This window comes from Cryptomeria japonica, chromosome 10 (assembly GCF_030272615.1).
Source record: "Cryptomeria japonica chromosome 10, Sugi_1.0, whole genome shotgun sequence".
Taxonomy (NCBI): Eukaryota; Viridiplantae; Streptophyta; class Pinopsida; order Cupressales; family Cupressaceae; genus Cryptomeria; species Cryptomeria japonica.
In genome coordinates, this window is record NC_081414.1 from 480775008 (window position 1) to 480847096 (window position 72089).

General features: G+C 37.6%; 1 protein-coding gene across 3 annotated transcripts; it reads right to left on the minus strand.

Moving 5' to 3' along the window:
• Positions 1 to 12905: 12905 nt before the first annotated feature.
• On the minus strand, positions 12906 to 56090 carry LOC131039370 (chaperone protein dnaJ C76, chloroplastic). 3 transcript variants are annotated; one of them, XM_057972100.2, is made up of 7 exons: positions 55932 to 56090; positions 55661 to 55841; positions 55327 to 55504; positions 54672 to 54778; positions 54098 to 54296; positions 13639 to 13889; positions 12906 to 13550 (listed from the first exon to the last, which is right to left on the minus strand). In XM_057972100.2, the coding sequence occupies exons 1-7, from the start codon at positions 55967 to 55969 to the stop codon at positions 13197 to 13199; spliced, it is 1308 nt and encodes a 435-aa protein (XP_057828083.2). In that variant the 5' UTR covers positions 55970 to 56090; the 3' UTR covers positions 12906 to 13196. The 3 variants fall into 3 exon arrangements, with proteins under 3 accessions (XP_057828083.2, XP_057828084.2, XP_057828085.2); XM_057972101.2 differs by having other exon boundaries at positions 55661 to 55861; positions 55932 to 56062; XM_057972102.2 differs by having other exon boundaries at positions 13411 to 13546.
• Positions 56091 to 72089: the final 15999 nt, after the last annotated feature.

The window sequence follows — 72089 nt, forward strand, 5'->3', positions numbered from 1 at the left end:
TTGGAAGATGTGGTGGCGTACTATGTCCCTTTCAGGGGCCTTCATCTAGCATCAGATTTGAGGCGCTTCATTACTTCCAATGAGGAGGTGACTTGGGACCCACTAAGCGGCAGTCTAAGGACAATGATGTTGATAGCCCACCATTTTCGAGCAGAGCTCACTGCGGAGTTCCTCCTCCGTGTCCATTTGATAATTCCTGCTCCGGATGGTACCGAATGGTAGTCTGATTTCCGAGATTACATTTATCCATGGGTCTTAACGTCGCACATTCAACCAAATCTGGTTGTTATTTTCATGGCTGGGGTGCTTGGTGGTGCTTCTGACTATGAGTGGTCAGAGGGAGAGGATACTTCAGATGATAGTGGAGACCCTGATTTTTCAGATGGAGGACGATGAAGATGGAGGGGGTCTTTGAGAAAATGGCATCATGTCGTTGAGGGCTTCATCTTGCAACTTTTGTAAAAAGGAAGGCCAAGGGCCTATCCATGAATTGTATAACAACAAAACACCCATAATATAATGATTTTTCTTTTCTCTTGCTTAATTATGGAATATCTTGTGATTTGATTTTGCCTTCTTGGGAATATGACTGGGAATAATTAAATAAATAAGGCACACAAAAGCATTATTTACATTATATACATTTAGAAAGAAACTGCTAATGAAAAGGTTTAAGATGGAAACTGTTGACCAAGATCGAGAGAGAGTCCCCTTGCATATCTTTGAGGTCGAACGAATTGAAACCTTTGCAACTTACGATGCGGAAAGGTCCCTCCCACAATCCATCGAACTTAGCATGTTGACTGGGCTTGGCCACTCTTTCATTATACTTCAACACAAGGTCGCCTTGTTTGAATCTCGGACCAGAACTCTTTTTGCTATTGAACCACCTCTTGACGCTTTGCTGACGGTTCTAGAGAGATGCGAAAGTTGCTTCCCTAGCCTCTTCTAATTCCATAATCTCTGCCAATCTTACGTCCATAGGACCATTTTCTGCTACTTCGATGGGCTTGAGTAACTGCAAGGCTGGGATTTCCAAGGAAATGGGAAACAATGCATCCTTACCATAGAACAACTTGTATGGAGAGTTCTTTAAGACCTTCTTGGGCATTATCCGGTCATCCCATAACACGTTCCTCAAGTGGTGGTGCCACTCCTCTTGTACTCTGAGCCTATCCTTTTAATGAGTCTAATAAGATTTTTATTAGCGGACTCGACGAGCCCATTTCCTTGTGGATAGTATTTTGAGGAGGTTTTTAGGTAAATACCTTTGTTGAGGGCAAATTGGGTGATTCGTGAACCCACGAATGCATGCGCATTATCTGATATTATGGTCTTTGACGGACCATATCGGCACACCAAGTCCTCTAGGAATGTCAGCACCTCAGTCTCTGATGAATTCTTCAAGAGAACAACTTCAGACCATCTTGTGAAGTAGTTGGTAGCGGTCACGATCCACTTATGTCCAACTAAGCTCAGGGGATTGATCATCCCTATAAGGTCGAGTCCCTATTGAGCAAAGGGTTCTTCCACCATTATGGGTCTAAGTGGCATTGCCGTTGTTTTACACCTACCAGTGTAATATTGGTATTCTTTGCACTCCCTGACCAAGGTGTGCACGTCTTTGAACATAGAGGGCCAAAAATATCTGGCACAAGTGATCTTGATGATGGTTGTTTGTGTCGAAAAGTGACCTCCTGATGAGCCATAGTGAAACTCCTGTAAGATCTTGCCAACCTGGCATTATCTCACACAACGGAGTAGGACTCCATCAAAATTTCATTTGAAAGGTATGCCATCCACCAAGCAGAAACCATTGTTTTGAAGCCTATAGAATCTCTTCTTTTCAAGGGGGAGACCTTCAAGGAAGCTCCCCGTCTTCATGAAATGTTTTCGGGCCTTCATCCAGCATGTCTCTGATGTATCAGAGGTAACCATCATAACTCCTTCTGTGGTCGTCTTCATTTCTCAGGGTTTGCACTCCTGGGCTATATATTCACACAAACCTTTGCCACAGATTATTTTGGTGGGCCTGACGTTAATATCCTCCTCTGGGATTTTAGTGATCCAGTTTTCCCTTTTCTCGGTGATGTCACCTTCCATGATGTATTCTCTGACAGCTAGATGAGAAACATACATTGTAGTCTTATTGCAAGCGATGAAGTGCCTAAATGTTTTTAGGCCCTTGACCATGACCAAAGCTTGTTTTTCAACGAAGTTATAATTTCCCTCATATTCCTTCAGGGTCTTTGAATGGAAGGCTATAGGGTGCTCACTCCCCTTTTCTGTGTCTTTCTAGGTCAGGACCATAACAATGCTATAGTGACTAGAGAAAACATACATTATGAAGTCTTTAGACATATCCGAGTTGGATAACATGGGGGTTGAACAGATAGCCTCTTTGATCTTCTCGAAAGCTTCCTTAGCTTCAAGAGTCCATTTGAAATGTGTTTCCTTCTTGAGCATCAGGGTGATAGGCCTTATCATTCCTACAAAATCAGAAATAAAGCGGCTAACAAAGTTAATCTTTCCTAGGAAAGATCGGAACTCCTTTTTATCGACAAGGAGGGGAAGCTCTTTTATTGCTTTAACTTGGTCAGGGTCGATGGAGACCCCTTCCTTTGACACTATATGTCCTAGTAGTTTCCCTTGAGGGACTCCGAAGATACATTTTTTTGGGTTTAAAGAGATCCCAAATTCTAGACTTTTTTAGAAAACCAACTCGAGGTGATCGAAATGATCTTCTTTGTGCTTTGAAAACATCGTTAAGTCATCCAAATATATGAGGATGATCTTGTTGATGAGCTCCTTGAAGGCCAAGTCCATATCTCTTTGAAAAGTTGCACCAACATTTGACAACCCAAAAGGCATTTTTTGATAGGCGAATGTTCCCCATTTGGTTGTGAATGTCATCTTGTGTTGATCCTCTGGATTCATCAAGACTTGATTGTAACCCAAGAAACCATCCAGCATTGAGAACATCTCTGATCCCACCATCGTGCTTAGCAATACATCTGGTTTAAGTCTCTGAAGTCCACGCAAAGATGGATGTCTTCACTCTTCTTCCTGACTGGAACCAAGTTGGATACCTAGGCACTGTGCTTGATGGGGTAGATGATTTTGGATTCTATCATCTTTTTCAACTCTTGGGCCATGAGGGATTCAATCTTCAGATTAATCGGTCTCTGCTTTTGTCAGACTGGTTTGGCTCCATTGGTGAGCTTGATGGTGTGCTGAATGATGTTGGGATTGTAACCTTTCAAATCTTCATAGGACCACGCCAGTACACCCATATATTCATCAAAACATGGGGTCAATATTTTTCGATCCTCTGGAGGAACCTCCTTCCCGACCTTGAGCATTCTTCCACCTCCTACTGGTATTTTGGTATAGTCTCCTTTATTGGTTGTAAGCTTTCACTTATCATTTTTGGCATCATCATGGTCGAACAAATTTTCCAAGGTGATCAACCTGTTAGGAATCTTGTTGGATATCAGTTGGATGATTTGGTTCTCGTAAGCTTCTTTCACCTTAGGTTGCAGTTGATCTACAAACTCCCCCGAGTTTTGAATGAATAGGGCAATCTGCTCATCACTTTTGAAGACTTGCCAATGAGTGTCATTATTAGGAATAGCTGGCCGAACAACCACACAGACTGTTTGGGAATTGGTGAGCAAGTTTGCAACAGGGTCAAATTGAGATCCAATGGTGGCCATCTGGTCAGCCGCAACATTTGCTTTTTGAGGAACTCTCTAGATATTGAAAGCATCAAAGATTTCAATCAGATACCATGTACTGTGATGGTAGAATCTCATGCGGACATGCTTGGCGCTAGAGATTCCTCGGACCTAGTGCACCACCAGCTCAGAATCACCCAGAACTTTCAATTTTTTGATACTCATCCTCTCCGCCAAGCTCAAACACTAGATCAGTCCTTCATACTCTGCTTTATTGTTTGAGAATGTGAATTGTAGACAAAAAGACTTCAGAATCCATTCACCTAAAGGTGAGGTGAGGCAAATCCCAGCTCCTGAACCTACTTTGTATCTTGCACCATCGAGGTGCAGGGTCCAGGGTGTGGAGAAAAACTCCTCTTCGAAAAATGGTTCCTTGATAAGTTTTGGGATGACCTAGTTTTTTTCAAAGGTGCAGTAAGTACCTAGGCTAGTGGCATGGTAGTTGGACTATGGATCAGAGTCTATGAATTCATTTAAGAAAATCTCTTGATCGGGTGCAATATCCCCGGTCACTTCTTCATCCTCTAGGAGCTCTACAGTTTTCCTTTCTTTGTTTGAGATGGAAGTGTGAGTGGGTTCAAAGTTGAGCATGGTCTGATTTGCTATGTGTTTAGCATGAAGGGGTTCTGAAAGGATTTTGAGTTTGGCACCGTGTTGAGTGCAGAGGATAAGGTGGGACCAGTCTAAGGACAAATAACCTCCTATTTTGGCGGTAAAATCTCAGGAAAGACAGAGCCCAAAAATAGGCAGGATGTCGATGACTACCACTTCTTGGGGCACGGTGACGCTAGCACATGCGAATAATATCAGTAGAAGGTTCTTGATAAGACCTACAGTCTGGACTTTATTCTCATCGAACTGCATAACACCCCTATTTAAAAGCTCATATTTGATATTCAAGACCTCAGTGATTTGCTTAGGCATGACGGTGGTGTTGGTGCTAGAATATATCATAGAATTATGTAAGAGCTTATCCTCGACTATGAGGGTCGGGTAGAAAGGATTTGGTTTGTGCTTACCTTCCATTTGAGACTTGGGAAGCATGGCTTCATTAGTTAACATGGTTGGAGGGCATGATTTTTCCATAGAGGGTGGGAACCTTTCTTTGTTGATTTGCAGAGCTTTGGTGGTGTTCCAATTTGCACTTTTCCCAATGTTGGACAGGGCCTCTTTTAGTCGATTCTTTTGCTCTGGGATACTAAGGAGATCCCATAAGGAGACATTGGTCGGAGCTTTCTTTAGTTGTTCCACCACGTCTAGTATTGTTGGCACCAACGCTTTTGGTTCTCTTGATTTATAGGGGATAAACTCTTTCCTTGGGTACGTGGAAGCAACCGCGGGTTGTTCAGGGAATTTATCTGTGGACATTCTTCCTAGGGTGTTTGTGTTTTCCCCAGTGAAGAACCTTTTCAAGCAGAGGTTATAATCTGATTGCACGAGGGGGGGCCCTTCCCTTGAGGTAGTCACACCATTGGTGAGTACGGCATGCTCATCCTCCATCCAGGAGAATAGTATGTGGTCTGGAGCTATCTCTGCCTCTTGTTGCATCGGCATACCCTGCATTTGGGAAATGAGAGATGCGTTATCCATGATGGGAAATGCATAGACCGACTCATCTGGTGTCATGCCTAAGCTCCGTTGCTCTGCGATCTTTTGCTGCAAATTACCTCTCGGACAATTTCAGGGAGCGTGAGCATTATTACATGGAAAACACCAAGAGTTAGTGTCGTCTGCTAGATTATTTTACCCCACTATCAACTCCTTACTGGTGTTGGGGTAAACGGTTTGCAAAGGATTGGGAACCGGGACTATTTGACCATTTGGTTGGGTGGATTTATCAGCACGGTTATTTGCATACTAGTTTTTCTAGTATGAGGGTCTATTCCCTTGGAAATTTTGTTGGAAAGGGGATCTAGCGAGTGAGATCCAGGCCCTTTTAGATTGACAATCTCATTGGAGAAGGTTATTAATAAAGTCTTCATATCGCTAACTTTTGCAGCCAAAGACAACTGCGGAGGGGCATAAGCTTGTTGGGGGCCTGGGTACCTATACATGGATTGAGGAGCAGATGTACTGGGTGCGGCCTCTTCAAAGGCTTGGTTAGACAGCTCGGAAAAGAATGGCATGAGGGGGCATGGCGCAAGCTTCCCTGCATCAATCAGGTTATTCTCTACTTGGACCGCTATCGCAAAAGCTTGCGGGAGGGTGGCGGATGCTTTGAATTGTTAGCCGAGCTGGGGGCTCTATTTATGTTGTTTTTCTTTCCTATTTTAGGGGTTCAAAAATTTTATGAAAAAGAACAATCAAGTATTCTAGATAGCAATTAAATCCTTTTAGCTGTTATTGTTTTTTTGAGAAAAGGATAATCAAATTGTGCCTACAGCCTCTATGGTGTCTGTTTTCAGTATGTTGTAATAGTTTTTTGTGCATTCTTATAATCCTGATGACTTTGGAGATATATGTCTAATACTCTGTCGATTGAACTATGTTTTGCACTTGTTATCTGGTGGATGCATGATGTATGTTTCTTTATGTTAAAAGGAATCTTGGTTGTGTCTTGTTTATGGTTTTGTTCAGATATATAGATTGTTGAATGGGCTTTAAAACCGGATGTTTCTAGGTTTTATATGATGTTTGTGTTTTTCCCAAAATGCTATGGCGCATCACCTAAATAGTCTAGATCATTTTTCTTTAATTTTCCTCTTCCCCTTTTCCCCCAATCACAAGGAAGAGTCGGCTTCTTAAATCTGGAGGTCATTCAATGAATTTAGTGCAATAGGTTCCCTGTCACTAAATTTCCCATAAGGTTGTTCGTTTCAAAAGTAAAATTTAGAGTCAATGGGAGCTTAAGGAGGAAATTTATATGTGATAACTCTAGATAGTTTTATAGTGAAATAGAAAAATAGTTGATTTGTAGGTTGAAATAATCATTGTATACTTATCATTTACTTGTATGTTGATGGTATGTTTCTCATTGGTAACAACAAGACAATGATTAGGAAGCTCAATTTTTGTCTTGTCACATTCAATATGAAGGGCTTGAGACTACAAATATATTTTTAAAATGGAGATCAATAGAGATCAAATTCACATAAAGCTTTGGTTGAGTCAAAGTAAGTATGTAGATACCATTTTGTAGCGGTTTAGTATGCATGATTGTAAGCCAATGTGCATTTCATTTCCAATTGGTAGTAAGCTTACTTTAAATATGTGTTCTAAATTTGGTGATAGCTTTCAATATAATATTTAACATGTCTTATACTAGTGTTGATAGTTTAATACATGAAATGGTTTTCTCTAAACTAGATATTGCCCAAGTAGTGAGAGTTTTTAGTGGGTTTACATCCGACCATGGTAGAGAGTATTCGGATTTTTAGGAGGGCATTTAGATATTAGCATGGAACTATTGATTGTTGTTTGTGTTATCATGGTACTAATGATGTCAACATGTCATTGGACATTAAAGGATTTATAAATGCAAATTGGGCAAGTTGCTTGGAAAGTCAAAGTTCTACTAGTGGTTATGTTTTCCTCTATTTGGAGGTGCAGTGAGTTGGATGAGTAAAAGGAAAACCATGGTTACTTCTTTCACTATAAAATTAGAGAATATGGTTGATACATGTACCTCTAAGGAGTCAATTTGGTTACAAAGACTTGATATAAACATTTGTTTTGATTGCAAGATTGTTAGAATTAAATGTGATAGTCAAAGTGTTATTTGTTTGACCAAAAATTCTCTATTTCATACTCATACTAAGCATGTTGTTGTCCATCATTACTTTGTGCAAGAAATGGCTGAGAATAAAAGGTCTTGTTATAGAATGTTGACATTCTAAATAATGATGCAAATTTTCTTACAAAGCCAATGACCACAAATAAGTTCTATTGGTATAGGAAGTCCATGGGTCGTGATTCTTGTACTTAATTGTATTTATTTTAGCTATGGATGTATTCATAATGTATAATTTAAAGTGGGAGAATGCTAGTATTAAGGTGTCATTTAACTTACAACCCTATGTATTCATTTATCTCCAGCACTATCAAAAAGTGCCCTTGGATTCCTAGAGTGGAGTTGATAATTATTTCATAATTCAAATTCATTCAAAATATTGATATTAGTTGTTATATGCATTCATTAAGAAAGTGGAGTTAGTAGTGGCATTACAAAGCTATATATTTAGCAAATCTCTCAATTTGGGCATGAGAATTGAGTAGTGGATCATCTTGAATGTTGTTGGTGAGTCCCATATGAGCTGGGTGATAATTTTAGATGCCTACCTCATAATAAGATGCCATCTATAATTTGTATCAAGGTTATTTTTTCTATTCATTACTTATTAAGAGTTACATTTAATATTCTAAGAAGAGCTTATTCATTTTGGATGTGTGAGGTTTTACATTTCACCATGGTTTGATGATACAATTATTTTGGGAAACCATTTATGATATTCCGCTCCCATTTCTCTATGATTTGGAGACATGAGATAGTATCTTTGTGATGATATCATTTATACATACATAGATGTTGTCAAAATGAAGAGTTTTAATGTGTGCATATATCTCTTTATTAAAGATTAATACACATCGGTCCTCTTTCTCATGTGGAGGTTTTTTTAAAAGGGTTTCCCCTCATGGATCCTGAGATATCCATGATTTGTTGATTTATCTTTTACTGCTAATTTTGCAATCACATAATTTTAATCATATGATATTCTTTTCTAAATTAATAAACTTTGGATTTGCATGCATTTTCAAAAGATATTCTTGCATTGTTTCACCTTGTTTATTAGTCCATTAAATTCTATTTCTTATATATCTCTTGTTCACTTTATCATGTGTAGAAGTGACTTAAATGTACTTTTTAAGGCATCTTGGACACACTTGATATGAATGTATTACAACTTGGCTTCTCATTCAATAATAAAATATAAAAAACTAAGAATATTAGTTACACTACTCATTCCCATTTTAAAAAATTAGCTTGAGGATTGTAAGTTGTTTAAAAGAATCAAGGAAAAAATTAAACCCATCTCGTCCTCCATTAATTGTTTGTGTTTGTAGCGTTTGTTATCTAATTCTTTTATTGTAACTTTCTTGTTTGGTTTGTGGCATGTTTGAATTGATTCTTTTGTTATTTGTTTGTTTGAACTTTTGATTTTGTGTTTAGAGATTCTAGAGGCACTAAGTTACTTTGAGCATGTACTACTCCTCACCTATCTAGTTTATTTGTTAAATTCAATTCTCAATAGGGTTTCCTTGTGTCCTGCATTAAATTTTCTATATTCACAATTTTTATTAACCTCTTAAATCTCACCAGTTGCCTTTGTGGTCTGCAATCAAAATTGTAGACACCTAAAACTTGCACAACTAATTAAATCAATTTTATTCATTTAATCATCATTTATTTGCCTATTGATTAGACTAAGGTTTAATTAATATCCCTATTCTTCCAATAAGCCTATTAATCAAATTAAAGATTTGATTACAATCCTTTTCTTCTAGCTTAACTATTAATTAAACTAAGGTTTGATTAAGTACCCTTTAGCCATTTAATTGAATAAATCTTATTTATTTAATTAAAACCCCCTTTTTCCCTTTTAATTGAATTTACATTTGATTAAAATCCCTTTGCATTTAAATAAATCATTATTTATTTGTGAATAGTCCCCCCACTTGCAAAATCCTACAAATGCAAGTTGCACCCCTTTTGGCTAAAATAAATCTTTTATTTTATCTAAATGCCTATTTCCCTCCACTTGCATTCTCCTACATTTTCCATTAGCATGATAATATTCTTCTAGAACCCCTCTAATCCCTCATTAACTAACCTAATTCCTCTAATCATGTCACATCCCTAAATTTGGGGGAGTCACTTCACCAAATTTGGGGAAAGTCTTCAAAATGTGTTGAAGACTTAACCTTCTTCAACAAGTTAACTTGTTGAGTCTTCTAAACTTGTAAGTCTCTTACAAAAGCCTTGAAGGTTATCTACCTTCCAACAAGTTAACCTCCAAAATCTTCAAAGTCATTCAATACCTCTTACAAGACATCACCCTAGCCCATGATGGTTGCCCCTTTGGCCATCCTTCAACTTTGCACAAGAGTTTACCTCTTGGACAATAGCATGCCCCCTTGGATAATAGCACTATCCAATGATGTCGTCTCTTGAGGTTATCCCTAATGCTTACTTAGCATCTAAAGCTTTCTTAGCATCCTCTCAAGCCATCTCAAGGTGACATTTGTCAACTTGGGATTGGATTGAATGCCCCTCATAGATTGATAACTTTCAATCCTAGCCCTTGTTAAGATTACTCAATATTGGCTATCTATTTCTTTATTTTCTCAATAAATAGAACCCATTTCTTCAATCTTAGGATCCATCATCTTGTGCATCAAACTTATATTCATTTTGTAGGTTATCAAGGAGCTCAATTTGTCATCTTCAAGCACTTAGATCATCTTAGTTGCATGATAGTTTAGATTTCATCATGTTGATACTATCATGCTAATCCCATTTTCATGCTAGCTTAATTCATAGCCATTGTATATCAATTTCATAGCAATCTGCATTTTAGTTTAATTAGCACGTCTAAGCTTTCAATTTGGAATCAATCTCAATCTCATTGCTTGCAATCCATCTTGTGTTTCATCTTTTCATATCATTTAATCATCTAGCTAGGATCTTAGTTGCATTCATTTTGATCTTGGCATATCCTTAAATCTCTCTCTTTAGGTATGACTGATTAAGAGATAAAGATGTTGACAATCATGATAAATGGTTTTTGCAAATCTGATTGAAAGGTTGTTAGATCCGATTATAGAAGTGAAGATATTTGTTAAGAAGTTTCATATCTAATTTTAGTGGGATTTGGATTGAAAGTTTAAGTTATTGTTAATACTGATTCACGCCCCCCCCTCCTCTCAGTATCAAACGGATTTTCATAAGATTGACATTATTTACATATTATTTAACTTTTTAAGTTAAAAAATATTTCATAATTATATGATTGGCCAATTTCCAGATCCACCATGATAAAACATTTTTCTAGGCAAAGAAAAAAATTTAATAAAACTTTTTTCTAGGCAAAATTATAGGAATGTTTTTAATTCCAACTACCGTTTTCACCTATTAACGCGAATTTGAATATATAATCTTCGATTTTCTCTTTATCCTCTTATTTTATCATCTTAGGGTTCAAGGAGGAAAAAAGTACTGAATATTTTAAAAAAATCAACGATTTTACAAATGACTATAAACAACAATTATAATTTAACTAGAAAGGCTTAAAAAAATGATGTAAAATTTTGCACGTCAAATTTATCCTCACAAATCACCAAAATCACATAAAAAACAAAGCAAATTTTGAAAATCATCTAAGCTTCATTAGTCTACATATATTGCATTCCGTAAGAGCCGCTTCCATTAAAAAAAACTCTTCAAAATGCAAGTATTTGTAAAAAGAGTAGCACAAGCAATATAAACATCAACCAATCAAAATACACCTAAAATTATTATTTTGCATAACTTTAAAAATTTTATTTGTATAATAATTATGTGAATAGTTAATATAAACATCAACCAAACAAAATACACCTAAAATTATTATTTGCATAACTTTAAAAATATTATAACTATAATTATACACTTAAAATTATCATTTGTATAAAAATTATGTGAATAGTTAAAAAAATTATAAATTAAATTATTATTCACAATATTAAAAAATAATAATTACAAAAAATTATAGATTTATAACAATATTAAAACAAGAGAGGCAATGCGTCAAGTTCCTACCAATAGTGAGCATATTTTAGAATAGAAAATAGAAAAGAAGGAAGAAGAAATATGGAGAGATAGAGATAGAGGCAAAGAGATATAGATATAAAAGTCTAGGAAGGGAGAGTGGGAGAGAGAGAGCAGAGAGACGTGTCTAGAGATAGATGAGAGAGGAAGATAGAGGGAGATAGGTAGATACAGAGGAAGATATATATATATATATATATATATATATATATATATATATATATATATATATAGAGAGAGAGAGAGAGAGAGAGAGAGAGAGAGATGGTGGGTGGGTGGGTGTGTGTGTGAGTGAGTGTGTGTGTGTGTGAGAGAGAGAGAGAGATGGTGTGTGTGTGTGTGTGTGTGTGTGTGTGTGTGTGTGTGTGTGTGTGAGAGAGAGAGAGAGAGAGAGAGAGAGAGAGAGAGAGAGAGAGAGAGAGAGAGAGATTTCATAAAAAGGCAAATAATTATGATAAAATGTAAAATTTAAAATTAAAATAGAATAAACTAAATGTAAAACTTGTGAGGATGTTTGGGCAATGCCAATTAAAGTCTCCATCCTTGCATACATTGAAATAATAATATTTAAATGTGGTAATAACACGCTTGAAATCATTTTATTTTTAAGATATAATTATATATTAAATTTATCTATCAGTTATCAAAATTTAATAAATATTTTTTATTTCTAATATTCCAAACATTACTATATAGTAATGATTTTAAATTTAATTAATTAAATTTTATTAATTATCATATTAAAAACAAAATATTAATAATTAAATAAATTTTGCTAATTATCCTATGAAAGGAATCTAATATTATTAATAATAACATCAAAACCACATATTTATTTAAAAAATATAATCATTATAATATATAGGTACCCCATTCGAATGTCTAATATAAAAAAAAAAAATTAAAATCAACGATAAATAAATTACGTAAGGCTCTAAAAATAATGATGAGTGAGGAGGTTTTATGAATTTTCATTTCCGACCGATTTTCTCAAAATTTTGCAAAACTCACTTCCGCTCTTAAGAATGAAGAGCCTTTAAAGTTATTTTTAAAAGGTGCATATACTGAGACCGTACAACTGCACACATACCCCAATAAAAAAGGCAAAGATCGGATATACAAACCAAAAATTAGCGATAAAATAAACGGTGGTGATTATTTTTGTGAAGTTATATTTTGAATTATTAAATGATATGGTAGTGTATTCAGAAAATTTAATATGATGTGATGAAATTTGAAATAAAAATATGTATTTCTTGTTTTGAAACATTAATTTTTCTATCCACACAAATTGATATTGACCAATCACATAACAAATAAATCTTATTTTCCATAATTTTTGTTAAAAAAATATGCATGTTAACTTTTGAAAAGAGAGAAATTTATTTTAGTTTTAAGACAATGATTAATAAGTATTTAAGCTATTTAAAAGCATTATGAATGCCTAAATATCCTGCCATGACAGAAACTAACAAGTACTGGCCACTATATGACACTTGTTTATTGTACAAGACTATATAGAACTAAATGAAAAAGACTCCACCAGATTTCCAAATCATACATATATTACAGGGTATCTAAGTAAAAGTGGATGTATATCTAATTTAAAAGTCAAATAGGTGAAACTAAATTTCATGAGTACCCGCTTAAAGGTGTTATGAATTATGGTTAATATAGTATGTTGCATAAGAATTGTCCTTGTCCAGTAATTGTTTTGTCAGGTCTTGAACAATTCTTCCTTCCCCTGGTAAGGAATGCATTGTGGTGGTGCCTTGCCTCCTTACATAAACAAACCAACTAGGCAGGGTTGTTTCCTGAGTGTTGGACAAGGTTGGCAATCGAGCAAGCTGTTCCACTGTCACAACTAATGAACCCACACACTGTATATTTCCATCAATAAAACCCAGTTGAACACCAAACTCCAGAAGCTCCACACGGAATGGCATGGGAAGAGGCACCTCACTAGACGAAGCAAAAGTGTTTGCCCATTCTTTAATAAGCCCTACTGTCTGCCATAAAACACAATGCAGCAAAAAAATTACATATGCTTACTTATCCTAAAGCAAACATATTTTACACAGAGATTGTAATTATTACCTTTCTCACATTAGAGCTGTCTACAGGGAAAGCAGCGAGCTCAGATGTGGAAGACCTGCTAAAAAGTGTTTCCCATGACCGCGGATTGTTTTGTTCATAATCTGATTTCTCCTGCTTGGTGCTTGACGAATCAATGCCAGTGAACTGCTTCATCCAGGACCACAACTGCCACAATGATCCCATTTGTAACTTGAGATCAGCTTCCATTCTTGCCTTACGCTGATCTATCGTTTCTTCTGTAACTCGTGACTCTAAGGAAAATATTGGAAAAAAAAATAAAAAACAGAACCAATTTATATGTGCAAGGCTTTCATAGTACATGGAATTATATTCAACAACATTATAGAGATCCAAACAGAACTAAAAATATAGATGACACTAATGGTTTACCCAGATAGCCAGCAGTAACTTTGCAGAGGTATTCATCCTATTATACAGAATAAGAAATAAATTTTACAGTGGCATGTGACATTAACATTTCATGCAATTCTATAGATTTAATATAGTTGTCAACATTGTAAATGCTCATCAATAGATCTAAATAACATTGACTATTTCAATACTAAACTGTAGCAGAAGATCTGCACTGACAAGAAGCATAAGCCTAATTAACATATATACTAGTTTGCATGCTCAAGAACCACGCCTATAGTGTGTACTTAGACATGTAAGAAACTTATTTCTTGTTTATATAAATGCAAATACAATCCTTGCTCTTGTTCGTTTTCTCAATTATTTGTTTGAAAATGTAACAGCACCAGATGAGAGCCTTAAATTTTTTTACTTGCATCTAACCTAACACAAGTTGAGAATCGTAAGTTGACTATTATTGTATTCTTCTGCTCCGAAGAGATGTTAGAAAGTTTGCTTAATCCAAGCAGCAGTGTCTATTTAGTATAGGGGCTCAAATAATCATTTGGCCCTTTGGAGTTGAATATTTTAATATTTGTTGTTTTCAGAATTTCCTATATGTCTAAGGGTCCCAACCTGGCTGATGACATTCTACAATTTAGCAGGTCAGGCTAAAAGGTATTAACAATTGTCAACACATGCAAAGGCAAACCGGATATTTAACCATAGTAACGGAAAGTTCAGAGAATGTTAATGGCAAATTGAAGATGTTTGGTAAGTCTTTATATGTTTCCCTGTAACATGTTCAGGACGAAACAGGGAAACTGTTTCCCATGATATGTAAACCAAAGATGCTAGGAGTAAACTCGTTAGCAATTGAGGAAACTTTACTTAAACAAAGTACTGACCATACCTATGCTTGTGGCTTGTTCAAAAATCAAATAGATACACCTGAATAACAGTAATGACTTACTCCCAAGATTGACCTGGCTGCATTAGAAGAAACTTTGAGAATTGTTCTTATTTCATAGGGATTTAGTACTTGTATTCTTGCACTCAGAAAACTGTTTCTGGAGTTGAAGTTCTGACAGTTTTCTTTAAAAAACATTTCTAGCATGACTAAAGAAAAGTGCTTAAAAAGGCCAGGTTTGCTCTTTGAATTCTTGAAATTTAAATAGATCTGGCTTAAGTAATAGATGCTGGAATATCTTGAGAAGCAAAGTCTAAAACTGAAAATTGAAACAGGTAATACAATTTTGTTTTGGAGAAATGAATCTCATATTACTACATCAGACCCAAATATTTCATCTAACAACAGCACATGGAGAATCTCTTTCTTAATAAGCCAAAAATGAGAACATCTAAGCCTAGTCCCGAAGAGGCAATGAATCTGCATCTGTGCAAAAATATTTGACTTCAACCATACAAAGCAACAGAAACTCCATTTAAAATAGTCTCTGCTACCTTACGCTGTGAAACAAGGAGTCCTTATAAAATGAGACCTTGTATCCTGAGTTCCACAAGAATCTGATAGCTATCAGCCAAACTGTATACCATAAAAAATTTCAACCTCTCTCTAGTCATTCAAGGGTCCCCGTGGGAAGATAAAACCAAGCCCAAAATTCCATATAAATGGACACAGCAATAATCATTATTATGAGCATGCCATTCACTGAATTAGAGAAAGCCCATGCAAGTTAATTTACAGACCATTATCATTGTCTTGATTAAAAAATAGCTAATATCTTAATAGGGAGGTCAAGCTATCTTCAAAATGCAAGACCTGACACACCAAATACTCATTAACTCTTTATCCAAGCGTATGACATCATCAAAGGATCTTTTCATCCTACCTAACCATAGAGCATCTATGCAAAATCTTCCCTAAAGACATAAGTCTACAATAGCAATATCAATCCATATCCCATATCAGCCATTAAAAAGAAAGAGGATAGTAGCATAAGATAATCGAGGAATGATATAATGGTTGAATGATTTCTCATATTGTAAACATCCTGGATCACATAATCTTCGATGTACATTGTTTATTGACTTTGTTGACCCATAAGAGTTGTTGCTACGATGACCTCAGGGGTGGACTCTAGGGCACACATTGCTAATCAATGTCTCAAGTTGACCAGATGGGTAACGCCTCCTCATGTCAAGGTGAGCTCGAGCCATTACCATCACCATAGTTTGCAGACTTGGACTCAGAGAGTACTCGAAAAGCCCAAAATTTGACTGGGCAAAAACTCAGCAACTTAGAAAGTACTAAAAACTGAAATTTCTTAAAGAAACATATTTTTTTACAAAACTCAATTACAAAATGTATTGCATTAAAAATTGACATCTTCAAAGAGAAAACGCATGGTTTTATAGCATAAACAATGTGTGAAAAATGTGTTTTACCTGCATAGGCATTTTTACCTGCATTTTTCCTACATCTATAAAAACTCGGGAGTTAAACTTGTCCAGCAAAAAAAATAGAGTACTCAGCAACTCAGAGAGTACTCGCAGAGTTTGCAAACTATGGCCATCACTACATAGTCTCATTATCCACATGAACCAAGGAAAACCTAGTCATTATCATTATGTGCTAAGAAGCAATGCCGATGTAGGTCCTTTGTAAATCTCACGAGCTTTCTTAACTAAGTATTCTACCTTATGGTACATTGGTTGCTTGTCAACCTACTCTAAAAATCGTTTGTCCAGGTTCAAGTCACAGTTGTCTTTGACAAATGCTCTAGCACAACTACACTATAAATCTGCTCTCATCAATTACCTTAACTCTCCTCAACGACCACTCATCCATACATGGCTAGCTCACACCACTCAAGTGCTATGTCCAATAATGAGATCAATGGAAATTTAATAGTTACATGCACAACGTCCATTAAAAGGTATCACATCTCTCTCTCTCTCTCTCGACGGAAGAGTGCCATCTTGGTAAAGTGCATAGATTGTTTGCAGTTTGCACCATCTCCATACTAACATCATTCTCATTTGGGAACCGATTCTATATATTATCCATAGGATTGTTGCTAGTAATTATCTCTAAGACAATCCCATGTCTTTGTAGTAGTACCATGTCCCTACGATGAGTAACATCTTGTTTCTGCAATGAATGTCATTCTTTGACAAGAATTATCTAAGTTACCAATTCAGGTACTGCAGTGTGGAATTTTTTCCCCCTTGGGTACAGGTACAGGAAAATATATATGTATATATAAAATTATAAATTGTAAGAATAGTGATACTCATGATTGCCAATAAACAGATATTTAAATACCACATATTCATAATCTGCGAAAATGAAAATACTCAAGACCTAAGTTGCTGAATTGTGGGATTTTTCGGGCGATTCCGGGTACAAAACGTACCGGAATCAGATTCTGAAATGAATCTCCTGTGGGTATGTCTAGGGTTCGTGTTTTTAGATGCCAAAATGTTTCCGAAATGTTTAGTGATTCTAGTTTGATCTTTTTGATATTGAAAGCTGAATTTAAATTAGTATGTTATGTTTCGAAATTTGAAATTTGTAATGGTTTTGTTTAGCATATGTAGTGGTATATGACATTCTAAACTAAATTCTATTTTTTAGCTATACATACACACACACACACACACACACACACACACACACATATATATGTATGTATATGTATGTATATGTATATATATGTATGTATGTATATATAAATATATATTATTTCTGTATGAACGTACCCAACCCCCAAAAAAAATTCTGCCATACCGGTGTTTCATACCCACATACCTGTCCCCATTCCCATACCTGTCCCCATTCCCGTACCCGATTCAGCAACTTAGCACCACTCATGTGCTATGTCCAATAGTGAGATCAATGGAAATTTAATAGGTACATGCACGATGTCCATTAAAAGGTGTCACATCTCTCTCTCTCTCCACGGAAGAGTGTCATCTTGGTAAAGTGCATGGACTATTTGCACCATCTCCATACTAACATCATTCTCATTTGGGATCCTATTCTATATATCATCCATGATATCCATAGGATTGTTGCTAGTAATTATCTCTAAGACAATCCCATGTCTCTGTAGTAGTACCATGTCCCTAGGATGAGTAACATCTTGTTTCTGCAATGAATGTCATTCTTTGACAAGAATTATCTAAGTTACCAGTTCAGGTATGGGTATTGGAACCCGGTACTGCAGTGTGGAGTTTTTTTCCCCTTGGGTACAGGTACAGGAAAATCTATATGTATATATAAACTTATAAATCGTAAGAAGAGTGATACTCATGATTGCCAATAAACAGATATTTAAATACCACATATTCATAATCTACAAAAATGAAAATACTCAAGAGTCAAGACTCAAAAGCATCAGTGCTCCAAACTTGAAAGTTACACTCCTTACAAGGACATGATTATAAGCAAAACTTTAGGATAAAAAATGGTCCACTAAACTGCACATTTTAGTAGTGCAAATTGTTGTGATTTTCACAAGTTCCCTATTATAGAGGAAATAAAGTCAAGAAAGATGTAATATTCCAGATGGAATATTTTATGTAATTTGATTTATATATAATGACCAGCACATAATCAAAGATCAACTCAGTTGGGTTGAATGTATGTCTTTGAGTGGTTAGATTCTAAAATAAATCTGTCATGAAGTTGCCAAAAATCTCTTTGGAATATCACGAGACAATTGTTAGGTCTGCCATCAAACCTTCAACTTGTTTAGACCCTTAAAAATATAATGATCTGTAGATTTAAATTACAGCACCCACAATTGGTAACCTTAGGGAGAATATGAAATGTTGCACTTGAATACTAATATCCCATGAAACCTCTCTAATATTTTATAATTTTTTGGAATATATCTCTTTTGGGGGAAGAGTTTTTTATTGTTATTTTTTTTAATGCTAAGAAATGTTTTTTTGGGCCCACCACCTGTGGGTATGTGGGGATCCTTCTGGGAACACCCAGGGTACTGCTTGGGTGTACTTGAAGGGGGGGGCTGAGGATCCAAGACAAAACCCTGATGCAGACAATCCTCAGATCCTGCAAATTAGTAAACACATCCTCTATCTAACACAGGAAATAAACACAATAGAACAGATACAAGAAAAAATTTTGGACTTCATACTCTTGGAAGTCTCCATTCTAACTGAAAATTACATCTCCAAAAAATAACTCCTACGATTCCTGCTATCCCTTTTTATTCATCAACCAACTCCTAAATTAGCTCCTTAACAGAAAATAAACACCTAAATTAACTCCTACAAAGCTTGCTAAGCAACAAAAGTCCAGATAGAAAAATCAGTTCCAAGATTAACTCCTACAAAGCTTGCTAAGCAACAAAAGTCCAAAAAGAAAAATCAGTTCCAAGATTAACTCCTACGAAGACAGAATAAGAAACAACTGTTAAGAAACAGTTGCATCATCCTACCTGTTGATGGTGTTTTTACGCACTATGCAACACAAAATAAAATACTAAGTATTCTATCCTCTCTTGAACAAAAACTCCTCAAATGCTAAGTTGCGTGATCAAATGGGACGACTCCAAAGTTTTCGATGTCATGTCTTGGTGTGCTCTTGGATAGACTCGGTTGTTTGATGTGATATTGCTGGAATCACAAGGTGGACTTGCGTTGAATCTTGAATGCTTTGAATGTCACTCGAATGTCGAATTTCACTTAACTTAAAAAAAAAAAGGGAAGAAGGATGAGGGTTGATGTAATGTCCCCAACTCCGCAATCTAAAGAAACATATAAACAATGGATTTCAACAATTTATTTTGAGTATGAATAATTTATTTATAGTGTAATTAGTCAAATTCATTTAAAGTCACTTATTATCAATAAGTCAATTCCCATATTTAGTTCCTAAGGAGATTGAGAGGATTAGCTACCATAGGATGCCCGTAGTGCTTATCAGGCCCAAGGGCGGTACACTCCCCCTTGGCCCAACTGTCAGAAGCCCTTTGTCAACTGCAGTGGGTGGCCTACCTGGCAGAGGCCTAGTTCCTGCTATCCCTGTTGCCTAATTCCTCAACTACCTCACTGGGTTTGGATATGCAATTGCTTTATTCATAATCTTGGTAGTAACTCATATCATACCTACTAGTCCTTAATTGCAAAATGTTGTTTATTCCTTAAATAGAAGTTGTAGTTTATTTGCTAATTGATTGTATATAGAGGTTCATTCATATACTTGAATACCCTTATGATATATATATATATATATATTATGTAATCATAGTAATTCCTATTGTATTATCCTCAATTTATATATGGTTGTAATCTAACTACACCTATATATACAAAATATTTGATTTAATGTCTATATGTATTCATACATTCGTTTAGTATCTAATTTCCTACCTTTTTATGCATAAGTTTCATTTTATTTATTTAAATTCTATTGCAGAATGAATATTAGCGGGTAAGAGTTCTTACCTGGTCCTTTGCTGTTGTCCCGCGCTAACCCGTCGTATTCACCGGTTGGCTATCTCCTCCGCGTTCTCTTCCTTCCCCTTGTCGCTCGCTGTGCATCATGCTTAAATACCCACGGGAGGGTTCGCGTGGACCCAACCATGGGTCGCGACTGCTGAGGGAGGGTGTGAGGTGGCGACTATTGGAGTCACCGCTCCCTGGTTCCACCCGCAACTCCTTTCGGCGCCTTAAATCGACGCACCGCATCCACCTTAAACCCTTTTCACCGAATGCAGTGTGATTTGCGGGATGTAACATACCCGATAATAGTTAAGGCTTAGCGTTACTTTTTTAAGGTGTTGATATTTTATAAGCATTTTGTTTTTATATATTAATATGGGTTCTTTTTAATAATATCGCATGGTGACAATAATAATAGTTATAATGCATTTTTATATTGTGTATTTATAGTTTATTTTTGTAGCACATTTTATAATAAATGTTATGTATCAATAAATATATATTTAACAATATTTTATGGTAAGGTCAATTTAAGAGTTTAATAATTAGAGCATGATTATTATATTAATATAAACAAGGAATCATTTCTTATAAATAATGGAAGGTATAAATAATTACAAAAATGTAGGGTCATGACAGCCCTCCCTGCTCAAAATTGCTTGTCCTCAAGCAATCTGGGATTGAGATGATTAATGGTCTCATCTCCCTCCCATGTGGCATCTTCCCTAGGGAGGTTCTTCCATTTGACTAAATATTCTGTTATGGTCCTCCTCCTTAATTCTCTTTCTCGCTTGTCAAGGATGAGCTCAGGCTCCAAAATCAACTTCCCTTCATTATCAATTGGCGGTAGCTTGGTACAAGGGGAAATGTGTAGACCCAAGACCTTTTTCAGTCGGGATACATGAAATACATTGTGTATTTTACTGTGATCTAGTAGCTCTAATTCATAGGCCACTTCACCTATCCTTCTCAAAATTTTATAAGGACCATAGAATCGTGGTTTCAATTTCTCAGCTCCACTGATTTTAATGGATGATTGCTTATAAGGTTGGAGTCTCAAAAATACCAAATCTCCTACTTCAAAAGATCTTTCAATTCTTTTTTTGTCCGCATACAATTTCTGTTGATTTTGTGCTTGGTGAAGATTATCTTTAAGGGCATTCATGATATCTGTGTTTTGCTGGAGGAAATCTTTTGCACCTGGTACATGACTTTCCGATCGGATGAGATCCCCAAAGGATGTTGCTTCATACCCGTAGAGGGCTTTAAAGGGACTCATTCGAATTGACATATGATGGGTTGTGTTGTAACAATACTCTCCAAGATGCAGCCATTTTACCCAAGCATTCTGCTGACCTGAAACATAATTCCTTAGATAACCTTCTATCCATTTGTTTACGATTTCCGTTTGCCCATCGGTCTGTGGATGATAACTGGTACTTGGTGTTAACTCTGTCCCTGCTAGTTTGAATAGTTCTTGCCAAAATATGCTAAGAAATCGTCTATCTCTGTCACTCACAATATTCTTGGGTAAACCGTGTAATTTGAAGATTTCCTTAAAGAAGATGTCGGCTACGTGTGATGCTCCGAAACTTGAAGGAATGGCCATAAAATGTGCATATTTTGTTAATCTGTCTACTACTACAAAAATGCAATCTTTATTCTGTACCTTTGGGAGTCCTATTATGAAGTCCATGGATATACTCCCCCACTTTTGATTTGGGATGGGCAGTGGTTGGAGTAATCCTGAAGGGAAAGTATGTTCTTCTTTATTTCTTTGACACACCATGCATTCTTGGGTGTGCCTCAGTACATCTTCCTTCAGCCCCTTCCATGAAAATCTTTCTCTGATCTACTTGTAGGTCTTATAATACCCTTGATGACTTGCTAAAGGAAGGTCATGATAAGTCCTTATAATGTCTTCTTTCATATTTGACCCTGATGGAACATAGATTCTGTTTTTGTAGAGGATGAGGTCATCAATTACCCGGTAATTTTCATCTGTTTCTTTCCCATCTAGAATGTTGCTAGAGAATTGGTCTTTGGCATATTCGGTACTTAGAGTTGCCTTCCAACCTATAGATAGGACTGATAAAGACCCCAAGTAGGGTTTCCTTGAGAGGGCATCTGCCACAATATTATATTTCCCTTTCATATATTCTATGTCGAAATTATATGCCTGAAGCTTACTCACCCATTTCTGTTGTCTATCATTCAAATCCTTTTGATTGAGAAAGAACTTCAAGCTGTTATGATCAGTTTTACTATAAACTTCCCACAGATCAGGTATTGTCTGAACTTCTCTAATGCATGCATAATAGCTAGCATTTCTTTATCATAAACTGAATAGGTTCTTTTTGTGTCTCTAAGTTTCCTGCTTTCAAAGGCTATGGGATGTTTCTTTTGCATTAAGACCGCTCCAATGCCTTCTCCTGAGGCATCACAATAAAGCTCAAAAGGTGCTGAAAAGTCCGGAATTGCTAAGACCGGGCAAGAACTCATTACCTCTTTATGTTTTTCAAATGCGGATTGGGCTTCATCTGACCATAAGAATGCTCCCTTCTTAGTTAAATTGGTTAAGGGAGAAGTTAGCTTTGAAAATCCTTTAACAAATCTTCTATTGTAACTGCATAAACCTAGGAAACCTCTGAGATGGGTGAGGGTTCTGGGTTTTGGCCAATTTTTGATGGCTTCAATTTTTTCTTCATCCACCTTAACCCCATGGGTACTGATCTTATGACCAAGATACAAAATTTCTTCCATCCCAAACTCACATTTTGACATTTTGGCAAAAAGAGAATGTTGTTCAAGTAGGCCCAAAATTTCATCTATATGTCTCAAGTGTGCTTCCCAAGTTTTGCTGTAAATCAATATATCATCAAAAAATACTAACAGGAACTTCCTTAACTGTCCCCTGAAGATGTGGTTCATGCATGACTGGAAGGTGGCAGGGGCATTTGTAAGGCCGAATGGAAGGACCAAAAACTCAAAGTGGCCATAGTGGCATCGGAAAGCGGTTTTGGGAACATCTTCCTTCCTCAATCTTATTTGATGGTATCCCGATCTCAAATCTATTTTTGAAAAGTATGTTGCTCCATGTAATTCATCTATAAGTTCGTCCACCCTAGGGATGGGGTATCAGTTTTTTATAGTCTTCTTATTGAGTGCTCTATAATCAATGCACATCCGCATGGTCCCATCCTTCTTTTTTACCAATACAACGGAGGAGGCGAAAGGACTGGAGCTAGGTTGAATGTGCCCCATTTCTAGAAGCTCTTTGATAGCTTTCTCAATTTCTTCCTTATAGCCCCTTGGGTGGCGATAAGGGGTGGAGATTACTGGTTTTGCACCTTCTTCAAGTTCAATAGTGTGTTCAAACCCCCTCTTGGGTGGCAGTCCTTTTGGAATGTCTTCAAACACCCTTTTATGTTTTCTAATAATGGGTTTAATATCAACATGAATGGCTTCCCCTTGGTTTGAATTTTGGTCTAGTATCATGGATTGGGCAGCCCACTCTCCTTGACTACGTCTAAAAATCCTTTCCATTCTTTTGGAGGTTACCATTCTGGTTGTGCCATCATGCAACCCTTTGATTAACACTTCCTGTCCATTTTGAGTGAAACATAGTTCCAATTTGGGGTGATCGAGATAGAATCTTCCGAAGGAATGTATCCAAGGAATTCCTAGGATTACATCTGAATCCCCTAACTCGACCACATAGAAATCTTCTTTGGTAGGGTATTTCCCTAATGTTATGCTTAATTGAAGGATTTTTTTGTTACATGAGGAAGTGGATCCATCGGCAAGGGCTACTTGGAAACCCTTAAACTCTTGTGTTGTCAGCTTCAATCTCTTAACCAAGCTTTTATCAATAAAGTTGTGGGTAGCCCCGCTATCCAGTAGTGCAATTACTCTCTGCCCTTTGATCGCACTTTTGATTCTAAAGGGATGGTGTTTTGAGGCTACGGAAATTGCTGCTAATGATACTTGCACATCTTCGGTAAGTTTTTCTCTTTTGCTTGGGGGTTCATTGAATTCTTCTTCTTCATCACTAGATAAGGCTTCCAAGTTGTGGGCTTGGCTCTTCCTCCCACATATGTGACCCGGTTGCCACTTTTCTTTGCACTTAAAACACAGATTTTTTTTCCTAAGCATATCTCTTTCATTTCCCTCTTTGCAACTGTGACCATGTTCCCATTTCTCATGACAATGGTAACATACGTTCTTTCTCTTAAGCTCTTCCCTTTCTTTAAAGGTGTTTCCCTTCCTAGGCCATTCTTTAGTATGTGTATTTTTAGTGAATGTTTTGGAGGGTTTCTCCCAAGTTGAAGTGTCTTCTAGGCCCAAAGCTTTATCTATGGCATCGTCTAGGGTAGGGGGTTTCAATGCTCTCATCAATCCTTTAATGGAGTCTTTGAGTCCCTCCACAAAAAGATAGGTGAGCCTGTCCTCATCCACTCCTGAGACCCTTACAGAAATTTTTTGAAATTCAGTGATGTATTCTTCCACTGTTCCCCTTTGTCTTAAGAGGGTTAATTCTTTGAAATCTTTTTGTGGGTGTTTCCTCTCAAATCTCTTAATGAGTTTCTGAGTGAACTCGTCATATGTTGTTATACCATCATGACCTTGTGTGAGGGTGCCATGATACCACCATTCATGGGCTAAACCTTCTAGGTGTAAAATGGCAAATTAGACTGCATCGTCTTCTGTCATGGGGCTGAGATTTAAATATGTATTTAGTTTTTGTATCGATGCTTGGGCTGATATTTTTCCGGAGCCATCAAAGTTAGGTATTGATAGTTTATTTACTTTGTGTTTTAGATCCCTGCTGAATGGTTTTCTCCTAGAGGTCTCATTTTTCTTTGCTTCACAAAACTCCCTAAAAGATACAACCTCTCTTACTTCTGGTCCTAATCCAGCGTAGGCCACAGCCATTTCTTCTGTGTTATTCAAGGAGGAGTTATTTGTTTCTTCCCTATTATTTCCCTCTCTAGGTAGGAAATTGGGTTTTTGAATCCTGGAGCTAGAGGATGTATTATGAGTGTTCTCCGAATGATTAGAGTTTTCTTCTCTGCCATTGGAATGATTCCTAAGAGTATTCATGGTGGTATTCATATCTTGTAAGGCTTGAAGCAAAGCCTGACTTGTTTTTTCATTTTGCTCTATTAGAGCTTGAGTTTTTCTATCATTGTTTTCCATAAATGTTCTAAGTTCATTTTCCAATGGTTCACCCATGTGGTTAATACTTCCTCTGGTTCTCCTTTGATAAGTTTGCATTAACAACCCTTAACAGGATGGCAGGATCGTGGCTCTGATACCAATTGTAATGTCCCCAACTCCGCAATCTAAAGAAACATATAAACAGTGGATTTCAACAATTTATTTTGAGTATGAATAATTTATTTATAGTGTAATTAGTCAAATTCATTTAAAGTCACTTATTATCAATAAGTCAATTCCTATATTTAGTTCCTAAGGAGATTGAGAGGATTAGCTACCATAGGATGCCCGTAGTGCTTATTAGGCCCAAGGGCGGTACACTCCCCCTTGGCCCAACTGTCAAAAGCCCTTTGTCAACTGCAGTGGGTGGCCTACCTGGCAGAGGCCTAGTTCCTGCTATCCCTGTTGCCTAATTCCTCAACTACCTCACTGGGTTTGGATATGCAATTGCTTTATTCATAATCTTGGTAGTAACTCATATCAGACCTACTAGTCCTTAATTGCAAAATGTTGTTTATTCCTTAAATAGAAGTTGTAGTTTATTTGCTAATTGATTGTATATAGAGGTTCATTCATATACTTGAATACCCTTATGGTATATATATATATATATATATTATGTAATCATAGTAATTCCTATTGTATTATCCTCAATTTATATATGGTTGTAATCTAACTACACCTATATATACAAAATATTTGATTTAATGTCTATATGTATTCATACATTCGTTTAGTATCTAATTTCCTACCTTTTTATGCATAAGTTTCCTTTTATTTATTTAAATTCTATTGCAGAATGAATATTAGCGGGTAAGAGTTCTTACCTGGTCCTTTGCTGTCGTCCCGCGCTAACCCGTCGTATTCACCGGTTGGCTATCTCCTCCACGTTCTCTTCCTTCCCCTTGTCGCTCGCTGTGCATCATGCTTAAATACCCACGGGAGGGTTCGCGTGGACCCAACCATGGGTCGCGATTGCTGAGGGAGGGTGTGAGGTGGCGACTATTGGAGTCACCGCTCCCTAGTTCCACCCGCAACTCCTTTCGGCGCCTTAAATCAACGCACCGCATCCACCTTAAACCCTTTGCACCGAATGCAGTGTGATTTGCGGGATGTAACATACCCGATAATAGTTAAGGCTTAGCGTTACTTTTTTAAGGTGTTGATATTTTATAAGCATTTTGTTTTTATATATTAATATGGGTTCTTTTTAATAATATCGCATGGTAACAATAATAATAGTTATAATGCATTTTTATATTGTGTATTTATAGTTTATTTTTGTAGCACATTTTATAATAAATGTTATGTATCAATAAATATATATTTAACAATATTTTATGGTAAGGTTAATTTAAGAGTTTAATAATTAGAGCATGATTATTATATTAATATAAACAAGGAATCATTTCTTATAAATAATGGAAGGTATAAATAATTACAAAAATGTAGGGTCATGACAGTTGAGAAAGCTAATCTAACTCTAGGAATGCAAGAGCAATGGACAATCTTTGATGAAACTCAACTAAACTTTGCTTTGACATGCAGCGAACATCTCCTCAAGGCTAGTGCAATCTTCTAGGCATAGCTAATGATTTTCAAATCACCACTACAAGCATAGATGCCCTCAAGGTGAACCATATCAATGAAGGAGTGATAATTGAAGTTAAGCTTGGCTAAGATGGATCCAGTTGACTACGCAAGGAACTTTACAATCAACAAGGTGTTAGTAGTATGGATGTACGAATTTTCACCATTGATCATGCACAAAGTTCTTCCATTCATCTAAACAACATGAAAATCAAATGAGAAGTAGAGACCATGCAAATTGTCGAATCAACATATGAATTTCACCATATCTTCAATGAAGTTTACATGCTTCTTACAACAAAGTATTGGCGACAATCTTTACCTTCTCTTCCTACTCTACTCTAACTATTACTTGCTATTGATCTACTCTTAAACTACTAACTATTTACCTTTGCAAATGAAAGAGTGGAGCCTTATATAGTGCTCTCACTACAATGAAGGGCCAAGATCAAATCCAAATCAATGGCCAAGATCGAAAGATAGAAACCCTAATTAGGATTTGTTACACCCATTACGAAGCATTTTAATGCTTGACCAGTGATAAGATTACATTTGATGGGACACGTGACCTTCCTTGAATAATTGACCAATAGATGACGATGGTAGGTACATTGAACTTTGTGCCAATGTGGTAGTTCTTTGTTGGATGAGCCAGGTACATTGAATCTGGACACCTTGTTTTGAAACGATGTGATTGGATAAGTGATGATTGGGTGCCACCTCAGCTTGCTTGATCTTTATAACTCATCACAAGTGTGTGATTGTAATTCTTCTTGATCTCCTCACTTTTCATCTTCTTGTTTGGGAATTTTGCCTTAGTGCTACGTTTGATGTAGACCTTGTCATGCTTATGCTTGAACCTTCCTTCTTGCCTTGAAAGCATTGATCTTCATTGTATAATATTATCTTCTTCATGCGGTGGAAATCATTCATTCCAAGCTTGGAGTCTTGTTGTTCTCCCCTTGATGTAGATGACTCCTACTCTTGCCTTATAGTCTGTGATGATGATCCCATCAGCTGCCTTGTATGAGCTTGAGACTTGAAGTGCTGCAATGTCTTCCTTGGGCCCTTGTCTTTGCTTATGTGGTGAAATCTTGATGTTGTATGTGAGCTGATGTTCCTTCCACGCCCTAAAGTCTTGACTCTCTTCACATTCCTTTGCATGTTCATCCCCTGCATCAAACCTGGAAACAAACATAACTTGAATCAAAACATTGTATAAAGTACTTAATCAAGCTTTCCACTACCTTCTCTAAATCTAGAAATGAATTTCTGATCATGGAAACATCTGATTTTAAGTCTGATTTTCTCCTTTTGACTTAATTTTTCGTCAACTTGAGTCTGGTTTGGTGTCTCGGGCCTGATTTATGTCTGATTTCTCACGTTTATGCCTGATTTAATAGGTTTCAAGTCTTCGAGAGGCCTGATCTGCATTGGTTTCAGGTGACAAAGGATGTGCCAATCCTTAGGTCGCACATTTGGGGGGTCAAAGGAAGTAAAATCCTTAAGTCGCACATTGGAGGTATCAAAGGAAATAACCCAATCCTTAGTTCGCACATTGAGAGCTCATTGGAAGTGAAATACCTTAGTTCGCTGATTTGAAACCTCAAAGGAAATCATCATGCCTTAGGTTGTGCTTTGGAGAGCTAAGTGGGAATGCTTAGTTCATGGATTTGAGGCATCAAAGGAAGTCCCATTCCTTAGTTCGTGGATTTGAGGCATCAATGTTAGTTTGCTGATTGAAGCCTTTGCTGGAAATCAAACAAACCTTAGTTCGCTCTTTTGAAGCCTCATCGGAAGTGCTCAATCCTCAAGTCGTGGATTTAGGCCTTCATTGGAAGTGATCAATCCTTAGCTGACTTGCTATCAATTAAGCTTGCAACATCTTCTTAACAACACACTTAGCAAGATCATGATTTCATTTCAAACAATGCAATACACAAAGCTTAGTTCACTGATTTGAGGGATCAAAGGAAGTCCCAAGGCTTAGTTCATGCTTTTGGGGGGTCCCCAAAGTAGCAACTTCGCTGTCTTAATCCTTTTGCTCCGAGCTTCTCATGGTAATTTGAACTCTAGCCCTTTCTTTCCTTAGAATATTGACCCTTGAAACCAACTTACCTTAGCCAAATTTAGCACTTCATTTCCATTAAAGCAAGCAAAAGATGTGAATCATATGGAATGATTATCATGGATCGTTCATTTCCTAAGCCTTGAAAACTAACTGATCTCACCTCATCCCAAAGCCACCTAAGATGTTACACCTCTTCCAAGTGAAAGGTTAATAGCCAAAACTATAAAAACTAACCTAGAAAGCCAAAAAAAGTGGGGGTCCCCATTTGCAATGGGGCGATGTGCAAAAATGTCACAACACTACCCATCTTTTAGGATTTCTGAACCTCCTGGTTCAGAGTCATATAATAGAGTTGTCTTGCTGTACTTAAGCAAATCAGTCTTCGTGATCCAAGTGTTATATGAATCCGGGAGACCTTTTTACTTAACAAAATACAATTTTTATGCCTTGGACAGTGTAGCGACCAATTTATTATCCAACACTAGTTCGATTTGCTCTCCTTTCTTCTTTGGTATGTGCTTGGTCCAATCATTGCTTTCCTTGCTGCACTGTTCTTCATTTACCTGATCTTCATTTGTCCCTGTGGAGTAAGGGTAAAGATCAGCAACATTAAAAACAGGACTGATGTCTAAATCCTCAAGAAGATCAAGCATTGTCATTTATCACCTTCTAAATTCTGCATGGACCAATTTTCTTGGGTTTCAGCTTGTTATAGGCACCTTGAGGATACCTCTCTTTGCACAAATGTGCCATGACCATTTCCTCTTCCTGGAAGATTTGTTTTCTCCTATGCATATCAACAATTTTTTTATTATGTTCATTCATGGTCTGCAATTTGTGCCTAACTTGTTGATGTATCTCTTGAATGTTTTCTACAAAATTTGTAGCATCCTAGCTGATTTGTGGGTTTGCAAGCAAATCCATTAAATCCACGATTCCTTTAGGACTTGTGCCATACACAATTTGAAATGCAGACTTACCAGTAGATTTGTTTATGTTGGAGTTATAGACGAATTTAGCTTGAGATAGAATCAAATCCCATTGTCTAGGGTTGTCACCAACTAAGCACCTCAATAGATTGCCTAAGCTCCTATTTGCTACCTTTGTTTGACCATTAGTTTGGGGGTGGTACGCTGAACTGTATTGCAACCTGCTATCCAACTTCTTCCACAAGGTTCTCCAAAAGTGGCTTAAGAATTTTGTGTTCCCATCACTGGTTATGGTTTTTGGAATACCATGTAACCCCATTATTTCCTTAAAGAACAAATGAGCTACTTTACTTGCATCATTGGTCTTCTTACAAGTTATGAAGTTGTCCATTTTAGAAAAACAATCAACCACTACAAACATTGAATCAAATCCTCTTTGGGTTCATAGCAGCCCCAAGACAAAATCCATGGAAATGCCAATCCATGGTTCTTTTGGCGCAAGTAGAGGCATGTAGAGGCCAATATTTTGTTGTCCTCCTTTTGCAATTTGTCACAACCTACAAGTAGTAACAAACCTATTCACATCTCTTAGCATATTTGGCCAAAAGAATTTCTTATTCACCAATTCAAAGGTCTTATCCCGTCCAAAGTGTCCGCCTAGTCCACTTGAGTGCATCCCTCTTACTAGTTTTTCTCTCCTCAATCCAAAGGGAATACAAAGCTGAGGTGCCTTAAACAAAAACCCATCTGCTAACAAATAGTATTCACAAGAATGCATACCTGTCTAGTCTTGACTACTTAAAACTACATAAATTTTTCCAAAATATGGATTTTCTGCATATTCATAATTCATTTAATCAAAGCCAACAAGTGCATTGCTCATTACAACCAACAAATGATGCCTTCTACTAAGAGCATCAGCCACCACATTAGATTTACCACTCCCGTGCTGCACAACAAAGGTATAAGCCCGCAAAAATGAAGCCCATTTTGCATGTTTGTGGGACAACTTGCTCTGAGAATTAATGTACTTTGAAGCTTCATTGCCAATCATCAAAATGAATTCCCTATGTAGAAGATAATGCCTCCAATATTTTAATGTTTGAACAACAACATAGAATTCTTTATCATAAGTAGTATACTTCCTAAAGCATAACACTCAACCATAAAAAGTTTCTCAAAATCTGGTATAGCAAGAAGCGAAGCCTCAGTTATCTTTCTTTTGAGCTGTTCAAAACTCAGGGTTACTGCCTTGGTCCAACTACAGGCCCTTCCTCTTGTGCAATCCATCGTAGGTGCACTTATTCCACTAAAATTTCTAATGAATTTCTTATTAAATTCACCATCCTATGGAAGCTCCTCACCTCTATGATACATTGAGGAGTAGGCCATTCAAGAATGGCTTACTTTTTTGGGATCCATGTTCAATCCATCAACTGAAATAACACTAACCAAGAAGACCAACTCATTCTTGCAAAATTCGCTCTTCTTAGGGTTGATAACAACCTTTTTGCTCTAAGTGTATCAAGCACCACCCTCAAATGTTCTACATGTTCCTCCATTTTTTACTAAAATTCAAAATATCATCAAAATAGACGACAAATTTTCCAATGTGTAGTCTAAATATCTAATTCATTGTCCGCCTGAAGGTAGCTAGGGCATTTGACAAACCAAACAACATGACTACACACTCATACAACCCATCCTTGGTTTTCAAGGTGGTCTTCCACTCATCTCCTTCGCAAATCTGAATTTGGTGGTATCCACTTCTGAGATCAATTTTGGAGAAGATTTTGGCACCCGCTAGGCAATCTAACAAGTCATCCATTCTTGGCAATGGATATTGGTACTTCACAGTGATTGTGTTAATGGCTCTAGAACCCATTAATAATCACCATTTTCCCCCTTTCTTGGGTGAGAGAAGAGCAGGTGTGGCACATGGGCTCATGCTTTCCCTTATAAATCCATTTTCTAATAATTCAGTAATTTGTTTCCTCATTTCCTCATTTTCTAGAAAAGTCAACCTGTAAGTAGTCTGATTTGGAAGTCTAGCACTAGGAATAAGATCAATTTGATGGGTGATGCCTCTAGAAGGAGGCAGGCCAGCTGGTAGATCGGCTGACATCAAGTCATAATATTGGTTTAAAATTTCCTAAACTTCTACTGGGATAGTTTGCTGATCAGATTTCTCTTTCCCTCTAGGGTATAATAGATAGCAAATATCAATCTTAGACTCCTTAAAAAACTCTTTCCAACTCATTATAGACAATGACAGCGCTGCCATTCTAGTTGACCCTTCTTCTTTAAAAGGCTTCAAAATATGGAGTTTACCCTGATGTTGTATCTCATAGGTATTTTACCTACCATGGTAAACTACATGCATGTCTTATTGCTCAATAATAAACGGCAAGCATCCACAGATACAACATCACACAATACATTGTCTTCATAAAGTCCAATATTAAAGGTAACAAAACAAGATTTATCAACCAGCACACTTTGATCTTTCTTCAACCAAGAGATCTTATATGGTTAAGATTTGAGAATACAAGAAAGATTTAATTTTTGGACCATTTTAGTACTTACTAGGTTATTTGTTGAGCCACCATCTACAATTACTTTACATACCTTTCCTTGACACTTGCATCTAGTTCATAAAACATTTTTTCTTCTCCAATCTTCATTTGCAGATTGTTTATTTCTATCTGCCAAGGTCTGAATCATTAGGTTCTCTCTAGTTTCAACTTCTAATTCCGCAGCTTGAATCTCTTCCTCTATTAGCATTGCTCGACTTGCAGCTCTAGGATTGAGTGTGCAATCTTGAGCTTTATGAGCTTCGCTGCATACGAAGCATCATAAGGGTTTCCAATTCTCAAAAAATTGCCATCCTCGTCCCTACCTCCAAAACCTCCTTTTCCACGGAAGTCAGGCTTCACACTTTCCTCGGGTTCTTCTCCTTTGGTAGGTTTGGAGGAACTCTCTTTTCCTCTATATAGATTACTGTCACTCCTTTTACTCGTCAACCCGTTTTTTCGATGCAATTTCACCTCTGCTTTCAAGGCATATCCATCTGTCTCATCCACAATAGGTAAATTGACCAAGGCTAGCTCATCTTGCGGCTGAAACCTTAATACATTAAAATACGTAACTGCAGCTTGTTCTTCATCCTCTTGAATATCAATCCGAATTTGAAGCCTCATAAATTGTTTGGTATAAGCTTGAACGGATTGATCTCTTTGTCTTAGATTTTGAAATTCTCTGCACAACTTTTGTTGATAATGAGAAGGCAAGAACCAAGCTCGTAGGTGTTTCAACATCTTGGGCCATAGCCTAACTTTGTCCTTCCCTTGCCTTCTTCTCGAACTCTACAAATTTTCCCACCATAGAGCAGCATGGGACATTAACTTGGATGCTGCAATTTTAACTCTTTTATGATCATCTTCCTCAATATTTACCGTCTCATTTTAACATTCCAACTCCTGGATCCAGTCTAAGAACAAATATGGATTGAGTTCACCTTTAAATTCTGAAATATCAAATTTCACCTTGGAGCCTTGTTTGGATATGACTTAAATGAGCCTCTCCATAGGGTTTGCTGCCCTAGCTACATTTTCCAGATGCTCTGGTTCCTCTTCAAAATCATCCAAATGCAGCTTGTTCTCAATGGCTTCTAATCTTCTGAGCCAATCATTAACATTATTCCTCCAAAGACCAACATTTTTCTTGCCTCTCCTTCCCTAGTGCATACGGATCCCCCTCTAGGCCATTGTAGTTTTCTCTGATACCAAACTAATGCCGATGATTCCTCAGATCCTGCAAATTAGTAAACACGTCCTCTGTATAACAAAGGAAATAAATACAATAGAACAAATACAAGTAAAACTTTTGGTACTCGTAAACCTGGAAATCTCCATTCTGTATTCATTATTCAACAACTAAAAATTACATCTCCAAAAACAAATTCCTACGATTCCTAGTATCCCTTTTTATTCATCAACCAACTCCTAAATTATCTCCTTAACAAATAAACTCCTAAATTAACTCCTATGAACCTTGCTAAGCAACACCAGTCCAAACAGAAAAATCAATTCCAAAATTAACTCCTATGAAGACTGAATAAGCAACGGCAGTTAAGAAATAGTTGCCTCAAACCCACATGCGAACTAGGGTCAAAATAGAAGGACCTAGTAACATAGAGAATTATCATCACATCTCAGTGACATTTAGACCAGTTTGTCTCTGGCAAAACTATCATTATGTCTTTAAAAAAAGTTATCATGTCTCACAACAAATATCCTTTGGTGCCACTGCAAAAATAAACATCAAGGGCTTACTGTTATCAATAAAACCTGCACCCTCTGCTAAAGTTGGGAACTTCAGCTGCCTATTGAAACATGCGAACACTTCGAGGTTGTGGGTAACCTGAAGACTGAAGTGGACCTCCAGAGTAAGTTGGTTCTTCTCGATTTCTTCACCTAAACTAACAATTTCTTCAAGGAAAAGAGTGAGGAGGAAGACATAAAATGAAACTACTAACTAACAGGTGATACACCAAAATGGATACCAGAAAAACTTGGACAAACTGATTAACACAAGAAATAACCAATAATAAAAGAAACCTTGCACAACTCAGAAAACTCATAACCTCTGCATCAACACTTCATAAGAAGGCTATAAAAGTAATAATCTCAGCAGGAGAAAAGATGTTTTCTCACAACCTGAGGTTACTCTTACGACTGGCACAACCTATGACCTGAAACTGATTAGAAAAAACTCCTGCATAAAAGTGCTAACAGCAACACAATCACAAGGATAAAAGATATCACCTGAAACTGCATTAAGACTAAGCACACAAAAACAAGAAATCTGAGAAGGCAAAATATGTATTACTGTCAAAAGGTGTTACAAAGCTTATCCAAACTGTTCTGAAAACTGGTTACAAACTCCTTCCTTTCTGCAGAGAGAACTCAAAAAATTACAGTCTGTCAGAAGCAAAAGGTAAGAACCCTTGAAAAAAAAAGAAGGGAGGTAGTATATATGCTTTCCAAAAAGCAGATAATGAATACAATCATCCACCTCCTCTTGGGCGAGCAGAACCAAAAAAGCCCACTTTGAAGACCTAAAACAAGTTTGAAAGGGAGAAACTTGGGCCAAAAGTCAAACCAACTCATGCTGCAACCATAAAAGCCTCTAAATGCATCATAAATGACTCTGAAATATCCCTGACAGGCCTGCAAGCCTTCATTAATGCAACAAATATCTCTTTGACCTCTTAAAAAAGAAAAAAAATCTCATAAAGTGACTTTTTGAAATTTATTATTTAATTAAATATTTTGTTTTATTTTATGCTTATGTTTTAAAGGCAAAATGCTAAGAAATGAAATAATGATAAAATTATTAATAAAGTGACCAATTTCACTTTAATAACATTTTATTATTATTTTATCTATTATTATTTTGATTTTAATTATAAACATAAAGTAAAGTAAATTATTTAATTAATATAATAAAATTTTAGAAAATCGCTTTAATTAAAATGTATTGAATTTAATATTACTTATTCAAAGGTCCTCATAAAAGATATTTTTATTAAGTGATTTATTAATATCACTTGATAAATGTCTCATTACAAAACACCTATTAAGTGATGTTAATAAATCACTTAATAAAATGTCTACCCCTTAGGCACTTTATGGGGGATAAGATAGGAGAAAGAGAAAAAAAAAAAAAAAGCAAAGGCAAACAATGCCTTTGGCATCGATGAATACTTAGGGAATTCTCAACCCTAAAAATCTCACTTTATTCATCGATATTTTCTATCCTCTTTTGTTGTGGCGTGAAGCTAGGGTTCATGGAAAAAATGAAGGGGATTCTAGAGATATTCTGCACATTCGTGGACGTTGGGCACGATTTTGTTGATGCCGATAGTTGAAAATGTGAATTTATCGGCAACCCCTTGGCATTGGACACTTCATTTTCTGTTGTGACATGCCGCCAACGGTTTGAAGGCTGAACTTTACTTTTTTGATGATTTTGGGCACACTGGGGCTGTCGTGGACGCCATCTTTTGCAATTATCTGCAAGTCCATTCACTATTAGTGAAAACTGGGCATGATTTCGTTGGTTCTTTGGCTGCTGGGCACGATTTTCTGGCAAATGTCTGGCCGCCATGAATGATTTTCTTTACATTCTTTGCACTTAGTGAAAACTGGGCGCGATTTACTGGGTTCTCTTGCCGTTGGACGCCATCAAGGGTTTTTTGCAGCAAGCTTGAGCTGTTGGAAATGGTTTTTTCGAGCTGGGTGTATTGTGGCCGCCATGAGCTTTCATAGGGGCTGCGAAATCTGAGTTTTTGCCACAAGTCTCTTTGCATGAAATGCGAGGTAAGCTACAAAATTGGAAACCGACCCCATTTTTTGCAGATAGAAAGAGATTTTGGGCTATCTTTTGGTCACGGCCTTGACTGGTTTGATGCATATTTCCACTTCTGAAAATCGATTTTATCAAAAGAAACCCTTTCTGAAAACTTGCCTCCAGTATAAAACTGAAAAGAAATAAGATCTTCTTGCACTTTCCTTTTCCTCTTAGCAAAACTCAGAAACATGACTGAAAACATTTGCATACTGCTGGGCATTATCTTTTGATTTATCTTTTGGTTCACCATGGCATATCATCTAAGAACGAAAAATTTGAGATCCTTCCATCATAATGGCGATCTCAGGTGCATATTATTTTATACCAAATAACCCCCTACTTCTGAGCATATTTTATTGGGAAAAACTGCCATCTGGCTTTGTTGTTCGCTGTGCTTCTTTTTCTGAGCTTTTAACAGAGAAAGGTTAATTATAACTTGTATTTGACGCTTCTCTTTTCACTCTCTCTGCTCTGTTGTGCAAAAATATGAACTGTTATTGGGTTCTTGTGTGTGATTCTTTTGTCATGTTTGGACTGCATTGCATCTTCTTTTGGAAACCGTAAAACCTCTTCCTTCTATGCACTGAGAAGAAATTATTCTCTGGTAACAACTGATAAATCTGAAAAGGAATTGATAAATCTGAAAAGGATTAAAATATCTGCATTTTAGAGCATGGATCTCTCTTTCCTAGTGTAAACTCTTGCAACATGCTACATTATTGAAAGATCTCTGCATTACGCTCATACCTTCAGAGCTGCTAGAATACGTTGTTTTTGACAACCTATATAATGCACTGGCTTGTCTTTGTGTTTTAATGTTGTGACTGCAGCTGTTTAATGAATCTTGTATAAATGGCAAATCCGCATGCTCTTTCTCAAAACCTAGACTAAACTAGAACAGCCACTGATCATGTCCTCTTCATGCTGTTAAAAGACCCTCCGATGATGCTTTAACCTGATAATGCTTGACAGATACATTGAATTTCCTGTGTGTATGATGCAAAACAGGAGTTTGTGACTTTTGAAAATGTCCCTGATTGTTTTGCATGGAAACTATCTGAAGTGCATATTACCATTGCCGTCCTTTGAGTCTGAAATGTTGAATGTTGCATTAAGGTCTTTATGGACAGCTCTTATAACCCTTGCATCTCTTGTGGACATGCTCTGTTGTGTGCAGCAGTAAGTAACAACATTCTCTTGTTGATGTTTGGTAGATCATTACAACTTTATCACTGCCGTGTGACTGCATTTTTCATTGTAAGGTTTGTGTTGAACCACACTCTTCATACATGACTACTGCTGCTACCTTTGGTTTGAAAATAATAGCAACCTGCTCATTTACTGTATAATGGAGATTACTTTAGCATAAATACATCCTCACATACATCTTTTGAGTGAGGAAGGCTATCATTATGCTTATCGGCTGATTGTGTGATTGCATACTTGTATTTGCTGCTGTATACCCTTGCATTTCCAGCTCTCTCTTTAATCTATATGCTTACAAGCACTTGACTGTGACTACTCACTGTTATATATCAGCTGATTCGTACCTTAATGATTGAGTTTGCTATTCGCAACTGAGTTGCACAGTGGTAATGAACAATCATAAATGGAGCCCTTTGATTAAAGCTACCCTTGAACTAGTACTGTAACTTTCCTTCACTGCTCTTTGTGGCCCATATAGTTATTCCTCATTGAGGGTCTAAGACTGCAATATAAGTCATGCCTTCAATGTACACTATAGGACTGTTAAAACTTATACTTGAGCTGTCCTCTTTTGTTCATTTCTCAGTATTATCTGTATGCACATCCCCCTCAGGTCTAGCTCATTGCCATTCATCATTGTATATTACCTTTTGGATTGAGATCTGAAGTCCTCCTAGAGCTAGCATTTGTGGGACCTCGCCAATACATACCATTGCTCCAAGTGATTTGTAAAACCATTTAGCTTTGAACCTTCCAGCATTGGTGTTCTCGAAGCATGGAATGGTCCATATTTCATCTAATTGGAAATGAATTTCTGAAATTTTCAAGTCATTGAGCTGTTCGATGCTACACTTCTTTCATTGCATTGTAACCTCTCTATCTTGTTGCTGCTTGACTACAAAATTGATTGCTACCTTTTGTGACAGAGATACACTTGGGTCCCTTTGTGCATCTGTGAGACTGTATGTTTCTGAAAACAGCATGATTGTTTGCTCATTACATAGGCTTCAATGATAATTTTATGTCTCTCTACCTGTGAAGAGCTCTTTATGTCCTTCTTTAAATGTTGCTCATATTCGCATAGATACATCTTTCACTTTCATCTCTGAATATATGATCATATGTTAATGAGCTGTAGCTTTGAAAATCATTTTATTTACCCTTTGGCGACTGCTCTATATGTTGCCACAGATTTCTGATATAACTTGATTGTATGGGACATTGTTGTTGCTTTCATATGAGCTGGGCTCAACCCTTGTGGGAGCCTCATTTACCCCCACTCATTTGTGAAGTTTATGACCAGCAAGATGTTCTTTTCCTAATCCTGCACATGAAGCAAACATGTTAGCAATAATATGCATATGTATGGTGATTTTCCTTCGATTTGATATTTGCTTTTCTGAGACCCCTATGTGATGCTAATTATATGCATCTAATGCATGTGGGGACTATATATATATGCATGCATTAGTACACATATTAGGAATGTAGTCAGCCATTGCTTAGAATGAAATGTTCTAACGCATTGCATATTTTAACTCTCTTGCAGATACCAAAAGGAAAGCAGGTACAGACTACGACGAAGCAACAAGACAAAAGCAACATCGAGTCTACTCCAGCCGTTCCAGTCATTCAGGCAATGACTGGTTCCATTCTCAACATGCTCTCTTTATTTTTTGTACTCATGTATACATGTCTATGTATTTCCTTCCTGCACCTGATGTATGTAGCTAGTCTCACGGCTCTTTGTGTGGGACGCATGCTTGAATATCAATAAAAATACTTCTCTTTTTGAAATGAGGCGTCTCTCTCTCTTGCTGTTACAAACTAGGAGCATTAAAAAATGTAATCTTTAGTTCATCTTTTCTAGTGCAGTTGGAATGTAATATAGCAGAAGCAATTTGTACTTGTTCCATTTTGGAAAAAATAAGCATAACTTAACCTATTTTTCAGCTAGAAGCGAAAAATAGGTAATATTTTTGGCGACATCTGCTATATGTTTGCCTGCTAAACATCTTGACCAACTGCCTTAAACTATTCATTAGGCACAGAGTCACTGAAATTGCTGAAAACTGAAACAAACACGCTCACAGCACTTACAAAAACTTTCCTTCCAAGACTATCCGAACCTATTGAGTATAGGTGTATGGTTCATGGCAGTTTGCTTGAAATCTTACTATCATGCACCCTACATGTGTAATTGATAAATTAGGATAGGTCAACCACAAAAAACCTCTCGGAAAACACTCAGAAACTGCTGAGAGTGTTAATCTTTTGTGAGGCAGACATGCATTATGTGTGATAGTGACTCACTGATTCACTTTCATATGATGAGTGCCCTCTTTACATAATCGTAGCACCCTACAACAATTAACCACCGCAAAAACTGAAACAACTAACAACTAACTGCGCACGAAGCGCTGAGGGAAAACAAAACAGCAACTAACCAACTGTGCAGCAGCACTTATTCAGCAACAAAAACCTACTCTACTATATACAAGCTGTGATCATACCTCAAAAGCAATGCTTGAGGTGAATCCCGTTGACTGGGATTGGCTCCATATTGCCGTCCAGCTTGGAGAGCTGGAAAGCATTGTGCTGTTTACATTCAAAAATAATGTAAGGCCCGCTCCAAAATGCATCGAACTTGGAATGCTTTCCAGGCTTGCTTTTGAGGGTGTCCCATTTCAGCACCACATCTCCCTCGTGGAAGTTTCTTGGAGACGCTCTTTTGTCAAAGGATCGCTTCATCTGAGCCTGATGCTGCTCTATCTTGTTCATAGCATCCTTTCTAGTCTCTTCTAGCTCAAATAACTAAGCTAATCTCACTGTTAGGGGGCCTTCCTCCAGTGTGTCCAACTGATTTGCCAAGTCAAGTGCTGGAAGCTCGAATGAGATAGGAAGCCTTGCTTCCCTACCATACACCAGCATAAAAGGTGACTGTCCCGTGGACCTTTTTGGGGTGATCCTATCAGCCCATAAGGCTGATTTTAACTGAGTATGTCAAATCCGTTGGTTACCCCCTCCATTGTCTTCTTAATGATCCTAATCAAATTTTTATTAGTTGATTCTGCCTGGCCATTGCCTTGCAGATGATAGTTGGAAGACGTATTTAGGTAGATCCCTTCCTTGACAGCCCAATCAGAGATTTTAAAGCCAACAAAAGCGAGGCCATTGTCTGAAATGATGGACTCAGGAACTCCAAATCTGGCAATCAGGTCCTCATAAAAATTTAGAATAGCAGTCTCATTTGCCTCTTTGAGTGCCACTGCTTCAGTCCACTTGGTGAAATAGTCAGTGGCTGTAAGTATCCACTTATGGCCAGCGCTGGATGAAGGGTTTATCACCCCAATAAAGTCCAAACCCCACCTCATGAAGGGTTGTTCCATTTGGATTGGTTGCAAAGGTAAAGCTGCCAATCCCATTTTTCCAACAAAAAGGGCACATTCTTTGCACTTTCTAACCCATACATGTGCATCTCTAAATAATATGGGCCAATAATAGCCACCTTTCATCACTTTAAGAGCTGTCGCTCTTGGTGAAAAATGGCCTCCAGCTGATCCCTCATGAAAATCATGCAACACTTTACTTACTTGGTCAGGCCCAATGCATCTCAGCAATACACCATTAAAATCTTTACGGAACAAGATGCCATTGAGAAGTGCATAAGGTATGGACTGTAGTCTGAAATACCTTCTTTTAGCTCTGTCCAGTAGCTTAGGACACTCACCAGTTTGCAGAAAATGTGCCATTTCCTGCACCCAATCAGCAGTAGGAGTCAAAACTTTTGTCTGCTCGTCATCTTGCAGTGTTAGAACAGCTTCCTGTTCATGCTTTGGTGAGCTAGAAACGCCATCAGCAAGCTGTTCGCACAACCCTTTGCCTCTAACCAGCTTGATAACCTGAATCTTGACGTCATATTCCATCACCTTGGTTGCCCAACCAGCCCTCTTGTCATTAAAATCCTTGCTCAATAGAAACTCCTTTACGCTCGGGTGAGCAACCATTAGATTAATGCTATTGTTAGACAGCATGTGTTTGAATTTCTTCAAACTCCTGATAACAACAAGCACATGTTTTTCAACAAAAGTGTACCTTAGCTCGTAGTCTTTCAATGCTTGGCTGAAGAAGGCTAAAGGCTGTTCCGAGCCTTCATCGTTTTGCTGTACCAACATAGTTGAGATAGAATCTACATTACCATACGCGTACAAAGTGAAATCCTTAGAAAAATCAGGATTTAGAAGTGTAGGAGCAGTAGCCAATGCTTCTTTAATCAGCTCAAAATTTCTCTTGCCTTCCTTGGTCCAGCTATAAGACATTTTCCTTAACATAGCAGTTAGCGGATTCAGCAAATCTGCAATATCAGGGATGAATCTCCTGACAAAATTAATCCTTCCTATGAAGCTTTGCAGACCCTTCTTGTGAGCCGGTAAAGGAAGGGCCAAAATGGCACTTATCCTCTCAGGATCAATGGTAATACCGTGCTTGGAGACCACGTAACCAAGCAATCTGCCTTCATGGACAGCAAATATACACTTTTTGGGATTAAGAGACACCCCAAATTGTCTGCACCTCTCGAAGATTAGCCTCAAATGGTTTAGATGATCCTTTGCTTCCTTTGAGAAAACTGTGATGTCATCTAAATAAACCAACACTATTTTATACATCAAACCCTGAAACGCCATATCCATGGCTCGCTGGAAAGTTGCCCCTGCATTGGACAACCCAAAAGGCATCTTCCTATAGGCCATAGTACCCCATTTGGTGGTAAAAGTTGTCTTATATTGGTCCTCTTCTTTGACTAAAATCTGGTTATAACCAGAAAAACCATCTAGTAGAGAAAACATTTCAGAACCTGAAACTACTTGCAGAATCTGCTCCATAGAAGGTAGAGGATAATGGTCTTTCAGTGAGGCTTGATTAAGGTCTCTAAAATCTACGCAGAGCCTGATTTCGCCATTTTTCTTTCTTACGGGAACTAAGTTTGAAACCCATGAAGTATGCTTGATGGGAAAAACTATAGCGCTCTCAATTAGCTTGTCTAATTCCTTTTTCATCAAGGGCTCCAATTTGGGATTTAATGGTCTCTGTTTTTGTCTTACTGGTTTGGAATTAGGCTCGAGTTCTATTGTATGTTGTGCAAGCTTAGGGTCAAATCCCCTCAAATCAGAATATTGCCAAGCAAATATATCATTAAATTCTTGACAGAGGGATATAAATGCTTCCTCTTTTCCTTTGATATGAAATTTGCCAAGTTTAAGAAGCTTACCTCTTGAAACCTCAATCTCTTCATAGTGGTCCTGATCAATCTGAATGCTGGACCTTTCTTTCCTGACTTGGTCGTCAAAATTGAAGATGGATTCCAAGGAGACCAATCCCTTGGGTAACTTATTACCTTTCAGCTGTATGATCTGGTATTCGTATTGCTGATGGAACCTATCCTGATTTCTGCATGAAAACTCAGCCTCTTGCCTTATAAAGTTTACAATCTGCTGGTCATTTTCAAAAACTTGCCAAAAAACATTGTTATCTGGGATAGAAGGTCTAACAACAACCTTCACATACTGTTGCTTGCTGTCACTATTCATGGTATCTAGGATGTCATATTGTGCGCCTATGGCAGCAAGTCTATTAGCACTCTTATTCCTACTTCTCGGAATAGACAACAAATTGAAAGCACAGAATTCCTCTATCAGCTCCCATACCCTGTGTTTATAGCATTTCAAAGCATCATTTTTTGTGACATGAATGCTTCGTACCTGATTCACAATGAGTTCACTATCTCCAAACACTTGGAGACATCCGATTTTCTTCTTCCTTGCCCATAATAGGCCTTGAATCAACAATTCATACTCTGCTGTATTGTTAGTATAGCTGAACGAAAACCTGAAAGAAGAGTAATATTTTTCCCCCTGAGGTGATATAAGCATGCAACCTCCTCCTGAGCCATTTGAACTCCTAGAACCGTCAAAAAATAACTTCCAAACCTCATTATCATGCCGATCTGATTGCTGGACCTCAACTTTCATCAAGTTGGGAAGGAAGGTATCAGGTTCGTGCATTAAGTAAACCCCAAAACCAAGCTCCTGTAGCTGTTTGTTTACTGAAACTTGATTATTTTCAGCTGCCCACTCGTCTAATATCATGTCAGGAATACCGTCGACCTGTGTATCCAACTCTTTGGCCATAGGACACTCCTCTTCGTCAAGAATAGACAAGTTGGCATTTATAGCAGGGGGTACATAAGGTTCTATCTGGTCATTTGCTATTGCCTCTGACTTAATAGTGACCTTAGTGCCATACCTGGTCCTAAAAAACATGTGGGACCAATCTGAAGATAAATACCCACCGATCTTAGCAGTGAAATCCCGTGACAGACATATAGCAAAGTAGGGAGGTAAATCAATGACATAAACCTCTTGCGGAATGGCAAAACTTGGGCATGCATGCAAGGTCAAACTCAAATTTTTTATGACACCGACTGTTTTAACAGCAGTACTATCTAACTGGACTACTCCCTGTTCAAGAGGTTCATATTCCACTCCTAACTTGTTAGCTATTTGTTTGGGCATTACGGAGCTACTAGCTCCTGAGTCTATCATGCAATTGTGGACTAGGTGTTTACCAATGATTAGAGAAACATAGAAAGGAGGTGGCTTGACTTCTTTTTCTGGCTGTTCAATACCATTTTTTGAAACATTGGTAAGCATCACTCTAGATTGTTCATTGGTGGGCTTATGTGCCAAACTAACATCTGACAAGGCTGATTGTAGGAGGCTTTTTTGACCAAGGATAGCCAATGAGTCCCACATGGACAAAGTAACGTTAGCCTTTTTCATATGATCAGTGATATTAAAGGCAGGTACACTTACTTTGTTCTGAATTTTTGGAACAGCAACACCTTTTTCCTTTACAAGCACTGGCTGCGCTGAATCTTTTGGCTGTTCTGTACTTTCAGCAGATTGATTTGCTGGTAAAAACGGAACTTTTTGTCCATTAGATGAGCCAGCAGCCCCTTGTTGGGCGTTTGGAACATGTTTCTGCTGAGAAATACCACTATCTGTTTGTTGTCCATCATCTACAACTCTCCTTTTTTACCTTGTGTACGTTGCAACAGCATTATGTAATTGATTTAGTGCTTGCGGGTTGTTCATTCCACAAAATTCTTCCCTCTGAAAGTTAAGAAGGGACATTTCCCCTTGCATATCCAAGTGTATGGATGCATTCTGTTCTGTTGTATCATCCACTGGAACTTGTTGAACAACAGATGCACTTTGTACCATAAGAGCTTGGTTAATAAGACCATTAGAACATGTGGCCTGGTCATGAGGTAGATTGCATGGAAAACACCATTCAGGTTCATGCAACAAATTATTTTGCATAGGAACCAACTCTTTCGAGGTACTCGTAGCATTCGGATTATAAGGGTGAAATGGCCTTTGGTTCATAAATGGGCTTTGGCCTTGAGGATTTTGCTGGTATTGAGGTCAGTTTGGTTGGAAAGGGGCCTGATAAGGGGCTGTATTTGGCCTATAATTTTGGTTTTGCTGCCTTTTCAGGTTCACAATCTCGCTACCAAATGTCTGCAGCAATCCTTTAATCTCTTGTAAATCATCGGACTGCGCTGGAAAGTTGTTCTCTTGTCTAACAAACTGAGAACTTGGTGCTGGTAACGCTGGTGCAGCTGGGATAACAACTAAAGGAGGTATTTGCATTGCCATCGGTGGCTGAATAGTAGGAAAAATTGGTAAAGCAGGTCTTGGGGCAATTTTACCAGCCTGTATAAGACTGTTCTCATCTCTAATAGCTATAGCATATGCCTGGGGTAAAGAAGTGCCTCCCATCGATTGAACCATCACTAAAATATCACTATTCAAAGCTCTTAAATAATACAAGAAAGCGTGGTCAGCAGTAGGTCTTATCGTTTGTGGGATTCTATCCCAAGTCTTCTGAAAACGGTGGTTGAAATCTGACATGACTTCATGAGGAGCTCTCTTTATTGTAGACAGCTGCTCCATTAGAGACAAGTGGACTAATTTGTCCTCAAAGAACTTGCACAGCTCTTCCCCCAAACAATCCCAAGTGTCAATGGAGTTAACTGCAAGGCTCCTAAACCATTGCAAAGCCTTCCCTTTGAAGGAAGCTGCCAATAGTCTAATCGCCACATTTTCCTCTGTCACATGGTGGACAGCACACAGATTCGCCACATCTTTTATATGCTCCACTGGAGTGGTCTGATCCTCACCATTAGAGTATGGCAAACTCTTCAAAGCAGCAACAAGAATAGGATCATGCTGAGTTAAATTAAGTGGGCTGCCTTGGTTAAATGCCACGAATGGCTGATTTCTTGCAGGAATCATCGTTGCTGGGACTCTTGGAGCAGTATGAACCCCAACAGCAGGTGGAGTAGATTTGGCTCTCCTGGAATAAACACAATTTTCTTTCTGTTTTGCAGCTACTACTCCTCTTCTTCTAGGTGGGGATAAATGTAAATATTCAAAAGCTGAGGAACTACTCCTGGTTTGTATTCTTCTCATATGCAAAATAGACTGGTTTTACTATACCAGAGCTCAGAGTCACCAGGTATGTTGTAAAGATGTCTTCAAAAACTGAAAATTACTGCTGTACACACCAGAACAGCAGCATAAAACATCTGATAAAGACTGAATATTACACTTTTAGTCCCACCGGGCGTGCCAAAAACTGTTATCAATAAAGCCTGCACCCTCTGCTAAAGTTGTGAACTTCAGTTGCCTATTGAAACATGGGAACACTTCGAGGTTGTGGGTAACCTGAAGACTGAAGTGGACCTCCAGAGTAAGCTGGTTCTTTTCAATTTCTTCACCTAAACTAACAATTTCTTCAGGGAAAAGAGTGAGGAGGAAGACATAAAATGAAACTACTAACTAACAGGTGATACACCAAAATGGATACCAGAAAAACTTGGACAAACTGATTAACACAAGAAATAACCAGTAATAAAAGAAACCTTGCACAACTCAGAAAACTCATAACCTCTGCATCAACACTTCATAAGAAGACTATAAAAGTAATAATCTCAACAGGAGAAAAGATGTTTTCTCACAACCTGAGGTTACTCTTACGACTGGCACAACCTATGACCTACAACTGATTAGAAAAAACTCCTGCATAAAGGTGCTAACAGCAACAAAATCACAAGGATAAAAGATATCACATGAAACTGCATTAAGACTAAGCACACAAAAACAAGAAATCTGAGAAGGCAAAATATGTATTACTGTCAAAAGATGTTACAAAGCTTATCCAAACTATTCTGAAAATTGGTTACAAACTCCTTCCTTTCTGCAGAGAGAACTCAAAAAATTACAATCTGCCAGAAGCAAAAGGTAAGAACACTTGAAAAAAAAAAAGGGAGGTAGTATATATGCTTTCCAAAAAGCAAATAATGAATACAATCATCCACCTCCTCTTGGGCAAGCAGAACCAAAAAAGCCCACTTTGAAGACCTAAAACAGGTCTGAAAGGGAGAAACTTGGGCCAAAAATCAAACCAACTCATACTGCAACCATAAAAGCCTCTAAATGCATCATAAATGACTCTGAAATATCCCTGACAGGCCTGCAAGCCTTCATTAATGCAACAAATATCTCTTTGACCTCTTAAAAAAGAAAATACGTCTCATAAAGTGACTTTTTGAAATTTATTATTTAATTAAATATTTTGTTTTATTTTATGCTTATGTTTTAAAGGCAAAATGCTAATAAATGAAATAATGATAAAATTATTAATAAAGTGACCAATTTCACTTTAATAACATTTTATAATTATTTTATCTATTATTATTTTGATTTTAATTATAAACATAAAGTAAAGTAAATTATTTAATTAATATAATAAAATTTTAGAAAATCGCTTAAATTAAAATGTATTGAATTTAATATTACTTATTCAAAGGTCCTCATAAAAGATATTTTTATTAAGTGATTTATTAATATCACTTGATAAATGTCTCATTACAAAACACCTATTAAGTGATGTTAATAAATCACTTAATAAAATGTCTACCCCTTAGGCACTTTATGGGGGATAAGATAGGAGAAAGAGAAAAAAAAAAAAAAAAGCAAAGGCAAACAATGCCTTTGGCATCGATGAATACTTAGGGAATTCTCAACCCTAAAAACCTCACTTTATTCATCGATATTTTCTATCCTCTTTTGCTGTGGCGTGAAGCTAGGGTTCGTGGAAAAAATGAAGGGGATTCTGGAGATATTCTGAACATTCGTTGACGTTGGGCACAATTTTGTTGATGCCGATAGTTGAAAATGTGAATTTATCGGCACCCCCTTGGCATTGGACACTTCATTTTCTATTGTGACGTGCCGCCAAGGGTTTGAAGGCTGAACTGTACTTTTTTGATGATTTTGGGCACACTGGGGCTGTCGTGGACGCCATCTTCTGCAATTATCTACAGGTCCATTCACTATTAGTGAAAACTGGGCATGATTTCGTTGGTTCTTTGGCTGTTGGGCACGATTTTCTGCCAAATGTCTGGCCGCCATGGATGATTTTCTGCACATTCTTTGCACTTAGTGAAAACTGGGCGCGATTTACTGGGTTCTCTTGCCGTTGGACGCCATCAAGGGTTTTTTGCAGCAAGCTCGAGCTGTTGGAAATGGTTTTTTTGAGCTGGGTGTATTGTGGCCGCCATGAGCTTTCACAGGGGCTGCGAAATATGAGTTTTTACCACAAGTCTCTTTGCATGAAATGCGAGGTAAGCTACAAAATTGGAAACCGACCCCATTTTTTGCAGATAGAAAGAGATTTTGGGCTATCTTTTGGTCACGGCCTTGACTGGTTTTATGCATATTTCCACTTTTGAAAGTCGATTTTATCAAAAGAAACCCTTTCTGAAAACTTGCCTCCAGTATAAAACTGAAAAGAAATAAGATCTTCTTGCACTTTCCTTTTCCTCTTAGCAAAACTCAAAAACATGACTGAAAACATTTGCATACTGCTAGGAATTATCTTTTGATTTATCTTTTGGTCGCCATGGCATATCATCTAAGAACGAAAAATTTCAGATCCTTCCATCATAATGGCGATCTCAGGTGCATATTATTTTATACCAAATAACCTGCTACTTCTAAACATATTTTATTGGGAAAAACTGCCATCTGGCTTTGTTGTTCACTGTGCTTCTTTTTCTAAGCTTTTAACAGAGAAAGGTTAATTATAACTTGTATTTGACGCTTCTCTTTTCACTCTCTCTGCTTTGTTGTGCAAAAATATGAACTGTTATTGGGTTCTTGTGTGTGATTCTTTTGTCATGTTGGGACTAAATTGCATCTTCTTTTGGAAACCGTAAAACCTGTTCCTTCAATGCACTGAGAAGAAATTATTCTCTGGTAACAACTGATAAATCTGAAAAGGATTAAAATATCTGCATTTTAGAGCGTGGATCTCTCTTTCCTAGTGTAAACTCTTGCAACATTCTGCATTATTGAAAGATCTCTGCATTACGCTCATACCTTCAGAGCTGCTAGAATACGTTGTTTTTGACAACCTATGTAATGCACTGGCTTGTCTTTGTGTTTTAATGTTGTGGGTGCAGCTGTTTAATGAATCTTGTATAAATGGCAAATCCGCATGCTTTTTCTCAAAACCTAAACTAAACTAGAACAACCACCCATCATGTCCTCTTCATGCTGTTAAAAGACCCTCTGATGATGCTTTAACCTGATAATGCTTGACAGATACATTGAATTTCCTGTGTGTATGATGCAAAACAGGAGTTTGTGACTTTTGAAAATGTCCCTGATTGTTTTGCATGGAAACTATCTGAAGTGCATATTACCATTGTCGTCCTTTGAGTCTGAAATGTTGAATGTTGCATTAAGGTCTTTATGGACAGCTCTTATAACCCTTGCATCTCTTGTGGACATGCTCTGTTGTGTGCAGCAGTAAGTAACAACATTCTCTTGTTGATGTTTGGTAGATCATTACAACTTTATCACTGTCGTGTGACTGCATTTTTCATTGTAAGGTTTGTGTTGAACCACACTCTTCATACATGACTACTGCTGCTACCTTTGTTTTGAAAATAATAGCAACCTACTCATTTACTGTATAATGGAGATTACTTTAGCATAAATACATCCTCGCATACATTTTTTGAGTGAGGAAGGCTATCATTATGCTTATCGGCTGATTGTGTGATTGCATACTTGTATTTGCTGCTGTATACCCTTGCATTTCTAGCTCTCTGTTTAATCTATATGCTTACAAGCACTTGACTGTGACTATTCACTGTTATATATCAGCTGATTCGTACCTTAATGACTGAGTTTTCTATTCGCAACTGAGTTGCACAGTGGTAATGAACAATCATAAATGGAGCCCTTTGATTAAAGCTACCCTTGAACTAGTACTGTAACTTTCCTTCACTGCTCTTTGTGGCCCATATAGTTATTCCTCATTGAGGGTCTAAGACTGCAATATAAGTCATGCCTTCAATGTACGCTATAGGACTGTTAAAACTTATACTTGAGCTATCCTCTTTTGTTCATTTCTCAGTATTATCTGTATGCACATCCCCCTCAGGTCTAGCTCACTGCCATTCATCATTGTATATTACCTTTTGGATTGAGATCTGAAGTCCTCCTAGAGCTAGCATTTGTGGGACCTCGCCAATACATACCATTGCTCCAAGTGATTTGTAAAACCATTTAGCTTTGAACCTTCTAGCATTGGTGTTCTGGAAGCATGGAATGGTCCATATTTCATCTGATTGGAAATGAATTTCTGAAATTTTCAAGTCATTGAGCTGTTCGATGCTACACTTCTTTCATTGCATTGTAACCTCTCTATCTTGCTGCTGCTTGACTGCAAAATTGATTGCTACCTTCTGTGACAGCAATGCACTTGGGTCCCTTTGTGCATCTGTGAGACTGTATGTTTTTGAAAACAACATGATTGTTTGCTCATTACATAGGCTTCAATGATAATTTTATGTCTCTCTGCCTGTGAAGAGCTCTTTATGTCCTTTAAATGTTGCTTATATTCGCATAGATACATCTTTCACTTTCATCTCTGAATATATGATCATATGTTAATGAGTTGTAGCTTTGAAAATCATTTTATTTACCCTTTGGCGACTGCTCTATATGTTGCCACAGATTTCTGATATAACTTGATTGTATGGGACATTGTTGTTGCTTTCATATGAGTTGGGCTCAACCCTTGTGGGAGACTCATTTACCCCCACTCATTTGTGAAGTTTATGACTAGCAAGATGTTCTTTTCCTAATCCTGCACATGAAGCAAACATGTTAGCAATAATATGCATATGTATGGTGATTTTCCTTCGATTTGATATTTGCTTTTTTGAGACCCCTCTGTGATGCTAATTATATGCATCTAATGCATGTGGGGACTATATATATATGCATGCATTAGTACACATGTTAGGAATGTAGTCAGCCATTGCTTAGAACAAAATGTTCTAACGCATTGCATATTTTAACTCTCTTGCAGATACCAGAAGGAAAGCAGATACAGACTAGGACGAAGCAACAAGACAAAGGCAACATCGAGTCTACTCCAGCCGTTCCAGTCATTTAGGCAATGACTGGTTCCATTCTCAACATGCTCTCTTTATTTTTTGTATTCATGTATACATGTCTGTGTATTTCCTTCCTGCACCTGATGTATGTAGCTAGTCTCACGGCTCTTTGTGTGGGACGCATGCTTGAATATCAATAAAAATACTTCTCTTTTTGAAATGAGGCGTCTCTCTCTCTTGCTGTTACAAACTAGGAGCATTAAAAAATGTAATCTTTAGTTCATCTTTTCTAGTGCAGTTGGAATGTAATATAGCTGAAGCAATTTGTGCTTGTTCCATTTTGTAAAAAACAAGCATAACTTAAAAGCGAAAAATAGGTAACACTTACCTGAGCCATAAAACACTATAAATAATATAAAAATCACATTACATATGCCCATTCTTTAGTGCAAAATAATTAACAAACGATAAGTATCTTATTTATGAGTAGAAATATAGAAGCAAACCACCAAGGCAACCATGAATTAGATTAAAAAAAAAACGTTAGAAAAGTGTTGTATACTTTCCATGTTTAATAGTTTGGATGGGATAGACCTCACAAAATGACTCGAAAGTTGTGAGGCAATTTTCTGATTATTGCATTTTAGGGAAAAAAAAATTGGATGTTATTTTTGGGTATTTTTTATTTTCACCCATGCAATAAAACACTCATGTTTATCTTTTGCATGATTTCATACAATGTGTAAAACTGCTTTAGATTCTGCCTATTTATATCTGCACATGCTTAAGGGTGAAGCAACAGTGATATATTATTGTATTGGAGAATGGTTGAGCTTGTGCAATAGTGAAATTTTTTACCGTGCTAGATTTCTACCTGAAAGGGTTTTCCCAAGGGAAAATATTGTATATTGTCTTTACATTAATTAATCTGTTTTGTTTCAGATTGTATATGCACTACTTCTAATGTACAAATTTCGCGAGCTTCTTTTCCCCTACAAAGGCAAGTTACACTGATGTCAGCTGCATTAACAAAAGATGCATAAGAAAAGCTCCCAAAATTGAATAGAGGAAGGAATATCTTTCAATTGAAACCAATCAACCAAATGGTAAATTGAATTCGATCTTAAGAGATACATATTTGTCTACATGGACATTGTTAAATCAATGCATTGTTATCTGATTAGAAAAGGGTTTCAGCAGGATGGACAGTCTCATTCTAGACTGAAAAATGTCATCAATAATGTTTCTTATAAATACACCTAAAAACAAGAGTTGCAAAAGATAAAGAAAGCTGCAGACAACTATGTTACCCCAAATTTCCCGGACGGGGACGGCAGGGGATGGGGGTATGCGTTTCCGGGACGGTGATTTTTTTTGCCAATTTTGGGTACGGCTATTTAAAAATAGGAAAAATTAAAATATATAGGGAAATTTAAAATATTCATATGAAAACATGAATAAAGCATGCACATATATATTATAGAACCTTAACATATAAGAACTAGCAGAGATCTTATGCCAAATTTGTGTTAAATTGAGAGTCAAAGTCAAATTGCTTATAGAATTCATTGTCAAAATTCACTGGCAATATGCAGAATTTATGGGGACGTCCCCAAGGACTCCCTTGTCCTCGGGACGTCCCCGGGACGGGGACGCCTGAAAAAAATACTGGGGACGCATCCCCAGGTAACGTAGGCAGAGAAAGAGAATGAAGAGACAATCACTCAGATATTTGATCATGGGGTAACCATAGAAAATTATAAGTAACAAATAGATGGTGCACTATCAGCTAGGATATGATTGTTTATGGTAATATCATTTATGAATTTTCTATCTTTTTGCTTTTTATATTTCCTTTTTCTTATATGCATAAAAATTACATATGGACTGATAGAACGCCGAATTCCATTCAGCCTTAGGTGAAAAGTTTAATCATGATCAGGTCCATAGATGCAACATAAAATTAATAAATTTGGTCAGATTTCCAAACTGTTTTTTCTTAAGACTGTGCCCAGAGCTACCTTTTGTCTTGTAACATACTTACAAATATCAATGCAGTCATTTTGTTTCAACCCAAAATCTGCCAAGTTAAGCAAAATTTCCCGTTCCCTGTCAGCTAAAACGGGATGTGCACCTCACCAAAACAATTTCACTTGATGCAAATAACATGTTATGAACCTCTTAAGATACCAAAACACTAACATTTGTGAATATCTATTAAAATGTAAGTTACTTCAAAATCCAAAATAAACAAATCCTGCCAACTGATTTAAATCCTTTAACACCTTACAAATATGTTAAAGGCTTGATCGGTTGATCCCAATTCCCTACTTCATAAATGTTCATTATCTGAGCAAATCTCACTTGGTACTCTAAGTCTTTTAAGGCATATAGTATAATCAGGCCCATTCTACCTATCTATGACAAGCACAACATAATTTACTCCTAGGACACCTAGTATCGGTATTACCTAGAATGCTTTAATTGTGGATCTCTATTAATTATGTTTGAAGATAAATGATAAAAGTATTAAATCATCCTTGCGAACAAGTATATATGAAATGTCTTATTGGAGTGAGTACAGACTCTTCATTATGTATGTCCAGATAAAAAGATAAATCATATCAATTGTGGATAAATGCTTAGAAACACTTCGCTGCACATGTGTGATGTGTAGTAATAAGATACAAACCGTACCAGTTTTAACTGATTGCTTTTCCTTTAGCTTTTGCTTGTATGTGTTTGCTGCCATGAATATATTTGAAGGTCGCTCCCAGCCTCCGCCAAATACTCCATTGCTAGCTCTCGGATGTGGACGAGCCAAAAACTCAAGTATAGCCAAGTCTTCTCTATCAACCCAATGGATGCAGTTTACAGGACAAGAATCTACAGAAACCTATTATAATCCAATAAAATGAACCAGCTATATGAATTTGAAAGTGGATCTAAATTCAGACGCTAGAGATGGAAAACTGTGACTCTGGAAATTAACACTCTTAACAGAACCAGATATTGTTTCTTAATAGAGTTTCTAGATTATACCCACAAATCAAACTTAAGGATGGGACATTGCATCTGACCGTGTCAGTGCTTCTGAAGATCATTATCACATGTTTCTCTGAATTGCTAATTTGATTATCATCCCTATACATATGTTTCTCTAAATTGCTAATTTGAACATTATCCCTATACATATGTTTCTCTGAGTTATATTATGATAAAAAAAGCAAAAAAATTACACGAGGCAGAACAGAACGAGTCAGTTTTGTACCTTAATCTTAGTATCATCATCTCCATACTGAACTTTGACACGAGCACAGCCCGATGCTTCATCCATATGGAATGTGTTACTTGCATGGAAAACACACTCCCGACATCCTGCATTGATGAAAATTAAATTTAAAAAACAATAAAAGAATGTTACTGTTTGTGGGTTTTGAGCAAGAGCAAAACCAGTTTTATTTGTTCTAACTTTTCTATCACCCACAAAAAGTGTTGATCAGCAACTGCTGCCTGAAACAATCTAATGTACAGGATTCAGTGGGAATGACGGTATACAGGCTGACTGCTCAATATATCCCATTTTCACATCTTGGCAGCTCACCAAAAGAAAAGGATATTGACAAAATTTGAGAAACTCTACAAATGATAAGATATTTTTAATTTTCATAGAATCAAGCAAAAGTACATGTTGCGAAAAGATCCAGTGTCATTTTTTAAATGTCAATTCCAGAACGTAGGTTCTACAGGGCAATCTTATCAATGCGACAGACAAATGACTGCCAGGGTTCAGAAGAGTTGGAGAGTACACCCACTTCGAATTTTAAAACATTTTACCCATGAATTGTAAAACAAGTTTTTGGCAACGGAACATTTGGATATTACATGTAACATAAAAAAGGTATAGGCATATAAGAATTAGTTACCTATACAAGCAACTTCATCAACAAAGAGGCCCTGTGGCCTGTGAGGGCCATTCCATGAACTATAAGCTGAACCTGTGAATTGCCCATGTATGCCACTGGAAACGTTGTCTCTTATTCTTTCATGATCACTCATGAGACTCTTGTAAGCCTCGTTCAGCAACACTGTCATTGCATGCCCCTGCAACAAACAACGTAATTGTGTCTTCATTTTGATGAAAAGGTGGATGAAAAGATGGATGAAAATCAGTGGTACAAAGTTTTTCAGGAGCCTACTACTCTAAAATGACATAATATATGTTAATAAGAACGTAGATAATGGACAATGAAGAAAAACCTCTTGTCCTGCTACATCAGGATGATATTTCTTTTGCAGTTGTCGGTAGGCCTTGCGAATGTGTTGGGGAGAAGCATCCACTGGAACACCCAGCACTTGGTAGTAGTCTTCTCCATGGCATTCGCATTTTATGCTCCGAAGTTTCTTACCATATTGCTGAGATTGCTTTGGCGCACACCAACTTGTCTCGTACAAATTTACCTAGTTAATTGTGGGTTATGCATAGATTTTGCAATAATAAGAAACATATGGTGTTGCAAATGTTGCATACCTGGTGGTCTGCAGCTTTGGTGAAACAACAGGTAACATTCTAAGTTGATTCAGCTCACCCCCCCGCTTGTACACCACCTCTTTTATCAAAGATCATGTACCATTTTGGTCAATATAGTTAGCTGGTAAGGAGTGAGAAATTGTATGGTGAACGTGGTCTTACATGTCCTATCACCTTATGGATCTTTTGGGCTTTTTGAGTGATTTTGGCTGAGAGATTCTGTTTGTGTAGAGATTTTTTTTGTATGGGTACAATCAGGCCTGGAATTTGACAGGCAAAATGGCTGTTTTCCCATTTTTGAATCGTATTTGACAGCGTAAAAAATTAGTAGAACGTATGCATTGACATGCTATTTTTTTCACAAATTAATAAGCCATAAAATATTATAATAGATCATATATATTGATATATATTATTTTACAATGTTTATTATAAATATATGAATTTATTTAGAATATTTTAAAATGGTAGGATTAAGATATAATTGTTTCTAATTTTATATTATTTTTATATGAATGTTTAGCATGTTTTTTCTTATATAAATTTAGAAACTTTGTCGATTTATTTTTTAATATTTTTTAAAGATTGTCTTAAATATCAATATAGAAACTTCTAACAATTGAAATGATAAGATATAATTATTTCTGCTTTTTTAAAATATTGTAATAAAAAAATCTAAAATGATTTCTATTTTTATAATAAACAAGATTTTTGGGTTGAATTTAGAAACTTGCGAGTAAATTTAAGATTTTTTTAGTGCATTACTAATTTATCATTGTTTTTTAAATTTTTACATTTTTTTGATGGAATTATTTCTTTTCACTTCAATTGAATAAAAAACTTATAATAAACTATTCACAAATTAAAAAAAATTGACACTTAACATTTTTTGAAAAACGTAAAACGAAAGGCATTTAAATTATTAAACCGTCATAAAAAAATTCATGACAAACAGGGGTGGCCGTCAAATTCCAGGCCTGGGTACAATTATACATTAACTTAATTTAATTATTTGAGTTGTGGGTATAAATAATTAAGTAATTAATTTTAAATTAAGAAAGTAAATGTCAAGAAGAATTTAATTTAATGATGGAAGATGTGTTATGTTGATAAAGATTTTGAATTTGTCGTCATTGATTTGGCAAATGATACTTATTTATCAATGTAATGTTTTAGATCTTGTTTGAGACTTGTAATTTATTTTGGGTTAAGTTTGTACCTTTGGGTCTTTTTCTACATCCAAAGGTTCATCATTTATAGTGAGAATCCAATCGTGATCAATGCTTACCTATATTTTGGCTCACTTGGTTCATCTTTGTTTGCTTTGCCTTTGCTATACTTTTAAGATTGGTAGTATTTAGATATGATTTTTGGAGGGTTATTGATATGTTGCTAGGGGACATGCTCCCTTAGATCATCCCCCACAAATTAATGTAAAATGATAGAATATGATAAGCCCCAGCTATGCAAATGCTTCTAGGATGAGTGTGTAGATCTAGGTTCATTTTAGTGCACCATAGTAAAGCAATCTTCCTTAAAATACAAATAATATTCAAATAAATTCTTGGATGGTCAAATAAATTCAATAGAATACATTAATTACAAGAAAATATCAATAAATGAGACAAACTTGTGCTTAATATGCTCTAGGAAAGAAAGGAATAGGTAGAAGTCAACTAAAATTTGAATTTGAATTGTGAAATGTTAGAGGTCAAATCTATACAATTAGGGTATATTCCACATGTACAATATCAACCAATAAAATTTTGAGAGCTATACAATTCAAATTTCATTGTTTCACTTTCAACACATATAAGAAGTTACAATTTTGAGTTATGGTTCAAAGTAGTTATGATCAATACAATAAACAACTATCTCTTAGTCATTAAGAAAAGAAGGTGGGAATACAATGTCTAGGTATAAGTGCATGGATAGGCATAATAAATGAAGAGTAAAAGGGAATATGAGGCAAATATGGATAAGGTATGGATTACGGATGTGAAAATGTGTGTAAATGGAAGACTAACAACATGGGGTAAAGAGTTTAACTTCACATAAGATCATTGCCATTTGTCAATATGAAAATGTATTAAGCTATTTCTTTAAATAGGCACAAAACTAAATAGGAAGTGGCATAGACATGCACATTTTACCATTGCAATTTGTCTCCACTTAAAGGTGCATGTGAATCCTAGAAAGATCATATATATTAGACTATGTAACACTTGCAAATGTGCATGCAAAATAAATAGTTAATAGACATAAAAGTTTATCTTGGGGGTCCACACATTAATGAAACTATAATGCAAAAGGGGTAAGACATGATGCCATAAAGATATGTTCATGAAGGTGTATGATATATGGGAGAAGGCATGATACCCTAAATGTAATGGTAACTCAAAAAGTAGGATATGACAAGGTGGGAGCATATCAAATGTTATGGGCCTCCCTCAACCCACCTAAACTTATTTCATTTTATTGTGAAATTGATTTAATTGATTATATAAATTGATGTTGGATGATATATTGGTTATTATTAGCTCTTGTATAGCTTGATCTGCACGAATGATGACAATGTAGGTTTGATTGCTAATTCAATTATTTAATTATTATTTACCAGTTAATTTTGATGGATGGACTTATTAGTCTTTTTGGTAAATACAACCATACCAACATAAATATATTTTATCAAATAAGGGGCACTTGGTATGGTGTAAGTGGTTGGTACACATAGGAGAATAGTCCATCTTTGATCAATATGTTTGTTGGCATCATGCCTTATTTATCCAGAAAAAATATTTACATGTCTTGTATTCATTGTGTTGTATATTTGTTGTCATGAAATCTTTATGTATTCAAGTTATTTTTGTTTTCCATGTAATTCCTTCATTCATGGTATTATTTATTTTTTTATGCTAATTTTTATATTTGTGTGATTTATGAACTTCCAAACCCATCCATTTGAATGAAATATTTATGAAAATAGAGGTATTTCTACTTTTGTTGTGGCTTCATTTTATTTTATTGATTATGTGTAAAAGGATTTGTTTTCATCCTTGTATGCATGAATGTGCTTAAAATAATTATATCATTACTTTGTTCTATGTTTGAAAGAGATATTGAAAATGTTTCAATGGATTTACATATGTATTTTTTGTGAATAATTTGTGCATATCTTATTTCTATAAGAAAATATCATTTATATGTCAAAAGAGAAGGACAAATTGAAATAAATGCATGTGTTTATTGCACATATATTTATATATTTCTTCTTGTATTTTTAAGATTCTCCCATATGAGATTTGTTGTTCTTGATACATGTGGTAGGAATTGATAAGTTCTTAGGAGGCTTGGAGTATGTTTTCAGGTTCAAGAGTGATCTCTTTTAGATATGTGAGGAGTAAGGATTGATGTTAGTTTATCCAATTCTAAGAGGGATATTAAATTTTGTTATACTCTCGACATCTCGTAAATGGGTGTTGATGTTCTTGAGATTTTTGAGGTTTTTACCATAGGATTTGGAGGTCCACATTAAAATACATTGTATTGTCTTTTCTAATGTTATCTTCTACACCACAAAATCATGAAAGTTTCTTTTTTTTTGAGTAAACTCTTTTATGTGAGAGCATTCATATATTTCTAAATATGTGTATATTAGTGTGTTGTGTTTTCAACCATCTCAGCATCCATCTATGTAAGGTGGTGTGGACCTTAGGTACCATGTGTTTAAGTAGTAGACTTGCTCACTCTTGCGTTTATAAGAATAGATTCTTGAAGCTTGAAGAAGTAGCTACATTAATCTTATTTTTTATGAAAGAAACTAATATATTCATTATATTCATTATCATTCAATAATTTAAAATATAATTCTTGCTACAAGTTATCAAATGCATGTCACACATATATTAAATACATTTCAATGACATCACATTATCATATTATTATCCTATATCTATCACATGTATCTTAAAATTGTTGCTTAACAATTATTCAAATTAAGATTATATAAACCTTGTAAATCATATGCACTAATATCAAATCTCTAATATCTTGATAATGTGTATATGGATGCCCATCTAGGGGGTTTAGAGATATATTTATTTCATTAATTATCCTTATAGCTTTGAATATTGGTTGTAGGCCATTTAGATGGTGATTATTGTAGAATGCTTTGATGTTATTTAATGCACTTTCCTATTCTTAGGTAATATGTTGGATAGTGAAGCATCTATTCATTATTAGATAGGTCCACTGGGCATAGTGAAGCCTATTTTGGAGTGACATTTTTGAAGATGTGTGTCATTAATTATGAGACACTTGCATAAGTGGTGATATTTATAGTGTATTGAGTTTTTGTCACATGGGGGTATTGGGTTTTCATACCATGGTTTCATGGTAATTAATTTTGGCGAATCCATTTATAATTTCATCTCTAATCCTCTATAGTTTAGATGTAGTAGATAGTTATTGTATGGGTCTTTTTTGGTTAAGAATTATTATGCTATCATATTGAAGGGAGAAAGATAGATGTATTAGTATAACCTTTTTTTATTAATATAAATTTGTCATTTCTTTGATGGTGGAGTTTTTCTAAAAGAGCTCTCCACATACATTTGATATTATGTGCATAGTTATATGTGCTTCTTGATTTTTATTTAAATTTAAATTCCTAAATGATTCTCCAAATTTAATTGTATATTTAAATGGGTTTATCACACATTCTTAATTAGACTTGAACACTCTATTATTATACTATCACTATATCTCTTCACCTTTTTCTAGATTTCTAGAGTTTGGATATAGTAGATAGTTGTTTTATGGGTCTTTTTTAGGCTAATAATTATCATGCTATGCTACCATATTCAAGGGAGAAATATAAATATAGATGTGTTGATGTAACCCTTTTTTATTAATATAGACTTTTCATCTCTTTGATTGTGGAGTTTTTTCTAAAAGGGGTTCTCCACATACATCCAATGTTATATGCATAGTTTTTGATAATAAAAGCAGCCAAAAATGAGGGGGCTGACCCATGGGTACAATTAAGAGAACAATGGAAGGACCATTGTCTGCAAACAATCAGCACAGAAGCATCCTTTTACCTCTATCAAAAACAAAAACCATCTTATGAGAGTTTATCAGCAATAAAATACTACTAATCAGAGTATACTTCCAGTGCCACGCAGGGCTATAAGCATTAAAATATAAACATAAGCCGAAACTAGACCTATCCAGCCTACTACACCGCATAGACAAAAAACTTCTCCACATGCAGAAAATTAATTATTTTTCCCACGGCTCTTCTTAGGGAGCAGCTTCTTAGCCCATTCCTTAGTGAGGAACTTGAACCGGCATTTAAAGTCCTTGTCCTCCTTGCCTTTACCTTTGTCCGTGCTATCCTACAAAAGGCACAAAGTAGTGGTCGAGCATCTCATGACATTCAGATCGAATTTAGACACATCATGCATCTTGGACTCTGTCGCCTCCAGTTTGTTGGTAATCACCTACAGGTTGTCAGAGAGGGCTTCTATCTTTTTCCCGAGCTCTGCCAGGTTAGGATCTTCTTCCTTCACACTACTGGCCTCTTCAACAACCAGCATTTTCTCAATCCTGAAGGTCGGGGAAGGGAAATTGGCTGGTTCCGGACTCATAGAGGCGGTCGGGCTTTCGGAAACATGGGTTGAGCTCATAGAAAGGGGGGAATGTTTGTGTTGGGCCTGGGGGGTTTTATCAGTCGGAATGGAGTTTCCCGTGTCGTGCGAGGAGGAGGGGTCTCTTAGGGATTTATCAGAGGGTTTAGAGGCCAATCTGCTAGAGCGGCGGGGCGTGTTGGTGTCTTCGGTAAAGTCCAAGTCCGAATCAATTTCTTGGATTTTAACTTTTTTAGGGGTTCTTACCTCCTCCGGGGAGTGATTCTTGGTTTTCTTGCTGGAGGAGCCAAGTTTCATGCAATGAGGGCTTGAATCATTAATGGCCAGAGGTTGGGTCGAGGGGCCGACATTTTGCACAGAAATGGAACGGGGCGGGCAGAGGGCGAGGTGGAAGTTGAAAAGGCAGAGCATAAGGCCCTGGTGCAGGATAGGAAAGTCTTTTCCTTTCTTTTTGGCTGCAGCTATATCTTTAACGTTAGCATCCATCGAGTGCAATAAAAAGAATAGAATGGAAATGAGGTCTTTGTTCCTCAAATGGTTCAGGAAGGGGAGGTGGTAGTAGTAGAAAATGCCATACCTGCCTTCGAGCGTAAAATACTTCATCACTATGTAGCAGACTTCGTCCCAAGGGTGCAGGAGTTCCTCTCTGTTAAAGCCTCTGACCCTCTTGACAGGGTTCTCGCCGTGGCAGAAAAACTGGTTAAGGCTGGTAGAGTCTACAATGCGGCTCTATTTTTTCCATTTTCTGCCCTCCATTGAGAGGCCAGTAGCTTGGGCTATGACCTCTTCATTTATTTCGAAGGAGATTCCCCCCACAGTCACCCTTCTGTCCTTCCAAGAGGACACAAATTGTTTAGAGAGTCTCTCGTCGTTGCCCTTCATGTTCTCCATAAATTTGTCAATGCCTCCTTCGGTGCACACGAACCAGGCTGTTGGTTTGGCTTTGAACTCCTCAACTTTGTTGGGTTCCAGTCTGAGCTTGTCCCCCCCCATTTTAGAATCCTTGAGCTTCTCTATTTGAAAATGACAGAAAGCCAAAACGCAGAGCCGAAGCAAACTCAAGACGAAATGGTTAGGGAAAATGTGCCAGACTTGGGTTAAACGGTCGTAATAATCATAGTGATTATTATCCTTTAAGGTCTCGTAGATATCGCTGGCTGGTGTTCCGGCCTGGAGTTGAATAGACTCCCAACCTAGAGGCGGCCATCCCCTTAAATCTTGGGATTATGAGTGGAGTACGAGGCACTAGGGCAGATAGCGTATAGTTTCGTAAACTCGATCCGAGAAAGCCCTCTCCTGGTCCTCATAAAGGTTGACAGAGTTAGGGGTCTCCCTCACCTGTTTAATGAGTTGCTACACTAGTTTTTCCACAGATCAATGTGGAGTGGGCGCTTTTTATTTGTGTAGTGTTGGGTTGTCGAAGTTCTAGATTCAGAGATCCTTGCCCTACTATTCTAAGGGGGGTTTGTTTGGAAGGCATGGTAATAAAGGTATTATTTCAAAAAAATTGCCCAGGCAAGATATGCCTTATTTACAAAATGGAACACCAGTGGACATGGTATTAAATCCATTAGGGGTACCTTCACGAATGAATGTAGGATAGATCTTTGAATGTTTGCTTGGTTTAGCAGGAAAACTAATGAACAAACATTACAAACTAGCACCTTTTGACAAAAGGTACGAGCAAGAAGCTTCTAGAAAACTAGTCTTCTCTGAGCTTTATAAATCTACTCGGAGCGTGCGAGCCTTTACTCGGGCCAATGTGAGTTGACAGCTCCTCAATGCCGCCTTTGTCGTCGCCAGTTGGCACCATCCGAGTCATAAATGAATGGTAATCATTCCCAATGTCAGTCCTTTCTTTATAAATTTGTCCCCTGTGGTAGTGATGACTCTGCATACCTCTGCTACGTGTCCGCCTGTGGTAGAAATTGGCAAGATCTCCGCGCCAATTTGAAAAAATTAACACATTTTCCTTCATCATTGGGCAGAAGGGTTAGTCCTTTCCTGGCACAAGGCTTTTTCCTTATCCAGGATTTCCTTAAATGTGATTGGTAGCATATTGGGGTTCCTCCAGCATCGTAAGCCCATCTGCAACCTTCCTTCAGCCGCCATGGAATTCGCCACTCTATTTCCTTCTCTGAAGATGTGGTCTATGGTGAAGTCCTCCTTTTTGACCAGCAAGTGCCTGATGTCCCTTAGAATGGGTTCCACTCTCCATCAAGTTGAAGTATTCCCTTTGATAGAGTCGATAATAACTTGAGAGTCTCCTTCGATTTCCAGATGCTTTATTCCTATGTCGTTAGCCATTTTCAGCCCCCAGAGGAGGGCCATTCCCTCAGCTTGAGTGACCGAACTTTCACTGAAGTTTCCAGCATAGGCTGCAACCATGTTCCCTAGATGATCCCTGATGACTTCACCACCAGCCTGACTGTTGCATTGAGCAGAGCCATCAAAATTCAATTTAAACCAGTGAATTCTAGGGGAAGACCACCTAGTCATCTGTCTCTTTTTCTTGGTGCTCTTGTTGAAACGGTCAAAGCCAGGGGGGAGCTTCCAGCCGCCAGTGATCTTCTTATCCGTCTCATCAGGAGGATAGGGGGATTTTCCATTTTGTAGCTTCTAGATTCTCTGATATCAACTTAAAGCAGGTGAGGGCAACAGAGTCTGGAGGGGTCTTAGCGTCTCTGAAAATTCTATTGTTTCTCTTCTTCCATAAAGCCTAGCAGATGTGCGAAGGAATTTGTTTCCAAAGTTGAATGATGAGGGGATGATGGGAAGGGGGGGTCCAATCAAACACAAAGTTTTTTATATTCTTGTGGAAGACCCAACACAGACCACATTTCTGAAGCGTGATAGACCAAATGTGAGCCGCAAAGGAACATAGAATAAAAAGGTGCTCAATAGATTCCTCATCCTTTTTACATAAGTTGCATCTATTGGGGAGATGGAATCCCCTCTTTTTCAAGTTATCAAGCGTGAGGGTTTTGCCATGCATGAGGGACCACCAAAAGAAATTAATTTTGGGAATTAACTGAGGGTTCCAGACTTTCTTCCAACCTTCTGCATCCACAGGGTGTTTTAGGAGCTGAGAGTATGCAGATTTGACTAAGAACTGGCTCAATTGTGTCTCTTTCCAGATGAAGCTGTCTTCGTTTGTGGTCATGGGAATTCTAGTTTTCAGCAATAAGAGTTGCAACTCCTGAGCCAGGGGGACCAGGTTCGGTTGATTGCTGTAGATGGGGACTAAGTCCTTCCAACCACTTCCTAGGACCAAATAATCCGCAGCATAATCCCCCAGGATAGCCTTGAAATGGTTCCTGATTTGATGGAAGTGAGTGTTGATTAACGGTCTATCCTCCATCCAAAAGTCTTCCCAAAATCTCACCTTTTTGCCATCTCCAAGCTGCCACTTCAGACCTTCTCTGACCATCACTCTGTTCTTTAGGATGTTGTTCCATAATTTGGAGCCTTGGGGAAGGTTAGAAGTGTTGAGATTATAAAAGAAATGCTCCCGGTCCAAATACTTAGCTTTGATGATGTTGCACCAGTCTGCCTCCCCTTTAGCCAAGGTCCATCCCACCTTGGCAATTAGCACCTTATTGAGGGCATTAATCTTTCGTATACCCAAACCTCCCAGAGATTTGGGTAAACAAATAGTATCCCAGTTGACCAGAGCCAAGCGTTTTTTTCCCTCTAAGCCAGTCCATAAAAAGTTTTTTGAATTTTTTCAAGTTTTTCACCCATGGTCCCTGATATTTTGAACATGGAGAGGAAGTAGACTGGAATTCCCTGTAGGGAGGCTGTGAGGAGCTGGAGCTTCCCCGTGCTACTGAGAAATTTCCCTTTCCATCCCATAAGCTTTTTTTGCATTCTTTCCAAGATAGAGTTCCAGAAGGTGGGGGTGACTTCCTTGACCATGAGAGGGAGCCCCAGGTAGGTCCCCGGGAGAGTAGCCATTTTGCATCCGAGGATGGAAAGGATTCTGAGTTGGAGGTCATTTGGAGTGTTGAAGAAGTAGAGATTACTCTTCTCATAGTTGATGCATTGTCCCGACGCCTTGGCATAGTCCTCCAGAAGGGTCTTCCATCCTTTAGCCTCCATGACAGAAGTTCTGCCAAAAAGGAAAGTGTCATCCATGAACTACTGGATATTAGTAGGGAGGAGTGTGGAGGCCGCTTTGAATCCTTGGAGCCTACCACTGGTGACTAGATGAGTCACATTTCTATTTAGGACTTCAGCTATCATGATAAAAAGATAAGGGGATAAGGGGTCGCCCTGCCAGATACCCTTCTCAGCTGTGAAGCCTCCCTTAGGAGTCCCATTAATCAGGACTGAGAATTGGACCGTGGTAACACATTCATGAGTCATACTCACCATTTTTTGGTTGAATCCCATTTTTAGGAGCACTTTGAAAAGAAATTCCCAATTAACCTTGTCATAAGCTTTTGATATATCAAGTTTAAAGGCCATACCTGGTAATTTGCTCCTATCCATGGAATGGATTATCTCATGAGTTGTAATGGCGGCATCCAGAATTTATCATCCTGGGACGAAGCCTTTCTGAGACGGACTGATAAATTTTTCCAAGAAAGGTTTGATTCTGTTTACAAGGACCTTGGAGAGAATCTTGTAAATGATGTTGCAGAGGCTTATAGGTCGATACTCCTTCAGGCAGCTAGGAGTGGTGGTCTTGGGGATGAGGACAATGAAAGTGTTGTTGATCTTTTTAAGCAATCTCCCCATTTTGAAGAAATCTTGGACAGCTTTAGTAACATCATAGCTAACAATATCCCAAAAGTTTTGGAAGAAGGCCGGGGGGAACCATCCAGGCCTGGTGTTTTATAAGCTCCCATAGAAAAGACCGCCCTGTGAACTTCCTCAGAAGAGATGGGGGACAGGAGTTGCCAGTTGTCGTCCTCCTCAATGGCCATCGACAGTTTACTAATGAGGCAGTCCTAGAGCGGCGAAGCCGTTCCACCGTCTGCATACAGACTGGTGAAAAAGTCCACTGTGTTCTATCCAATTAGAGAGTCATCAGAAATCTCTTGGCCAGTTTCATCTTTAATACTTTTGATGTAGTTCCTCCTCTTATGGTTAGAAGCCGATCTATGGAAGAAAGCAGAATTTTAGTCCCCTTCTTTCAACCACTGGATCCTGGATCTTTGTTTCCAGTACACTTCCTCCTTGGCAAGGATATTTTTCCAGCTTTTGCGACAATCTTCCTCCTCCTTCAAAATGGGGTCCGAGGGGTTACCAGTAGCCATTAAAATTTGAAGTTGTTCTAATCTGGATCCCAAGTCCATTTTTCTTTTAAAGATGTCTCCAAAGGCGTTCCTATTCCACCCTTTGACTTCCCTGCTGATTATCTTTAGTTTCTCCATAATTCTGAACATGGCAGTCCCTTGGATCGGGGTGGACCACCAACCTCTAACCAAATCCCTGAAGTCAGGATGGGAGGCCCACATGATTTCATAGCGAAAGGGGGGGGGCCTTGGTAGGGTCTGTCTTTCCAATGGAGAAGAAGGGGGTTGTGATCAGACGTCGTTCTTGGGAGGGATTTCAGGAAGGAGCTTGTTCCCAAATCCCAGTTGGTGGAGATCAGAAATCTATCCGATCTGACTTGGATGAGGTGTTTGCCTTTCCTGTTATTCGACCAAGTGAATGGGGCACCCTGAAGGTCAATATCCACTAGGTTTGAAGCATTGATGAAGTTGGCTAGGTCACTCATGTTGTCAGAGAAATCCTCTAGGCCACCACATTTCTCGGAAGGGTAGAGGGGGGCATTGAAATCCCCAGCAAGCATCAATCGGTCCTTCTGATTAGTCATAATGATATTGGAGATTTCCTCCCATAGGATCCGTCTTCCCACCCTAGAGTTGGGGGCATAGATGTTGAACATCTGCCAGCAAAGATCACCATAGTGGAGAGAAACCGCTAGGAAATATTGGGAGCTAGCGAATAGCTTGCCTTTTATTTTAATGGGATTCCACAGGGTAGCAATACCTCCAAACGTACCCAAGGCATCAACATACAGGTAGTCCGCTCCAGGCCATAGTTTACCAACAATTGCAACGAAGGTTTGGGAAGGCATCTTAACTTCTTGAATTAGACAGATGTCGATTTTCATCTCAAGAATGAGTTGTTTTATGGCGAACTGCTTCTGGGGGCTGTTCAGACCCCTTATGTTCCAAGAGAGGAACTTCATTTCTTACTTTTGCTAAGTCCGTCCAGGGTCAGTTGTCTACCCTTTGCAATGTCCCTTGCCATAACCTTGTGTCTCAGAACTCTTACTGTAGGTCTCCCAACTTTGCTTTTGTTTCCCCCCACATCAGCTTTCTTGGCTTTGACTTTCTTCTTCTAGGTTATCCATTCTTCATTATCCGTCCAAGGAGAACATGGGGGGGATACTTTCAGCGGAGTTGCCAGGGAGTTTCCAGAGTACTCCTCTCCATCCCTAGCTGTAAGGGAGGAAAGGATTGAAGTGGTGGGCAAGGAACTTCCAATCTTGAGAGGTTTAACCATAGCTGGGGTGGGGTCAAGGAGGGCATGGGGTGGGGGGAAGCAAAAGAGCGGGGAATGGGGGACATGATGAGGGCTATCGCCTGAGGGATCTCCCCCTCTTCCAGGGTGTAGTTAGAGTTTTTGACTGGGTCCGCTGGGGATTTTAAGATCTCAAGGATCTTGTTTGTGTGCTGGTAATCTTCAGGAATAGCATTCTCAGTAGTCAGCTCAGGAGGGGCCGAGGATGACGGGTCACTAGGGTTGATGGGTTCAGCCCAGATGGCTTTATTCTTGATCTTGGGTTCTACTACCATAGGGGCTTTACAATCAGTATAGGAATGCCCCTGAGTATTACACTTCTGGCAGTACAGGGTGGCATTTTTGTAAACAATGGCCTGGGACTATTTTCCCCATTTGGACTTGAGGGAGATAAAGTTTGGGAGGGCTTTGTTAATCATAACATTGACATAGAAGCGAGCATACACCAACCTAGACTTGTTGAGAGTGACCGAGTCCGCTGCAACAAAGCAACCAAATGAGTTTCCTATCCATCATAAGATTTGTTCATCCCAGAACTCTAGAGGGAGTTTGGGTAGCCTAACCCACACTGGGTCCATGTAGTTTAGTTCTGTAGAGGGGTCAAAACCAGGTTTCCATTTAGCCATGGTTAGGAAGTGCTTTCCATAAGCCTAGGACCCTGACAAGACATAAATCAGATCCTCCTTAGTGATAAATTTGAATAGAAAGAGTCCCCCTGGCATGGCTGAAACCTCCAGGCTTCCTTTAAGCTTCTAGCCTGATTTTGCCCAACACCTAACCATGTCGATAGAAGGTCAGAAGGAGAAGAAATGACCAAATATCACCAGGTGAAGGGAGGCATCGATTCTGTCCATTAGGTTGTCCGAGAGTTTGATTTTTGTTCCATCTTCCGTTTGGGAGAAGGAGGCCACAACATCAAGAGGGAGTGAATTTGTTGACCCAAGGAGGGCATTCTTCCAGCTAGACTTGGGATTCACCTCCACAATATCCTTATCCGTCTGACCGACAGAAGTTTCCGGTCCGGGATGGGGTATATTCCTTTCCTCCCCTTTCGATCCAGAATCAGTCAGACTTGGAGAAGTGGAAAGGGTGTGAAGACTGTCATTTTCTTCCGTATGGTCCGCAGAACGTGGGGGCCCCGCAACAGGCCCAGAGGCATGCGCTCCGATCGTGGAATCGGGCATTGGGTCTAGCAGGGGAGGGGGGCCCTCCCAAGAGGGGCCAGACATCCAAGCACACAGAATCTCAAAACGAGCGGGAGAGTTTGTTATTATGTGCATAGTTATATATGCTTCTTGATTTTAATTTAGATTTAGATTTCTACATGATTCTCCAAATTTAGTTGTATATTTAAATGGGTTTATCGCATGTTCTAAATTAGACTTGAACACTTAATTATTATACTATTGCTACATTTCTTCACCTTTTTCTAGATCTAAATGGGTTTATCACATGTTCTAAATCAAAATTGAACAGTTAATTATTATACTATAAACATTTGACCTAGCATTTTTTTGTTTCATAAGAGTATTAATTTAATGGAATTTTGATGCAGGAGCATCCCTGGTTCACAGCAATCTTGCATCAACCAAAAAAAACATTTTCTTTTATGTTTTGTTTTATGTTTTATGTTTACAGTTTTCCTTTTTGTGTGTCCCGGTTTTGGCTCACCGGATCCTGTGGAGTTGGATTCTACTTGAAGACTTGATCATCTTTCTTGCTTTCAAACCACATCTCTTTTGGATCACTTTCCGGTAAGATATCACTACCGATTTCCATGATAGTTTCTTGTTACCAGTTGTTCCTTTGTTACCGGTTGCCTATGACCTATTCTGGTGATCTACCGGAACCCATTCCGAAGCTTGTAGAGCCTTGGACGTTGATCTCAATGTTTCTTGGTGTGTGGCCAACCTTCTATGTTTCATCCTTTGGATTTTTCGAAGGAATCTCTTGGCGGAGGCTGACCTTGTTCATTTTGCACGTTAGGTCTTATTCTTCAGTTTTTTATCCCTTTTGGGCCGACCGGATCCTTTGGATCGATATATATATTTGTAATCATGCTTTAGAATGCAATCAATTCAAAATTAAGAAGTATCAGATAGAAAGGTTGTGCCTAGAAGATAGATCTTTCGATTTAAGGTCCCGGTGTGACCTATTCTACCAAGCTTGTGTGTCGGTATGTTGTAACCTTGTTGTTACCGGTTGGATGTAATCAAATTTCATGCAATAAACTATATGTTTTGCATTGCCTCCATCATCTCTGTGTGTTTTTGTTGTGTTTACTCTTGTTGATTGGTTTGGACTGATCTCCTTGAGGTCCCTCCTCACCGATGACTACTTCAAATTTGCATATCTATTTCGTGGTTGTAGCCACAACATCCACCTTACATTCCAAATTATTTATTCTAAGAATGCATTTTCTAAGAAACTTGGAGTATTTTTTAATCTATAACAACCAAAGAAAAAATAAACAAAAAATTGCATTTTGATACTATGGTTGAGAAGTAAGAAGATACACATGTTGTAGAACATAATGATGTCTTAGAGGATGGAGAGAAAGAAGAGGATTCATGTGAGAGTTCTGAATAGGTTGAGAATGTAGAGGATTTCTATTCTTGCTTCTGGTTTTGATTGTGTGTAATTTTTTGTATCAATGTTTCGGATCACACTATGTGATCCATCATCAGGATGAAAGAAAGCTCAAGAATTAGTAAGATGGACAGTTGCAGATCAAAGCAGACATAAAGAGATAGCACAAAGGAGGGAAAGAGTGGCATGGTTGACAAGGCCAAAAGTCAAAGAGAAGAAAGAAAAACCAAAAAATGTAAGAAAATACCTATAAGAAAAACACCATAGGCTTGCCTATGTACCTCCTCGCTTCTTTCCTTGCCAAACTCATTGCCCCTTCGATTGAGCATTTGGAGTCCTTTATCAAGGATTCTTACCATTTTGTCCAATTTGAAAAGATAAAAAATTGGACATCAATGACCTGCTGGTTAGCTTAGATATCGTTTCTCTTTTCACCAAGGGATCTTGACTCTATTGAGATTGTCAAACGTAAATTCAACGATGAAATTTCCCCTCTGGTGGAATTATGCCTTAGGTCTACCTTCTTCTCCTTTCAAGGGCTCATCTATGAGCAAGTCGATGGTGTTGCCATGGGTTCCCCCCTTTCACCCATCATTGCGAATTTGTACATGGAGTATTTTGAAGAGATTGCCCTGCATTCTTTCCCTCTCCAACCTAAATGGTGGAAGCGTTATGTGGATGACACCAATATATGTTGGCCCCATGGTATTAAGAAGTTGGAAGAATTCCATGCTCATATCAACAACATAACTCTGTGTATTTCTTTCACCAAAGAACTAGAATCCGAGAATCAACTTCCCTTCTTAGATGTCTTGCTCATCAAAAACCTGATGGATCCCTTGTTCGTCGAGTTCATCATAAAGCTACCCACACCAATCTCTATCTGCACTCCTCATCTCACGACCACCCACATCAAAAAATTGGTATCCTTAAAGCCCTTACCCTAAGAGCCTATCGTATTTGTGATGAAGACAACTTAAACCAAGAACTTGACCATCTTCGCATAGTCTTCATTCTCAACGGCTACTCCAACAGGAAAATCTCTAGGGCCCTCATCCATGCCAAGCATCTTCTCTTTTCTGATAACCAACCCTCCCAATCATCTACCCACCCTTTGATTGCCCTGTAAAGTTCTGATGCCAATAGTTAATAAGATGAGAGGGGGGGGGGTGAATCATACAAACTTAACTTGTTCAATATATTCAACTGATTCAACCTCGGTAGCTTATACTTCAAAATATGTAACCAAAATTGTAAAACATTCAAACTTATGAACAGATAACATCACAACACATATAACACCAGATTTAACCTGGAAACCCAAATAGGAAAAAACCACTGTAGGATTTTGGACCCACTAAGAAATATACCCTTCTAG

Excerpts from the sequence above, each read along its gene's own strand:
- LOC131039370 (XM_057972100.2), bottom strand. The coding sequence starts at position 55,969 with ATGTTACCTGTTGTTTCACCAAAGCTGCAGACCACCAG. Across the intron at positions 13,890-54,097 it reads AAAGCAATCAGTTAAAACTG|AGTCACGAGTTACAGAAGAA; the intron begins GTACGGTTTGTA and ends TATTTTCCTTAG. Across the intron at positions 13,551-13,638 it reads ACAGCTCTAATGTGAGAAAG|ACAGTAGGGCTTATTAAAGA; the intron begins GTAATAATTACA and ends GTTTTATGGCAG.